Source organism: Anomaloglossus baeobatrachus, unplaced genomic scaffold (genome assembly GCF_048569485.1).
Source record: "Anomaloglossus baeobatrachus isolate aAnoBae1 unplaced genomic scaffold, aAnoBae1.hap1 Scaffold_2233, whole genome shotgun sequence".
Lineage (NCBI taxonomy): Eukaryota > Metazoa > Chordata > Amphibia > Anura > Aromobatidae > Anomaloglossus > Anomaloglossus baeobatrachus.
Window position 1 is genome coordinate 104706 of NW_027441995.1, and position 72089 is coordinate 176794.

At 47.0% G+C, this 72089-nt stretch overlaps 3 pseudogenes; 2 read left to right on the forward strand and 1 right to left on the reverse strand.

The window, feature by feature from the left end:
• The first annotated feature begins 6218 nt into the window (after positions 1 to 6218).
• On the forward strand, positions 6219 to 6424 carry LOC142261454 (U2 spliceosomal RNA; annotated as a pseudogene).
• Positions 6425 to 32750: 26326 nt separating this feature from the next.
• Positions 32751 to 32956, reverse strand: LOC142261455 (U2 spliceosomal RNA; annotated as a pseudogene).
• A 14355-nt stretch (positions 32957 to 47311) lies between these two features.
• On the forward strand, positions 47312 to 47518 carry LOC142261451 (U2 spliceosomal RNA; annotated as a pseudogene).
• Positions 47519 to 72089: the final 24571 nt, after the last annotated feature.

Genomic DNA, 72089 nt, shown 5'->3' on the forward strand with positions numbered 1-72089 from the left:
AGGAGGCAATAGAATTAGGAAGCTCAAAGAAAGGGAATCTTTCTGGATATATACTCTGGGCACATTGGAACCCAAAGGCTTAAACCATGAATATGAAGTACAGACTTGATTCATTGGGCCATGCATGGACATAATGGACATAATTCTAATAGGCAGGACAGGTAATAAGGAGCACAAGTTATATGCTAAAATGTGTTGTGTGACAAGACAGACACAGGAAAGGACATGATAACAGGTGTAGGGACCAACAAGGTGAGACAAGGGGTATCAGGATAGGGTCAAGTAGGTATGAATGTAGTAATGGGGCAGGCATAGAGAATTGTATGTGAATGTGAATTACAATAAATCACTAAGGAAAGGAATATGTGAGTGTGTGCCTAATGTAAACTAATATTGTACTGGCAAAATTATAGATGGAAAGGGAGAAGGGGAGGGGGGAGAGAGGAGGCTGTAATTGACTACAAGGGTATGAGTTATGAGTGATCATAGGGATAGTGTTACATAAGTGGAAATACCTATGGAGGACCGGATGTGTAAGCGCATACCTTATACAAACCTATAGAGTGCTGATGGGTGAGAGTGTGATGTTAGATATAAGACATCCTATAGTGAATAGTGAGCCGTAATCAAGTGCAACAGGGATATTTCACGTGACTATGGGAACCTGGAAGGTAAAGAAAGGGGAGAAAAAACTGTTAGACAAGGTAATCAGACATAATGTAACCAGTTGATCAGACATGATCACCTGGTTTGAGACCCCCTGCCTTACACTATATAGATATCATGTTCATTCCCCATCTATCTTGCTCAGGAGAGCATCTCCCTCCCCCGGCACCAAGAGCAGCTCATACTGAATTGTTACATTGACTAGTAACACTGCACACAGAAATGCACCTTAATATTCCACTGTTAACCCTTTCCTCCCAGCAGTAACACACAACTCCTCACCTTGATATCATGGTGATTTATGGTCAGAATGACTTCAATGCGATCAGTGATTTCTATTCTAGCTCTGCTCACATAGATTTTATATCCACACTCAACTATAGGCCGTTCTTCATATTTTGGGGGATTTTAGTCAGATATACTAGTTTGTGCCTGTATAGTATTGGTGTAGATGGGAGTGTAGGGCATGGGTTACATGGCACTGTGGTGGAATACTGATGGGAGGTATTGGTGCTGTGTTTGATGCTTCTACTGGGTATTTTCCTACAAATACTGGAACAGCTCACTGCTTAGAATGATCCTTCCCAGCTCTATAATATATTATATATACCCCACAATGCAGGCTCACACACACATTTGTCTCAAGTGTGTTGTAGGGACACAGATACAGTCTTGGTCATGTGACTAAAGGCTACTTTACACACTGCGATATCGGTCCCGATATCGCTAGTGTGGGTACCCGCCCCCATCTGTTGCGCGACACGGGCAAATCGCTGCCCATGCCGCACAACACCGACCAGACCCGTCACACATACTTACCTGCCCGGCGACGTCGCTGTGTCCGGCGAACCGCCTCCTTTCTAAGGGGGCGGTCCGTGCGGCGTCACAGCGACGTCACTGAGCGACCGCCCAATAGCAGCGGAGGGGCGGAGATGAGTGGCCGGAACATCCCGCCCACCTCCTTCCTTCCTCATAGCGGCTGGGAGGCAGGTAAGGAGAGGTTCCTCGTTTCTGCGGTGTCACACGGAGCGATGTGTGCTACCGCAGGAGCGACGAACTACATCGTTACTGCTGCAGTAACGATAATCGAGAATGGAGACCCATGTCACCGATGAGCGATTTTGCACGTTTTTGCAACGATGCAAAATCGCTCATCGGTATCACACGCAGCAACATCGCTAATGCGGCCGGATGTGCGTCACAAATTCCGTGACCCCAACGACTCCGCATTAGCGATGTCGCAGCGTGTAAAGCCCCCTTTAGTGGGAGTGGTGTACAGGGTCTTAGCAGTAAAGAGTATTCCATATTTCTGCCAGATACCCACAGAGATATTGAAATCTGAAAAAAGAGACTTCTGCTCATTGAAGGTAAGAACTGCTCACATAGCGTTCAACTCCACAGCAAACGAGTGCTCTAGCACTGGCATCTCAGCAGGGATATTCCCCTACTACACATGTGTGTCTAGGTCACTGTGACAGTTTACAGGACATAACTCAGGGCACCTAGACAGAAGGCAGAGGGACTACTTTCTATTTCTGGTGTAGAGCTTAGTACAATATATATATATTTATACTATTACATGGGACACATGTACCTTGTATTACCATTATTCGCTGTATATGAACCCCTTTTCTCCGGGCATTATTTGTCTATAGCATTTTTCACGAACCTGAGGCAACTGAGAACCCTTCAGTGAAGGAATTCCACTAACCCTCACAATACCTACCAGGGGCCTCCCTGCAGTAACTCAGGTAGTTGTACCCATTCTCTTTCCGCATTCTATGTGTTCTTCTTTCTTCCTTTTTTTCTTTTTTCTTCTTTTTATTTCTATCATGTAGTTCAGGGGTTTATAGATATATGTCCTGCATCTCATATTTCCTTTAGTGGTGCTTCTTACCCATTCTCATATCATTTACCCTAGTATTTCATGATCCTGAGGCGACTGAGAACCCTTTAATAAAGGAATCCTTTTTCACCTGAATTGTCAAGTGATACTTACCAGTGACTATCACGTAATGTTACAGGTAGTTCCATTTTCTTCCTCTTCTTTCTCTCCTTTCTTCTTTGTCACACGGTCCATTGTGTTATAGCCCAAGTGTCATGATAACACTTGTACCATCTTTTCATTTAGATTCCACCTACAATTATTTACCGATTCCAGTTCTGGAATAGGCTTTCATCATCTACTCACTAGAATTCTCAAGTTCATAAGGTACTGAGACATATACATGTTCACACCATTATAAAGAACAAAGTATAAACATTGAGGTTTTTCTCACACCCATGTTCCTGTGTTCTTTGATATGATATGTGTTCATTTCCTTCACTATATAGGATTGCAAGTTTTCCATTTGTACCTTAATGGCAATGACGCTATACAATTGAACACATATCATCCTGTTATCCATATAGGTGTGTATTTACCTGCTTGACTATTTTTGGTTGTTTGATCCAGAATGTTTCTCCAGATAGGTCATGTGGAAATTTTCTTTCCTCAGTACAAATGTTTTCACTATGGCTTTGGAAAATTTTTTTGTATGTGCATCATGGTCATTTGACCCATTGTACTCTCAAGTAGCAATATATTGTACTGTTATGTTGTACTATGTACTAATTACGTGTTTATATGGTTTTGTAACCCTTTATGATCTTAGATAACTTTATCCTTGATAAAGACCTAAAAACAAGCTCGAAACGTTGGATGAATTATCCTTTTGCACAAATAAAGAATTTTCAGCATTCTAAGAGTTCTTTTCTTACGTTATTGATCACTATAGTGTGCCAGAGCTATTTCTATTGAATTGACTCTTATTTTTTCTGAGCACCTGCTATATACACAGTGAGCCAGACATATTCAATTTTCATTCAGAAGGCAGAGGGAAGCCTTAGCAGCTGAGCCTATATCTTGGCTTGTGAGCATTAGAACAGGCCGGCGATTACAGGGTAACATGAAAAATGTCCAGCTTGCATTATGACTAGAACATGACAATATCCTTTTAAGTACTAACCTATGATGCGTTCCTAAGCAGTTGATGTTATATGTTCTACATTTCATTTTCTGCATACTTTACAAGTAGTAGAATTTGCTTTGATATAGGCAACTGGATTTTCACAATGAAAAGGCAAAGGATAACGCCCGAAAAAGACGCCATACATTATGTCAGTGCCATCACTGACAAACCTGGATTGACCATGAAATACATCAATCCCCTTAAAGGTGAGTTAAAACAAGTTTTAACTAAATTGCCTTAATATTGTCATGCATTAGAATGACTGTCTGAGGTAATGATAAATATTTTCTACAGGAAGAGGAGTGTTTGCTGAAACTGAAATCGAAAAAGGGAGTTTTGTTGCAGAATATCGAGGTGAGCTCACGTATGCACTTACGATGGTAGACAACTACTCGAGATTTATGGTTGTGGTACAAGTCAAAGATCTAATGGCCCATACTGCAGCGAAGGTCTTCCAAGCACACTTATGCAGACCTCATGGCTACTCAGAGAGAGTCCTCACAGATCAAGGCACTGCCTTTGAAGCGGAAATCTTCAAGGACTTCTGCAGCTTTTACCGATGCAGGAAGATGCGTACTACACCCTACCATGCTCAAACCAATGGTTATCAACCTGCTCAGGACTTTACCCCATATTCCAGATGTGGCCTTACAAGTGATTTATAGAGGGGTAACAATACGTTGGGATCATCGGATCTAATCTCCCTTTTTATACACCCTAAAATCTTGTTTGCGTTAGAATAAACAATAACATCATAAAGGTATAGCAGTACCGTTTCAAAGTTTCGGTGTCCCAAGCAGCATTCCATCAGCCTCTGGAAGGTTCCTGGCAAATTGCACAGCTCGAAGGGCATGCTTTTGAACTCGCAGAGACCCATCGGGGTGGCAAAGGCGGTCTTCTCCCGGTCTGCCTCAGCAACGGACACTTGCCAATAGTGACTAGTGAGATCAAGGGTAGAAAAATAATTTGCAGTTGTCAATGCAGCTAGCTATTCCTCAATACAGGGGAGTGGTGCTGTCCTTCTTCTTTAACAGGACCAACGGAGCTGCCCAGAGGCTACAACTGTCACGGATAACCCCAGCCTCCTTCATGTTGCTCAACATGTCCTTGGTACACTGGTAATGTGCAGGTAGATTTGGCTTATATCTCTCTTTGATGGGTGGGTGTGCACTTGTGGGGATGTAGTGTTTGACCCCTTTTATTTTTCAAAAGTCTAGCGGATGTTTGCTGAAGACTTGCTCGTATTCTTGCACTAGCCTGTAGACCCCCTTCTTGTGATGTGAAGGTGTGGAGTCAGTGTCTACGTGTAATTCCTTACACCACTCCTCTGGCTGACTTGGTGAGCTGTCACTGAATGGGTGGGCTGAAGCAATGGTGGATACTGCTGTTTGGATAGCATGTGTATCTACTGAGAACAGCTTATCAATGGTGGCAAATCGGAGCAGCTTAATCTTTTGCTCTCCGCAGTTCAACACTCTCATGGGCACTCTTCCCTTCCATATTAATGAATAAAACTATGATGTAAATAGCATATAGATACCCCATAAATGCAGATAAAAGTAGGTTATGGGAAAAGGGGGAAGAGAGAAACAGGAAAATAGTGGAATAAAGTATACCTTCCAGGTGGGAGAGGAAATGGCAGCACAGCCAGTGGAGGTGAAGCAAGGGGAGCCTGCAACTAAAGAGTTGAGAGCGTTATCACATGGTGACTGAGCCTGATTGTAATGGGAGCATAGAGGTGCCGATCCTGTCTTACCTGCGTTGGTGTAGAAGTGGGTGTCCTGTGGTGGAGTCAGCTATGTGCAGTGGTGGCCGTGGGTTCTTTTATGTGCGACCGTAGTAATAGCTGTGCCCACTTCCTGTATGGGAGTGGAATGCAGTGAGGCTAATGGAACGCACACCTGCGCATTTGTGTTTAACGTCGCGCATGTGCAGAACGGAGAAAAGGCTGCGCTCACTTCCTAATGAAAGGGAGTGAGACGCAGCTGGGAAGGGAAGGGAAAAGATTAGGGTTTGGGGATGATGAAAGGGCTTTCTACGGGCAAGGATGGCAAAGGGTGGCAGTGACGGAAAGTCAGGCAGATGGTCCTGTCCTGTCCTGTCCGTCCGTCTTTTTGTATCATGAATTGGAAAGACTGCAAGGGGGAGGGGAGGTGCTTGTGCCCAAAAGGAGGAGTTATTCAGATTCATTGCAGTGGGCGGCGGCTGCAAAAAGCACCATTCTCCTTGTTTTTGCTCTGCAAAACAGCCTTTTCAAGGGTTTGGCTTGGGTGACAAAATGTCTTCTGTAGGCGTGGGTTTGTCTCCCTCTCCCTAAGATGTGTCCGGTATAGGCCAGGGTGCCACTCAAGGCCGTAACCAATTCGGGTTATAGCTTCTCGGCCTTTTGGCTAAGATCAAGTGTAGTTTCGGAGGACGCTACCTTGGTCGGTACTGGAAGGTGCCTGGGATTGCACGTCTGCCGGCCTTGAGGGAGTGTGTGTGCCTTCTGGTGACACATAGCCCTCTTGTGCCTGGACGGTTCCCAGGCAACGGGAGGCGATCACCTTTGTTATTTTGAAGTCCTACTGATAAACAGAAAAAAAAAAAATTAAATCTGTTCTTATCAGTTTAATATCTGATACGTCCCCTCTCTAGGGACCATATATTAAATGGATTTTTAGAACAAGGAGATGGAAAAAATCTTGCTCTGTCCACTCCACGCATTGACCTGGTATTGCAGTACCTCCAGGACCGGTGCACCCCTTCTTAACCGAGTTTCCAAAAGCAGAACTCAATTCACCTGATTCAAATGAGCCCCATTAGTGAATTGAAAGAAAGCAAAAACTTTATATGCACCTCAATTTGGCCAATTCACTTTTCACACTTTCACCCTTTTTTTTTATCTTTCACACCTTTTACTTGCTTTATTGATGCAAAAGCTGTGCCAAATAGCAAACTCATCTCCACTCAACTTGACCAACTCTGCTATGTCCCGTGCAGTATCTTATTCTCAGTCTTATCTAGATCATTTGCAATTGAATAGAATAGATCCCTTTTGGACACATTGGATTCAGCTGCTGCAGTGACTGCAGGTGTTAGAAGATGCAGACTTGGCATCAGGTGCTGTCTATCAGATTCCACTCCAATTAAAGCTTCCATTGTTTTTCGGTGTTTTCTTTGAGCAATGATGATGTCTTTAGTGATCTGTTGGCTCCCTCTCCTGGAGGAAGAGTTTGCTTGCTCTTGGACTTTCAAAAAGAGAGGTCATGATAGACATTTAGCTTCTGAGCCCAATTGGGGACAGTCATGGGTGATGAATGTTTTGCAACCTGCTGCGAAGCCTGATACCGCAATATAAGGAACGTCAAATACTAAGAATGGGTGGCCTATGAAAGAATTAGTACTTTCATTAAGCATACTTAAACGGCTAATTGGGAATAGACAAACTGTAAAAAGCCCTCTGAGAAAGCCCCTCTCTATCCTTTGTCAGTAAGCTTTTCTGTAGTCTGCCTGTTGATGTATTTTCCGTTTGAACAGTGCACAACATGAAGTGACGGAACACTGGCTTGTCACAATGTCCCCCGCTGACATCACAATAGCGCTGCTGCCTAGAAAGCCAGCTGCGCAGCAGAAGTTGCTCTTTGGGTGGGATGGTGGGCTAATGTATCTATTCCTGCTTGGTGAGAGTTTGACATGATCTAGAGCAACGAGTTCCAGCGGCTAGCGGTTGATTATTGGCTGTAATGGGGCTTTCTGGCTGGTGCTAGCCTTTCTTCTTAGCACACAGGAACCACAATCCCTACACCATGCTTCGATGGATTCTCTCATCCCAGCCCAGTAAAACTACATATTTCACACAGTTATAGGCAGCCCATGGGCATTCACCTGGATTAAAACCCATAACAGCTCATAGACCAAACAATCAATCTACCACTGGACCAAAGACAGGAAGCTAAATCCACTGCCTGCGGTAACTAACTTAATCCTATAGGCTACTCACACAACAAACCCAAGAGAAAGGAAAAAAACATGGCTTCGATTATCCATCCAATGAAAACGCATAACCATTGTGAGCCATTGGACAATGCAATTGCACACATGGTGACATGGTGCACGGCCCAATGAATCAAGTCTGTACTTCATATTCACGGTTTAAGCCCTTGGGTTTTAATGTGTCCAGAGTACATATCCAGAAAGATTCCCTTTTTTTGTGCTAAGCACAAGTCAACAATACATTGTAAGCAGATTCTATTACCAGTCCCACACCATTTTGTGACGCATAATCACACAGTGGCCCAATTAAGATTCCAAGTCATCGAACATGTCCCAGCCATACGCAGAGGAGGCAATAGAATTAGGAAGCTCAAAGAAAGGGAATCTTTCTGGATATATACTCTGGGCACGTTGGAACCCAAGGGCTTAAACCATGAATATGAAGAACCGACTTGATTCATTGGGCCGTGCACATTTTTTCTAACGCCCGGTTCTTTTTCGTGTTCACACTATATATGGTTCCACTATGTATGGAGTTCCATTCTTCCTTGTTTTTTATTTGTCATGTTTGTCATGTCTAATCAACTGGTTACATTATGTCTGATTACCTTGTCTAACAGTTTTTTCTCCCCTTTCTTTACCTTCCATGTTCCCATAGTCACGTGAAATATCCCTGTTGCACTTGATTACGGCTCACTATTCACTATAGGATGTCTTATATCTAACATCACACTCTCACCCATCAGCACTCTATAGGTTTGTATAAGGTATGCGCTTACACATCCGGTCCTCCATAGGTATTTCCACTTATGTAACACTATCCCTATGATCACTCATAACTCATACCCTTGTAGTCAATTACAGCCTCCTCTCTCCCCCCCTCCCCTTCTCGCTTTCCATCTATAATTTTGCCATATATACTAGCAAACACTCAGTGTACCTAGTGGCATCCTATACGTGGCTATTGGACCTTGCTATAGTCCCACTAGTGCCAAGACATTTGCAGAGCGCATCTGCCTGAGTTGCACACTCCAACTAATTATAAGTAAGCCATTATACTAGCAAACACTCAGTGTACCTAGTGGCATCCTATACGTGGCTATTGGACCTTGCTATAGTCCCACTAGTGCCAAGACATTTGCAGAGCGCATCTGCCTGCGTTGCACACTCCAACTAATTATAAGTAAGCCATTATACTAGCAAACACTCAGTGTACCTAGTGGCATCCTATCTGTGGCTATTGGACTTTGCTATAGTCCCACTAGTGCCAAGACATTTGCAGAGCGCATCTGCCTGCGTTGCACACTCCAACTAATTATAAGTAAGCCATTATACTAGCAAACACTCAGTGTACCTAGTGGCATCCTATACGTGGCTATTGGACCTTGCTATAGTCCCACTAGTGCCAAGACATTTGCAGAGCGCATCTGCCTGCGTTGCACACTCCAACTAATTATAAGTAAGCCATTATACTAGCAAACACTCAGTGTACCTAGTGGCATCCTATACGTGGCTATTGGACCTTGCTATAGTCCCACTAGTGCCAAGACATTTGCAGAGCGCATCTGCCTGCGTTGCACACTCCAACTAATTATAAGTAAGCCATTATACTAGCAAACACTCAGTGTACCTAGTGGCATCCTATACGTGGCTATTGGACCTTGCTATAGTCCCACTAGTGCCAAGACATTTGCAGAGCGCATCTGCCTGCGTTGCACACTCCAACTAATTATAAGTAAGCCATTATACTAGCAAAAACTCAGTGTACCTAGTGGCATCCTATCTGTGGCTATTGGACTTTGCTATAGTCCCACTAGTGCAAAGACATTTGCAGAGCACGTCTGCCTGCATTGCACACTCCAACTTTTTTAAACTAAGCAATTTTACTAGCAAACACTCAGTGTACCTAGTGGCATCCTATACGTGGCTATTGGACTTTGCTATAGTCCCACTAGTGCCAAGACATTTGCAGAGCGCATCTGCCTGCGTTGCACACTCCAACTAATTTTAACTTAGCCATTATACTAGCAAACACTCAGTGTACCTAGTGGCATCCTATACGTGGCTATTGGACCTTGCTATAGTCCCACTAGTGCCAAGACATTTGCAGAGCGCATCTGCCTGCGTTGCACACTCCAACTAATTATAAGTAAGCCATTATACTAGCAAACACTCAGTGTACCTAGTGTCATCCTATACGTGGCTATTGGACTTTGCTATAGTCCCACTAGTGCCAAGACATTTGCAGAGCGCATCTGCCTGCGTTGCACACTCCAACTAATTATAAGTAAGCCATTATACTAGCAAACACTCAGTGTACCTAGTGGCATCCTATACGTGGCTATTGGACCTTGCTATAGTCCCACTAGTGCCAAGACATTTGCAGAGCGCATCTGCCTGCGTTGCACACTCCAACTAATTATAAGTAAGCCATTATACTAGCAAACACTCAGTGTACCTAGTGGCATCCTATCTGTGGCTATTGGACTTTGCTATAGTCCCACTAGTGCCAAGACATTTGCAGAGCGCATCTGCCTGCGTTGCACACTCCAACTAATTATAAGTAAGCCATTATACTAGCAAACACTCAGTGTACCTAGTGGCATCCTATACGTGGCTATTGGACTTTGCTATAGTCCCACTAGTGCCAAGACATTTGCAGAGCGCATCTGCCTGCGTTGCACACTCCAACTAATTATAAGTAAGCCATTATACTAGCAAACACTCAGTGTACCTAGTGGCATCCTATACGTGGCTATTGGACTTTGCTATAGTCCCACTAGTGCCAAGACATTTGCAGAGCGCATCTGCCTGCGTTGCACACTCCAACTAATTTTAACTTAGCCATTATACTAGCAAACACTCAGTGTACCTAGTGGCATCCTATACGTGGCTATTGGACTTTGCTATAGTCCCACTAGTGCCAAGACATTTGCAGAGCGCATCTGCCTGCGTTGCACACTCCAACTAATTATAAGTAAGCCATTATACTAGCAAACACTCAGTGTACCTAGTGGCATCCTATACGTGGCTATTGGACTTTGCTATAGTCCCACTAGTGCCAAGACATTTGCAGAGCGCATCTGCCTGCGTTGCACACTCCAACTAATTTTAACTTAGCCATTATACTAGCAAACACTCAGTGTACCTAGTGGCATCCTATACGTGGCTATTGGACTTTGCTATAGTCCCACTAGTGCCAAGACATTTGCAGAGCGCATCTGCCTGCGTTGCACACTCCAACTCATTATAACTAAGTTGCATTGTGAGGGATATTTATTCTTTATTATTCTGCTGTTAATAAAGCTAGACCACCACTGCAATCTTCACCACCTCTCAATTTTTACTACCACATTTTCAGTCCACAATCTTGTCGCAATCAACATGAGTGGCAAAATGACAGATGCTGGTGGAAAGGGGAAGAGGCGTGGTGGAAAAGGCAAAAAAGGTTTTGTCTGTGGGGAAAGTGGCAAAGCTCCATTATCATCTGCTGAAGATAGACCATCTACCAGCAAAAGTAAGATGTCTACTACTTACCGTGGACAATCCGATGTGCTCCCTTTTTTACGGACACGAACAACAGGAAGAAAGGTAGATGATGGGCAAAAAAGGAAAATGCTTGAATGGATCTCAAGTGGTCCAACAAGTGCCCTCTCAGCCACTTCAAGTACCGCATCCAAAAAACACCAGTCCTCTGAGTTGTCATCCCAATCACACTTGATTTCTCCCAGCTCTGAAGTCTCCATCAGCCCTGCACAGTATGGTGGAACTGAGATGGCTGAGTCTGCAGAGCTGTTCAGTCACACTATAGCCTGGGAATCAGAGGTCTGCTCCCAAGCTACAGTGAGTACAGAACAGGAAATGGTCTGCAGTGATGCCCAGAACCTTTGTGACTCTGATTCAGGCCGTGAGGACCAAGATTCTGAGCATAATGTTGACCCTTTGTCACAAACTGTAACACCTGTGGTTATAGACAATGAGGAACATACTGATGAAGATGAGACGCAGATACCCGATTGGGATGACAACTTAAATATTCGGTCAGGGCAAGAAGAGGCTCGGTCTGAGGGGGAGGGGAGTGCAAACACAACAATTGATGATGAAGTTCTAGATCCCACCTACTGTCAACCCCCAGTCAGGCACTCGAGGAGGTCAACAGAGGCGGTGGAGGAGGATGCAACCGACGACGAAGTTACCTTGCGCCTTCCTGGACAGAGTCGGAGCACTGGTAGCACGTCTACAACTGCATCCTCAGCCACCACTCTGCCTATGAGCATTATTCGGGGTGGATCAACAGGTCGCATGGCCTCTAAGCCTTGCCTAGCCTGGTCCTTTTTTGACATAGAAAAAGATCGCCCAAATCATGTGATATGTAAAATTTGTCATGATTCTCTTAGTAGAGGTCAAAACCTCAGCAGTTTGACAACTTCTTCCATGAATCGTCACATGAATAAATATCATAGGTCCCGGTGGGAAGCTCACTGTGCTGCAATGCTGCAAGAGCGAACCATCCACCGCCCGCCCCTTCCAGTGCATCCGCGCGCTCTTCATCTTCTAGGACTGTGGGGACAGCTGTCACACCTGTTTTTCCACGCCAAACTTCCACCACTGTAACCGCAACAGGCAGTTTGCTTGTAAGGTCGTCAGTTGGTTTGGAAGGGGAAACAAGTGAGTGTGTACAGCTCTCTCAGACATCGATAGCACCAACGTTGGATGAAGGCAACATCATGTCTCCGCCTGCACTTTCCTCACAAACCTGCATTTTTCCAGGGACACCCTACTCAACACCGTCTACACACAGCAGCCAGATCTCTGTCCCTCAGATGTGGTCAAATAAAAGGCCACTTCCTCCGACCCATGACAAAGCTAAGAGGTTGACTCTATCCCTCTGTAAGCTGTTGGCTACCGAAATGCTGCCTTTCCGCCTAGTGGACACACAGGATTTTAGAGACCTTATGTCTGTCGCTGTGCCCCAGTACCAGATGCCTAGTCGCCACTACTTCTCTAAGAAAGGTGTGCCCGTGCTACACCAGCATGTCGCACACAACATCACCGCTTCCTTGAGAAACTCTGTGTGTGAACGGGTGCATTTCACCACCGATACTTGGACCAGTAAGCATGGACAGGGACGTTACATGTCGCTGACTGGGCACTGGGTAACTATGGTGATAGATGGTGAAGGGTCTGCTGCACAAGTCTTGCCGTCCCCACGACTTGTGTGTCAATCCTCTGTCTGTCCAAGTTCCGCCACAGCTTCTGCATCCTCCACCTCATCTGGGTCCTCCACCTCCGCCCCAAGCCTGCCTGGTCAGGCCACCAGCGTTCTCACTGCGCAGAAGGAATCACGCACGCCTCATTACTATGCTGGCAGCAGAGCGCAACGGCATCAGGCGGTCTTTAGCTTGACATGTCTTGGGAATAAGAGTCACACAGCTGAGGAGTTGTGGTCAGCTCTGCGGTCCGAGTTTAATAAATGGTTGTCTCCACTCAACCTGCAGCCTGGTAAGGCCGTGTGCGACAATGCTGCAAACCTGGGTGCGGCACTTCGCCTGGGCATTGTGACACACGTACCTTGTATGGCTCACGTGTTGAACCTTGTCGTCCAGCAATTTTTAACACACTATCCCGGCCTAGATGGCCTTCTGAACAGGGCACGAAAACTGTCAGCTCACTTCCGCCGTTCAAGCGCCGCAGCAGAGCGACTTGCATCGCTCCAGAAGTCTTTCGGCCTGCCGGTTCATCGCCTGAAATGCGATGTGGCGACACGCTGGAATTCAACTCTCCACATGTTACAGCGACTGTGGCAGCACCGCAGAGCCCTGGTGCAATACGTCATGACGTATAGCCTGGGCCAACGAGATGCAGAGGTGGGGCAGATCACCCTGATGGAGTGGTCTCAGATCAAGGACCTATGCACCCTTCTGCACAGTTTCGACATGGCGACGAATATGTTTAGCTCTGACAATGCCATTATCAGCATGACGATTCCAGTCATTTACATGCTGGAGCACACGCTAAACACTATTCGGAGTCAGGGGGTGGGACAACATGAAGGGGAGGAACTACAGGAGGATTCATATGCGCAAGGGACAACAACATCACCAAGGTCCAGACGTTCATCATCACCAACGCAGCAGGCATGGGACCATGGGGAACAGGGATCGACAAGGGCGCATAGTAGCAGGCGAAATGTTGAGCAAGGTGCAGGAGAACATGAAGAAATGGAGGACGAACTGTCCATGGACATGGAAGACTCAGCGGATGAGGGAGACCTTGGTCAAATTTCAGTTGAAAGAGGTTGGGGGGAGATGTCAGAGGAAGAAAGAACGGGTAGCACCTCTATGCCACAAACACAGCGTGGACTTGGTCCGCATGGCTGCGCAAGACACATGAGTGCCTTTTTGTTGCACTACCTCCAACATGACAGTCGTATTGTCAAAATTAGAAGTGATGATGACTACTGGATTGCCACACTATTAGATCCCCGGTACAAGTCCAAATTTTGTGACATAATTCCAGCCATAGAAAGGGACGCACGTATGCAGGAGTATCAGCAGAAGCTGTTACTCGATCTTAGCTCGGCTTTTCCACCAAACAACCGTGCAGGTGCAGGGAGGGAATCTCCCAGTTGTAACTTGACAAACATGGGACGGTCTCGTCATCTTCAACAGTCTACCCGTACCAGTAGGACCGTATCTGGTGCCGGTAACAGCAATTTTATGGAATCTTTTCATAATTTTTTTAGACCCTCTTTTGCAAGGCCACCAGAGACAACAAGTCTGACACATACTCAACGGCTGGAGAGGATGATACAGGAGTATCTCCAAATGAACATCGATGCCATGACTGTGCAACTGGAGCCTTGCTCCTTTTGGGCTTCAAACCTAGAAAAATGGCCAGAGCTCTCCAGTTACGCCTTGGAGATTTTGTCATGTCCAGCTGCCAGCGTTGTCTCTGAACGTGTATTCAGTGCTGCTGCACTTTCCCCACAGACAAAACCTTTTTTGCCTTTTCCACCACGCCTCTTCCCCTTTCCACCAGCATCTGTCATTTTGCCACTCATGTTGATTGCGACAAGATTGTGGACTGAAAATGTGGTAGTAAAAATTGAGAGGTGGTGAAGATTGCAGTGGTGGTCTAGCTTTATTAACAGCAGAATAATAAAGAATAAATATCCCTGACAATGCAACTTAGTTATAATGAGTTGGAGTGTGCAACGCAGGCAGATGCGCTCTGCAAATGTCTTGGCACTAGTGGGACTATAGCAAAGTCCAATAGCCACGTATAGGATGCCACTAGGTACACTGAGTGTTTGCTAGTATAATGGCTAAGTTAAAATTAGTTGGAGTGTGCAACGCAGGCAGATGCGCTCTGCAAATGTCTTGGCACTAGTGGGACTATAGCAAAGTCCAATAGCCACGTATAGGATGCCACTAGGTACACTGAGTGTTTGCTAGTATAATGGCTTACTTATAATTAGTTGGAGTGTGCAACGCAGGCAGATGCGCTCTGCAAATGTCTTGGCACTAGTGGGACTATAGCAAAGTCCAATAGCCACGTATAGGATGCCACTAGGTACACTGAGTGTTTGCTAGTATAATGGCTTACTTATAATTAGTTGGAGTGTGCAACGCAGGCAGATGCGCTCTGCAAATGTCTTGGCACTAGTGGGACTATAGCAAAGTCCAATAGCCACAGATAGGATGCCACTAGGTACACTGAGTGTTTGCTAGTATAATGGTTTACTTATAATTAGTTGGAGTGTGCAACGCAGGCAGATGCGCTCTGCAAATGTCTTGGCACTAGTGGGACTATAGCAAGGTCCAATAGCCACGTATAGGATGCCACTAGGTACACTGAGTGTTTGCTAGTATAATGGCTTACTTATAATTAGTTGGAGTGTGCAACGCAGGCAGATGCGCTTTGCAAATGTCTTGGCACTAGTGGGACTATAGCAAAGTCCAATAGCCACGTATAGGATGCCACTAGGTACACTGAGTGTTTGCTAGTATAATGGCTTACTTATAATTAGTTGGAGTGTGCAACGCAGGCAGATGCGCTCTGCAAATGTCTTGGCACTAGTGGGACTATAGCAAGGTCCAATAGCCACGTATAGGATGCCACTAGGTACACTGAGTGTTTGCTAGTATAATGGCTTACTTATAATTAGTTGGAGTGTGCAACGCAGGCAGATGCGCTCTGCAAATGTCTTGGCACTAGTGGGACTATAGCAAGGTCCAATAGCCACGTATAGGATGCCACTAGGTACACTGAGTGTTTGCTAGTATAATGGCTTACTTATAATTAGTTGGAGTGTGCAACGCAGGCAGATGCGCTCTGCAAATGTCTTGGCACTAGTGGGACTATAGCAAGGTCCAATAGCCACGTATAGAATGCCACTAGGTACACTGAGTGTTTGCTAGTATAATGGCTTACTTATAATTAGTTGGAGTGTGCAACGCAGGCAGATGCGCTCTGCAAATGTCTTGGCACTAGTGGGACTATAGCAAGGTCCAATAGCCACGTATAGGATGCCACTAGGTACACTGAGTGTTTGCTAGTATAATGGCTTACTTATAATTAGTTGGAGTGTGCAACGCAGGCAGATGCGCTCTGCAAATGTCTTGGCACTAGTGGGACTATAGCAAGCTCCAATAGCCACGTATAGGATGCCACTAGGTACACTGAGTGTTTGCTAGTATAATGGCTTACTTATAATTAGTTGGAGTGTGCAACGCAGGCAGATGCGCTCTGCGCTCTGCAAATGTCTTGGCACTAGTGGGACTATAGCAAAGTCCAATAGCCACAGATAGGATGCCACTAGGTACACTGAGTGTTTGCTAGTATAATGGCTTACTTATAATTAGTTGTAGTGTGCAACGCAGGCAGATGCGCTCTGCAAATGTCTTGGCACTAGTGGGACTATAGCAAAGTCCAATAGCCACGTATAGGATGCCACTAGGTACACTGAGTGTTTGCTAGTATAATGGCTAAGTTAAAATTAGTTGGAGTGTGCAACGCAGGCAGATGCGCTCTGCAAATGTCTTGGCACTAGTGGGACTATAGCAAAGTCCAATAGCCACGTATAGGATGCCACTAGGTACACTGAGTGTTTGCTAGTAAAATTGCTTAGTTTAAAAAAGTTGGAGTGTGCAATGCAGGCAGACGTGCTCTGCAAATGTCTTTGCACTAGTGGGACTATAGCAAAGTCCAATAGCCACAGATAGGATGCCACTAGGTACACTGAGTGTTTGCTAGTATAATGGCTTAGTTATAATGAGTTGGAGTGTGCAGAGGACAGGAGGGTACAGTGGCAGGATTGTGGTGCTCTGGGTAGAGGAATGGAAGCCTGCCTTTCTATTCCCTCCTAATGGTGAAATGCAGGGAGGAAATCCCTGACCTTGGCTACACAGATGCTGTTGCTGTTTGCAGGACCTGTCACCTATGGCTCTCTGACCCTGCCGGTTTGAGCCCTTAAAAGGACTGCTATAAAGTGCTCTCCCTATGCTGTCTAACGCTGTGTATGCAGCGCATACAGCTGTATCGGCTATAGGACTCAGGAGGACGGAGCTGCGACAGTGATGTCTGACACCAAAGACGCAGAAGGCAGATAATGGCGTCCGTGAAGAAAATGTCCGGTTTTATAATGCAGGGACATGTGACATGCAGATCCTATCACACATGCCGTTGCTTCTCTGGCTCAAAGTCAACTTAGCTGTGTGTGTGTCTGTGATTGGCTGACATGCTGGCCCGCCCCACAAGACGCGCGCACTTAGGGAAGGAAGACAAGAAAAAAAAAAAAAAAATGGCGATCGCCATTATAGAAACAGCAGTGATCTGAAGGCGCTGTTCACGCACACTATACACTGAAATGTGATAATAGTTTGATTCACAGAGTGACTTACACTATTACAGCAGAAACCAAGCTATGATTTAGCTGTTTTTTGGCTGCTAGAACCGTTCTCGAACGTTTCTAGAACTATCGAGCTTTTGCAAAAAGCTCGAGTTCTAGTTCGATCTAGAACATGCCCCAAAATCACTCGAGCCTAGAACTGGAGAACCACGAACCACGAACCGCGCTCAACTCTATCCAGGAGCTTTGGTTCCCTGAGTTTCCAATAGCAAATGTCTAGAAAAAACTCTGTCCATTGGCACAACTCAGCAAGAAAACGAGAAGACCGAGAAGATATATTTCATTTATCTTAATGCCACCTTATTAACAGCACTAAACCCTTCTATTATGTCCCTTAGCCTTTTGAGCTTATCCTCTGGTAAGCGGAAGACCATGCCTCTGGTATCGATCTCAGTGCCTAAAAACTGTATTATAGTAGCCAATCAGAATACAAAAGGATGCATAGGAAGCGTGACTTTATTTCAATATTTTAAAACAATCCAATAAAATGAAGAAAAGTCACTCATACAAGATCCACAGAAGTTGTATAATACATACATAAATCAAAACACTATAAGGCCTGTTTCACACGTCAGTGATTCTGGTACGTTTGTGCTTTTTTTTAAACATAACAGAATCACTGAGATACGCAGATCCATTATAATGAATGGGTCTGCTCACACATCAGTGATTTTTCACTGCACGTGTCTCCGTGCGGCGTACCCGCGTGTCCGTGATTGCTGCACGGAGACATGTCCATTTTTTTCTGGCATCACTGATAGGATGTCCATAAGGTGGCAGCAGAGCATAACAGAAAAAGGTGCCTATTGTGCACTGAAAAGACCCAATGTGATGCACCAGACATATAGAGCCCTAATGGATTCACAAATATAAGATATATCATGAATGACTACTGCATAATGAACGCTAGCATGAAAAAAGAAAGGAATCCATAAAAATAAATAATAAATGGTGCACATATGTTAGAGCCCCACCGAAGGACAAAAAAAGTCTGATGGAAATAGAGAGCATATAGGAACAATAAGAATGTGCAACAGAGAGGAAGGTGAGAATGCAGGATCAATCACTGCCTGTCAGATATTAATAATCAGGGAAATAACTCTGGAGCAGACGCACAAATTAGGGTCTTACCTGGTAAGGTAACAAATAATTAATAGTAGTTGCACTCACCTATTAAGGTTGTGCCAGTCACAACCCCTAAATGCACGTTACAAATGGCGACAGCCGCAGCCCCTAGTAGAAGAGCAATAACGTATAGGAGGAAAATCGGGTGCGTGCCGCGCTGTCACCAAAGGAAACTGATGTTAATTATTTCATCTCTTTATTCTTTTTTCCGGTCAATGTGTTTCAGAGATCACTGTCTCCTTCATCAGGGCAAAAAAAGAACAGTATGCAATCAAAGGAGGAAGAACCTCTATATATACACATATGGAGCTACGTCAGAGGACTGACTGCTGTATTTCAAATACTGCCGGGATGGTCAACTGTTACAATACCGGCCATAAAAGTTCTCAAGTGATATATTGAGAAACATTTATAAAATCACTGGGGTATAGTGTTTCAAATTTCATCAGCTTTTTGAGACAAAAATCAGAAAAAGAAGAAGAAGAAGGACAAAATGAAAAAAAGAAAAAAAAGAAGAAAAAAAAACCAAAAAGGGAGCATTGAGCTCCAGACCCTGTATTGAGTCTTAGAAGTGTAGTGACAAGTGCATCTGTCCACAACCCTGTAAGGGTGAACGGGATGACGGACAAGAAAAATTATGTTCGTGGCAAAAAATGGTGGTGTTGCTATATAAAATTGCATTAAGAATAAAGAAAGGAAAAATTTCTTTATAAAAGTAGTGAAGAAAAAAGTGGAAAAAAGGGGAGTGTAAGCCATTTTACTAATAAATAGTGATGAGCGAGCATGCTTGTTACTACTCGGTACTCGCACGAGTATCACTGTACTCGGTCTACTCGACGGGGACCGAGTAATCTCGCGATACTCGTGCTGTACTCGTGGTCTTCATCCCTGCATGTTGGCGCTCTTTTGAGAGCCAGCCCTCATGCAGGGATTGGCTGGCAGACCACTGCAATGCCACAGCCCTGTTAGTTGTGGAATTGCAGTGATTGGCCGGCCTGCACAGCGTGACCGAGCCTTTATACCGGCGGGCGCGCTGTGCTCTGCTCACAGCTATCCAGACAGTCAGTGCAGGGAGAGGGTCGCTACTTCAGGGAAAGGTTTGCGGCCCTTTATAGCTATTTCCGTAGCAGGGCTGCAAACAGTGTGACCAAAAGTCCTTCTCAGGACTATTCTAGTTGTATACAGGCAGGCAGGGTATAGCCAGGTCGGAGTACAGTAGCAGAGTCCTTCTCAGGACTATTGTTGCTGTATACAGGCAGGGTATAGCCAGGTTGGAATACAGGCTAGTGACCAAAAGAGTCCTTGTCAGGACTATTGTAGCAGTATACAGGCAGGCAGGCAGGCAGGCAGGGTATATAGCCATTCCTAGTGGTGACCGTATACCAGCCTTCATCATATCTGGGGCTGGTGTACACAGTCTAAAACAGTCCTGATAGTGTCAGACTTCTCAGCAATTGTCGCTCCTAAAACCTGTTAGGTTCTTAGTGCGTCCGTGCTTGCATTTAAAAACCGCACGTGTGTGCCTGTCGGTGGCAGCGTACAGGTGCACTTGTGTGCGTTTTTACCAAACTATTATATAACGCACAAGTGTAGTGTATAATACACGTCAGTCAGCAGTGGCTGATAGTGTCAGAGTTCTCGTCATTAATTTTTGCTCCTAAAACCTGTGTTAGGTTCTTAGTGCGTCCGTGCTTGCATTTAAAAACCGCACGTGTGTGCCTGTCGGTGGCAGCGTACAGGTGCACTTGTGTGCGTTTTTACCAAACTATTATATAACGCACAAGTGTAGTGTATAATACACGTCAGTCAGCAGTGGCTGATAGTGTCAGAGTTCTCGTCATTAATTTTTGCTCCTAAAACCTGTTAGGTTCTTAGTGCGTCCGTGCTTGCATTTAAAAACCGCACGTGTGTGCCTGTCGGTGGCAGCGTACAGGTGCACTTGTGTGCGTTTTTACCAAACTATTATATAACGCACAAGTGTAGTGTATAATACACGTCAGTCAGCAGTGGCTGATAGTGTCAGAGTTCTCGTCATTAATTTTTGCTCCTAAAACCTGTTAGGTTCTTAGTGCGTCCGTGCTTGCATTTAAAAACCGCACGTGTGTGCCTGTCGGTGGCAGCGTACAGGTGCACTTGTGTGCGTTTTTACCAAACTATTATATAACGCACAAGTGTAGTGTATAATACACGTCAGTCAGCAGTGGCTGATAGTGTCAGAGTTCTCATCATTAATTTTTGCTCCTAAAACCTGTTAGGTTCTTAGTGCGTCCGTGCTTGCATTTAAAAACCGCACGTGTGTGCCTGTCGGTGGCAGCGTACAGGTGCACAATTTGCACAAACTTTGATATAACGCCCAAGTCTAGTGAATACACGTCAGCACAGCATTGCAAAATGCGCAAGGGCGTTGGCAAGGAACAAGGAAGTGGACGTGATGGTGGTGCAGGCAGAGGCCGAGGTCGTGGGCAAGCTCTAATTTTGCCACAACAAAGGGCCACATCTAGTCGCTCGCACGTCCTGTCCCAAATTCTTGGGGACCGCAGCAGTACACCGCTCTTGAACCAAGACCAGTGTCAACAGGTTGTTAGTTGGATAGCGGATAATGCTTCCAGTCAGATTGGCACCACCACAAACACTCTGTCTTCCACACGGTCAAGTGTCAGTAGCCGTGATACTGCACCGCACATTTCAGAACCTGATCCTCCTTCCTACCACAAGGCTGAGTACACGTCCTCGGACATTAATGATCCCACACTTGGACACTCGGAAGAGCTGTTCACGTTTCCATTCGCACATTCTGGCCTCTCGCCAGCTCATGTTGAAGTGGGTCATGAGGAGATCGTATGTACAGATGGCCAAATATTTGAGCAGCCACGTTCTCACGAAGTTGGCAACGTGTCTCAACAAGGGGTGGACGATGATGAGACACAATTGTCAGGAAGTCAGGAGGAGGAGCAGGGTGCGGAAGAGGAAGACGACGTGGTGGATGATCCAGTAACTGACCCAACCTGGCAGGAGGATATGCAGAGCGAGGACAGCAGTGCACAGGGGGAGGGAGGCGTAGCATCCCAACAGGCAGTAAGAAGCAGGGTGGTGGCTCCAGGCAGAAGTCAGGCAACCATTCCCCGGAACAACAACACGACACAAGGTGCCTGTACAAATGTTAGGTCTTCCCGAGTCTGGCAGTTTTTTAAGTTGGATCCAGATGATTCTAAAAAGGCCATTTGCAACACCTGCCGTGCCAGCATCAGCAGGGGTACCAAAACTAGCAGCCTGACCACCACCAGCATGATCAGGCACATGTCAGCCAAGCACCCGACTTTGTGGGAAGTACAACAGAGTCGAGGAGCAGTGCTTGCTAATGTCACTGCTACGTCTTCGCTGGTTGTGCATGCGAGCCAATCCCCTGTCCATGCTGCCTGCGAACAAGCCTCCTCCGGTCCTGCACCTGCAGTTGCCTACTCAGAAATAACACCATCATCAAGCACGTCCTTGTCCCAGCGCAGCGTTCAGTTATCCATTCAGCAAACCTTTGAACGCAGGCGCAAATACACTGCCAACACCCCACATGCCACAGTTCTAAATGCTAACATTTCGCGACTGCTTGCGCTGGAAATGTTGCCTTTTAGGCTGGTGGAGACAGAAGCATTCCGCGACCTGATGGCGGCAGCTGTCCCACGTTACTCGGTCCCCAGCCGCCACTATTTCTCCCGGTGTGCCGTCCCCGCGTTGCATAACCACGTGTCACAAAACATCACACGTGCCCTGAACAACGCTGTTTCACCCAAAGTCCACCTAACCACAGACACGTGGACAAGTGCTTGTGGGCAAGGCCGCTACATCTCGTTGACGGCACACTGGGTTAATATTGTGGAAGCTGGGACCCAGTCTGAGCGAGGGACGGAACACGTCCTTCCCACACCAAGGTTTGCAGGCCCTACCTCAGTCAGTGTTTCACCCACACTCTACAGCTCCGGAATGTCATGCTCTTCAGCCTCCTCCTCCTCCTGCGCATCCTCATCCACTGTACCCTCCACACCAGTCCCAAGCTGGAAGCACTGCAGCACTGCCTCGGCGAAGCGGCAACAGGCTGTGCTGAAGCTAATCTGCATAGGTGACAAACCCCACAATGCAGAAGAGCTGTGGACAGCTCTGAAACAGCAGGCAGATCACTGGCTCACACCTCTGAACCTAAAGCCAGGAAAGGTCGTGTGTGACAATGGCCGGAACCTGGTGGCGGCTTTGAGGCGAGGCCAGCTGACACATGTTCCATGCGTGGCCCATGTGCTCAACCTCGTGGTTCAGCGGTTTCTAAAGTCATACCCAGAGCTGTCTGATCTGCTGGTAAAAGTTCGCCGCCTGTCTGCACATTTTCGAAAGTCACCTACTGCTTCAGCCGGCCTTGCCGGCTTTCAGCGCAGTTTGCATCTTCCGGCTCACAGACTGGTGTGTGATGTCCCCACGCGTTGGAATTCAACTCTGCACATGTTGGTCAGGATATGTGAGCAGAAGAGGGCAGTTGTTGAGCACCTGCATCACCTAAGCCGTCGGGAAATGGGTCAAACTCCACACATAACACCTGAGGAGTGGAGATGGATGTCCGACCTATGTACCATCCTCCAAAACTTTGAGGACTCCACCAAGATGGTGAGTGGTGATGACGCCATTATTAGCGTCACCATACCGCTACTCTGCCTTCTAAAACGGTCTCTGCTCAAAACCAAACATGATGCATTGCAGGCGGAGCGCGATGAGTTGCAGCAAGAAACAGTAGTGGGTGTGGGTGATAACACACAGCCCAGCCTCGTCTCATCACAACGTGCAGTGGAGGACTATGACGAGGAGGAGGATGAAGACATGGAGCAAATCTCCGGCCAAATTGAGGATATGACATGCACACCAGTCATATCCTCGGTTCAGCGTGGCTGGCCAGAGGACAGGGTAGATGAGGAGGAGGAGGAGGAGGAGGAGGAGGACAGCATGTTCAGTCAACGTGTTGGTCAGGCTACTGAAGTCCTGGCTGTTAAGAGTCTGGCGCACATGGCTGACTTTATGGTAAGCTGCCTGTCTCGTGACCCTCGCGTTAAGAACATCTTGGCCGACAATCATTACTGGTTGGTAACACTGTTAGACCCACGCTACAAGGAGAACTTTATGTCTCTTATTCCCGAGGCGGAGAGGTCAACCAAAATGCAGCAGTTCCGGAAGGCCATAGTCACGGAAGTAGGCAAAGCATTCCCCTCACAAAACGCTAGCGGCATAGGTCAGGAATCAGTGGACAACCAAGGCGTACAGCCGAGAGAGGCACAAGTCCAATCCGCCAGAGGTAGGGGAACAGTCTTTAAGATGTGGGACAGTTTTCTCAGCCCCTCACGTACCACAGCCCCTGAGGTGCGGGGTAGTGCCACAAGAAATCCTAAGTTTGCCCAGATGCTCAAGGAGTACCTTGCAGATCGAACAACTGTACTCCGACATTCCTCTGTGCCTTACAATTATTGGGTATCCAAGGTGGACACGTGGCATGAATTGGCTCTCTACGCCTTGGAAGTCCTGGCCTGCCCTGCCGCTAGCGTTTTGTCAGAGCGTGTTTTTAGTGCCGCAGGTGGAATCATTACAGATAAACGCACCCGCCTGTCAACTGAAAATGCTGACAGGCTGACTCTGATCAAGATGAACAAGGGTTGGATTGGGCCAGACTTCACCACACCACCAGCAAATGAGAGCGGAATTTAAAGTTTGTAACGGGAATTTGCCATGTACCTCCAGTCACCCATGGGTACACACTTCTGGACTTTGGATAATCGCTGGACTGCTCCTCCTTCTCCTCATGCGCCACCATGATGACCGTTACAAGAGTTAGGCCTTTGTTTCAGGTATACCCCCAGTGGTAAATTTTTTCACCCATTCTTTGCAGAATGGACATTACAACAACAGGAGACCCGCTCCTTTGCAATGGGAACAATGTTTTGAGGCCCTCATGCACGTCTCTATGCAGGGACAACGTGGAGCCTCCCAATTTTTGGCTGCCCTGCCAAAGGGCTATACTATAATACACCCACTTCCTGACAATGGACACTTAATGTTTTGAGGCCCTCATGCACGTCTCTATCCAGGGACAACGTGGAGCCTCCCAATTTTTGGCTGCCCTGCCAAAGGGCTATACTACAAAAGACCCACTTCCTGACAATGGACACTTAATGTTTTGAGGCCCTCATGCACGTCTCTATCCAGGGACAACGTGGAGCCTCCCAATTTTTGGCTGCCCTGCCTAAGGGCTATACTATAATACACCCACTTCCTGACAATGGACACTTAATGTTTTGAGGCCCTCATGCACGTCTCTATCCAGGGACAACGTGGAGCCTCCCAATTTTTGGCTGCCCTGCCAAAGGGCTATACTACAAAAGACCCACTTCCTGACAATGGACACTTAATGTTTTGAGGCCCTCATGCACGTCTCTATCCAGGGACAACGTGGAGCCTCCCAATTTTTGGCTGCCCTGCCTAAGGGCTATACTATAATACACCCACTTCCTGACAATGGACACTTAATGTTTTGAGGCCCTCATGCACGTCTCTATCCAGGGACAACGTGGAGCCTCCCAATTTTTGGCTGCCCTGCCAAAGGGCTATACTATAATACACCCACTTCCTGACAATGGACACTTAATGTTTTGAGGCCCTCATGCACGTCTCTATCCAGGGACAACGTGGAGCCTCCCAATTTTTGGCTGCCCTGCCAAAGGGCTATACTACAAAAGACCCACTTCCTTCCAATGGGCACTTCAGGTTTACAGGCCCTCATGCACGTCTTTATCCAGGGACAACGTGGAGCCTCCCAATTTTTGGCTGCCCTGCCTAAGGGCTATACTATAATACACCCACTTCCTGACAATGGACACTTAATGTTTTGAGGCCCTCATGCATGTCTCTATCCAGGGACAACGTGGAGCCTCCCAATTTTTGGCTGCCCTGCCAAAGGGCTATACTACAAAAGACCCACTTCCTTCCAATGGGCACTTCAGGTTTACAGGCCCTCATGCACGTCTCTATCCAGGGACAACGTGGAGCCTCCCAATTTTTGGCTGCCCTGCCAAAGGGCTATACTACAAAAGACCCACTTCCTTCCAATGGGCACTTCAGGTTTACAGGCCCTCATGCACGTCTCTATCCAGGGACAACGTGGAGCCTCCCAATTTTTGGCTGCCCTGCCTAAGGGCTATACTATAATACACCCACTTCCTGACACTGGACACTTAATGTTTTGAGGCCCTCATGCACGTCTCTATCCAGGGACAACGTGGAGCCTCCCAATTTTTGGCTGCCCTGCCTAAGGGCTATACTACAATAGACCCACTTCCTTACAATGGGCACTTCAGGTTTACAGGCCATCATGCACGTCTGTATGCAGGGGCATTGGTGAACCTCACAATTTTGGACTGCCCTGGCAAAGGAAAATACTACAAAGACTCAGTTCCTCAAAATGGGCACATTAGACTCAGAGGCCTTTATGTACGTCTCTTCTCAGGGACATCGGAGTGCCACACAATGTTTTACGTAAAATCTTTCATGTATTGATCTCAAAAAGTAACATACATTAGCTCTATCTCACTATTGGGTATGTGCCCTTAACATTTCCGCTATGAAAAATCATTTTGGTGTCATTTTGGAAGGTTTTCTGGTGAGTCCGTAAAAATGGCGTAAAACGCGGACAAAATTATTCACAGCTGTGACTTTTGAGTGATAAATGCTTCAAGGGGTCTTCCCCATGCTGTTGCCATGTCATTTGAGCACTCTTCGGAGACTTTTGTGCCATTTTTAGGGTTTCTACATGCTGCCGGTGGTCATTTCACAAAAATACTCGGGTCTCCCATAGGATAACATTGGGCTCGGTGCTCGGGCCGAGTACACGAGTATCTTGGGAGGCTCGGCCCGAGCTTCGAGCACCCGAGCTTTTTAGTACTCGCTCATCACTACTAATAAACCTAAAAAATAAAAATAAATTGAATAAAAATCATGAATGTTGTGTTATAACAGGAAATTCGGTGTAAGAATGAATATCCGGGATGAGAGTTCAGCGAATGAGTTATAGAAATTGTTACAAAAAGGAGTGTGTACGGTTTATGCGTAAATTTTCAGAATGCGTACATGAAAATTATATGTATGTGAGAATGTCCCCCATGCTTTGTAAAAAGTTATTTATGAAAATGTAAATAAAATATATAAAAATGCCTAATTATTTATAATTTATGAGAAAGATATATATGTATGGAAGAATGTTATAAGGTGTCCAAGAACCATAAAGAAAAAGGGTGCATATATAATGTTAGAGGTCTAGAGTTCCACCAGGCTATATCACCCCTAAAGAAATAGAAAGAAGACCTTACTACCTGTGTACCCCAAAAAAAGCTATATTTCTTAGCCAGGATTATGGTGGAGATATGCACAAGTGAAATAAGAATATAAAGTAATACAATAAGATTATAAAACCAATATGTGTGCATTCATGCACCACCCGGTACGCTACCCTTGCCAAATTGCTCACTCTAGATCCCCACACGATCCATGAAGCCGTTCCCCCGGTCACACCGCCTGCTGCCGGTTCCCACTCATCCCTGGGGGAGTTAGGCGAGTGGTATCGAGAGCTACATGTCGGCACTGATGATACCCCCATACACCACAAGGAAGGGGTATACCGGGTGGTACAGGAGTATGAGCGGGTTTTTAGCAAGCACCCTCTAGATTTTGGGCAGATTAAAGGGGTTCAACACCACATCCCTACCGGTACACACTCCCCTATTAAAGAGAGATACAGGCCTATTCCCCCTGCGCACTACCAATGCGCCAAAGACATGTTGAGGAACATGAAGGAGGCAGGGGTTATTAGGGACAGCTGTAGTCCCTGGGCCGCTCCGTTGGTGCTGGTTAAGAAGAAGGATGGCACCATGCGGATGTGTGTGGATTACCGGAAGATTAACCAGATAACGCATAAGGATGCTTACCCTCTGCCCCGCATCAAAGAGTCCCTGGCCTCGCTGAGAACCGCTAACTACTTCTCCACCCTTGACCTCACCAGCGGGTACTGGCAGGTGGCCGTGGCACCGGAAGACCGAGAGAAGACTGCCTATGGGACCGTTTTGCTGTACTTGGATGATGTGATTGTGTACTCACAGACGTATGAAGCCCACCTGGAGCACCTAGCCGAGGTGTTCGCGTCCCTTGCCAAGTATGGGATGAAGTTGAAGCCCTCAAAGTGTCATCTGCTGAAACCCAGAGTGCAGTACCTAGGACATGTGGTTGGTGCGGAAGGTGTCGCCCCCAACCCCGAGAAGATCACCGCCATCCAAGACTGGCCGAGACCGACCACAGTGAGGGAAGTGAGGCAGTTTCTGGGCCTGGTGGGATATTACCGTCGCTTCATTAAGGGGTACACAAAGATGGCTGCCCCCATGCAAGACCTCCTCGTAGGACAGACCAAGGGTGGTAGATCCCTAGTAGCCCCATTGGTGTGGGAAGAAAAGCATGAGGAATCCTTCCGCCAGCTGAGAACAGCCCTGACCGGAGAGGAAATCCTAGCGTACCCTGACTACAGCCGCCCATTCATCCTCTACACCGACGCCAGCAATGTGGGCTTGGGGGCTGTTCTATCCCAGGTCCAAGACAGAAGGGAAAAGGTAATAGCTTATGCTAGCCGAAAACTCCGACCGACTGAGAGGAACCCTGAGAACTACATCTCCTTCACGCTTGAGCTCTTGGCACTGGTGTGGGCTATCACCGAGCGGTTCCGCCATTACCTGGCAGCAGCCAAGTTCACCGCGTACACAGACAATAACCTGCTGACCCATCTAGATACGGCCAAGCTGGGCGCATTGGAGCAGCGATGGGTGACCAGGTTAGCCAACTACGATTTCACCATCAAGTACCGGGCCGGCCGTACCAACGTCAATGCCAATGCACTCTCCCGGATGCCCCACCTGTCGGAAGAGGGGCCAGAGGATGATGACCTCGAAGAGATCGAGTTGCCTGCATTTCACTGGCCATTCACTGAGAAGGTGCACGTCTACCAACAACGGGTGAACCTGGATCCGCTGCCCCGACAGGACTGGCAGGAAGCTCAGGACCAGGCACCTGCTGTCCGCCTGGTCAAGACTCTAGTGGAACAGGGTTCTGCTGGGATAGACCCTGCTGCCCCTGCCGAAGCCCAACGTCTGTGGCAAGAACGGACCCGGCTATACCTACACCAGGGGAAGTTGTATCGCGAGCTGATTAATCCAAAGACTCACGAGAAGATCCGCCAGCTGGTGATTCCCCAGGCTAACGTGCCCACCGTCCTGCAAGCATACCATGATGGTGCAGTGCACTTCGGGTGGAAGAAGCTAGAGATGTTGTTAAGAGAGCGGTTCTATTGGAGTGGAATGCGGGAATCTGTGGAGGCCTGGTGCCGAGAATGTGGCCCTTGCGCATTGAGAAGGAAGGACGAGGCCAGCCAGAAGGCACCCCTACACCCGATCATTACACACCAACCGCTGGAGCTGGTTGCCCTTGACCATGTAAAGCTCACCCCCAGCCGAAGTGGGTACACCTACGCTCTGACCATCGTAGACCACTACTCGAGGTTCCTGGTGGTTGTCCCAGTTAAGGACTTAACCGGCCGCACCGCTGCTAAGGCTTTCCAGGCTTATTTCTGTTGACCGCATTGGTACCCGGAGAGGGTGCTTACCGACCAGGGTCCGGCCTTTGAAGCAGAGGTATTCCAGGAATTCTGCCAGTTGTACGGCTGCAAGAAAATCCGGACCACGCCTTACCACGCCCAAACCAATGGCATTTGTGAAAAGATGAACCACTTGGTCCTGGGCCTCCTCAAGACGTTACCACTGGAAGAGCGGAACCTGTGGCTGGAGAAGCTACCTGACCTGGTCGATATGTACAACAACATCCCTTCCAGCTCTACGAAATGCACTCCAGCATACCTGATGAGAGCTCGTCCCGGCCGGCTACCAGTGGATCTGGAAATGGGCTTGGAAGCTTCAGAAGCACTCCTGTCGACAGCTGAATGGGACACTCGGCGGAGGACACAGTACCGACAGGTCCAGGAGTATGTTGAAAAGAACTTGTGCCAGAGTCGGGGACAACAGGAGCAGTGCTTCAACAAGAAGGCGCCTGCCGGTTCCTTCCAACCTGGGGATGTAGTGCTGAAGCGGAAAAGAAGGGCCCACAAGCTGGATGATCAATGGGAAAAAACCCCGTATGTAGTCCAGCCCACAGGATGGGAGAATGGGAAGGCCTACCAGATCAGCCGTGACCAGGGGGGGACTTTGGCCACGGTTTCCCGAGACCACCTGAAGAAGTGCCCACCAGCATTGAGAGTAACGGATGAGGCTCCAGTTCCCAGTCCAGTGGAGAAGGAAAAAGAGGTAATCCACACCATGATGGGTGATTTTCCAGCAGACTGGCCTACACAGAACGGTGCGGTGATCCTTCCAGTGATACTGTTCCCACAACCCGTGGATGAAGAAATGATGGAAACGGTTAACCGCGAGCCAGTGCCCAGGGATGTACCTGTACCCAGCTCCCCTACGCCTCCGCCTGCCCCACATGATAGCAGGGAGGAGGAACTGACTGTTCCCTCTGCCCCACTGCCTGTCACCACTGACACCGGACCCCGAAGGTCCACTCGCCCCAACCTAGGTAGACCCCCACTTAGGTACAGGGAAACTACTCTTTAAAAGGGGGGGCTTTATGTGTTGAGTGTACCAGTTTGAAAGTTTTAAATGATAAGTAAAGATGATCAACCAAAGAAGTTTACCTGATTGAACCGTGATTAAACCGGCCGTTGCCGGCAACTGTTGTCCCCGTAGGGACTGTGCAACCATTGCGTAAGGAACTGCTTACGGACAAGCCCGAGAACTTGCAGGGCAACCACAAACTTAGTGCAATGTAAATAAAAATGTTTGTTGGCTTGACACCGTTACCCGCCTCCGGAGAGGCTGATTTGGGAGGATGGGCCTGGAGGAAAGGGATAGCCTAGGCCCGCCACTACCGTAACCGGTGGCGATCCTCCGGGGGTTCAGGGGTCCCCTTGGACGTGGGCCCCCTGAAAGAGACAGAACCCGCTCGGGCAACTTGGTGCTGGACTGGGGTCAAGGGGTGCTGCCCGCTTCTTAGGGGCAGCATCAGGGCCAGGTTGTTTGGGTGGGAGAAGAGCGGAAGCTGTACCGTTGTAAAATGTTTATGATGCTTTTACATGTTTTACCGTTTTATTCTTTTTCAGTTGTGAAAATAAAACCGCTGATGGACGGGCAGCCCGCGGACGGTCTGCATTTTACTATAGGGGAATGTGGCGCCCTGGACAAGCCAGGTCGTCACAGGTACTACACCAACACACTCTACACTCCGGCTAGGCACACCGAAGCTAAACACAAATCCTAGTTGCCTTCCTCCAGGGGCTGATGTCCACACCAGGGGGTGGGCCAGGCGGTTGATCCCACCCACCGAGGAGTTCACAGTCCTGGAGGCGGGAAAAGGAGTCAGATTAGAGATCAGTTTTGGAGTTAGAGAAGTGAAGAGGAAAGGAGACTGACCGTGTCCGGGTGTGTGGCCCGGGCACTCAGCAAGGTTGGCAGATGGTGGTGACCTTCTGCAGGAGAGGCTGATTGGAGTGAACCGTACGGACCGGGGATGGGCGGTGGCCCGCCGGTACCAGATCGGGGAGTGAAGAGAAGCCAGCACCATCCGGCAGGGCCTACGGACCCCGACCAGGCTAGGAGTCGCCGTAAAACCGGTCAAATCCGTTAGCGACAGGAACCTCCAGGGTTTCCCAGCAGTCAAGACCCGATTGAAGGCAACAGCTCACACCGTAGAGGGAAGCACAGTCACCGCCAAGGCTACAGTTCCCAGGGCCAGAGCCTGCGGGCAAAAGGGGCTCCCTCAGCATCCATCCAAGCTGGGGAGCGGGTTACCGGTGGGAAGGCCGCTAGATTTTGGGGGAATAAAAGGGGTCCAACACCACATCCCCACAGGTGCACACCCACCCATCAAAGAGAGCTATAAGCCAATACCACCTTCACATTGCCAGTGTACCAAGGACATGTTGAGCAACATGAAGGCGGCTGGGGTTATCCGTGACAGTTGTAGCCTTTGGGCAGCTCTGTTGATCCTGTTAAAAAAGAAGGATGGCACCACTCCCCGTATAGAGGAATCGCTAGCTGCATTGAGAACTGCAAATTATTTTTCTACCCTTGATCTCACTAGTCACTATTGGCAAGTGTCCGTTGCTGAGGCAGACCGGGAGAAGACCGCCTTCGCCACCCCTATGGGTCTCTGCGAGTTCAAAAGCATGCCCTTCGAGCTGTGCAATGCGCCAGGAACCTTCCAGAGGCTGATGGAATGCTGCTTGGGACAAGATTTTAGGGTGTATAAAAAGGGAGATTAGATCCCGTGATCCCAACGTATTGTTACACCTCTATAAATCACTTGTAAGGCTACATCTGGAATATGGGAACCAGTTTTGGGCTCCACATTTTAATAAGGACATTCAGAAGTTAGAGTCAGTTAAAAGGTGGGCAACTAGACTACTACAAGGAATGGAAGGCCTCCCATATGATGACAAGTTGAAAAAGTTATTAAGTGATTATTGGCTGCAATGGGGCTTTCTGGCTGGTGCCAGCCTCTCTTCTTAGCACACAGGAACCACAATCCCTACAGCATGCTTCAATGGATTCTCTCATCCCAGCCCAGTAAAACTACATATTTTACACAGTCATAAGCAGTTAAAAGGGATCTATTCTATTCAATTGCAAATGATCTAGATAAGACTGAGAATAAGATACTGCACGGGACATAGCAGAGTTGGTCAAGTTGAGTGGAGATGAGTTTGCTATTTAGCACAGCTTTTTGCATCAATAAAGCAAGTAAAAGGTGTGAAAGATAAAAAAAAGGGTGAAAGTGTGAAAAGTGAATTGGCCAAATTGAGGTGCATATAAAGTTTTTGCTTTCTTTCAATTCACTAATGGAGCTCATTTGAATCAGGTGAATTGAGTTCTGCTTTTGGAAACTGGGTTAAGAAGGGGTGCACCGGTCCTGGAGGTACTGCAATACCAGGTCAATGCGTGCAGTGGACAGAGCAAGATTTTTTCCATCTCCTTGTTCTAAAAATCCATTTAATATATGGTCCCCAGAGAGGGGACGTATCAGATATTAAACTGATAAGAACAGATTTAATTTTTTTTTTTTCTGTTTATCAGTAGGACTTCAAAATAACAAAGGTGATCGCCTCCCGTTGCCTGGGAACCGTCCAGGCACAAGAGGGCTATGTGTCACCAGAAGGCGCACACACTTCCTCAAGGCCGGCAGACGTGCAATCCCAGGCACCTTCCAGTACCGACCAAGGTAGCGTCCTCCGAAACTACACTTGATCTTAGCCAAAAGGCCGAGAAGCTATAACCCGAATTGGTTACGGCCTTGAGTGGCACCCTGGCCTATACCGGACACATCTTAGGGAGAGGGAGACAAACCCACGCCTACAGAAGACATTTTGTCACCCAAGCCAACCCTTGAAAAGGCTGTTTTGCAGAGCAAAAACAAGAAGAATGGTGCTTTTTGCAGCCGCCGCCCACTGCAATGAATCTGAATAACTCCTCCTTTTGGACACAAGCACCTCCCCTCCCCCTTGCAGTCTTTCCAATTCATGATACAAAAAGACGGACGGACAGGACAGGACAGGACAGGCTGCCTGACTTTCCGTCACTGCCACCCTTTGCCATCCTTGCCCGTAGAAAGCCCTTTCATCATCCCCAAACCCTAATCTTTTCCCTTCCCTTCCCAGATGCGTCTCACTCCCTTTCATTAGGAAGTGAGCGCAGCCTTTTCTCCGTTCTGCACATGCGCGACGTTAAACACAAATGCGCAGGCGTGCGTTCCATTACCCTCACTGCATTCCACTCCCATACAGGAAGTGGGCGCAGCTATTACTACGGTCGCACATAAAAGAACCCACGGCCACCACTGCACATAGCTGACTCCACCACAGGACACCCACTTCTACACCAACGCAGGTAAGACAGGATCGGCACCTCTATGCTGGCGTTACAATCAGGCTCAGTCACCATGTGATAACGCTCTCAACTCTTTAGTTGCAGGCTCCCCTTGCTTCACCTCCACTGGCTGTGCTGCCATTTCCTCTCCCACCTGGAAGGTATACTTTATTCCACTATTTTCCTGTTTCTCTCTTCCCCCTTTTCCCATAACCTACTTTTATCTGCATTTGTGGGGTATCTATATGCTATTTACATCATAGTTTTATTCATTAATAAGGAAGGGAAGAGTGCCCATGAGAGTGTTGAACTGCGGAGAGCAAGAGATTAAGCTGCTCCGATTTGCCACCATTGATAAGCTGTTCTCAGTAGATACACATGCTATCCAAACAGCAGCATCCACCATTGCTTCAGCCCACCCATTCAGTGACAGCTCACCAAGTCAGCCAGAGGAGTGGTGTAAGGAATTACACGTAGGCACTGACTCCACACCTTCACATCACAAGAAGGGGGTCTACAGGCTAGTGCAAGAATACGAGCAAGTCTTCAGCAAACATCCGCTAGACTTTTGAAGAATAAAAGGGGTCAAACACTACATCCCCACAAGTGCACACCCACCCATCAAAGAGAGATATAAGCCAAAACTACCTGCACATTACCAATGTACCAAGGACATGTTGAGCAACATGAAGGAGGCTGGGGTTATCCGTGACAGTTGTAGCCTCTGGGCAGCTCCGTTGGTCCTGTTAAAGAAGAAGGACAGCACCACTCCCCTGTATTGAGGAATAGCTAGCTGCATTGAGAACTGCAAATTATTTTTCTACCCTTGATCTCACTAGTCGCTATTGGCAAGTGTCCGTTGCTGAGGCAGACCGGGAGAAGACCGCCTTTGCCACCCCGATGGGTCTCTGCGAGTTCAAAAGCATGCCCTTCGAGCTGTGCAATTTGCCAGGAACCTTCCAGAGGCTGATGGAATGCTGCTTGGGACACCGAAACTTTGAAACGGTACTGCTATACCTTTATGATGTTATTGTTTATTCTAAAGCAAACAAGATTTTAGGGTGTATAAAAAGGGAGATTAGATCCGGTGATCCCAACGTATTGTTACCCCTCTATAAATCACTTGTAAGGCCACATCTGGAATATGGGGTAAAGTCCTGAGCAGGTTGATAACCATTGGTTTGAGCATGGTAGGGTGTAGTGCGCATCTTCCTGCATCGGTAAAAGCTGCAGAAGTCCTTGAAGATTTCCGCTTCAAAGGCTGTGCCTTGATCTGTGAGGACTCTCTCTGAGTAGCCATGAGGTCTGCATAAGTGTGCTTGGAAGACCTTCGCTGCAGTATGGGCCATTAGATCTTTGACTTGTACCACAACCATAAATCTCGAGTAGTTGTCTACCATCGTAAGTGCATACGTGAGCTCGCCTCGATATTCTGCAACAAAACTCCCTTTTTCGATTTCAGTTTCAGCAAACACTCCTCTTCCTGTAGAAAATATTTATCATTACCTAAGACAGTCATTCTAATGCATGACAATATTAAGGCAATTTAGTTAAAACTTGTTTTAACTCACCTTTAAGGGGATTGATGTATTTCATGGTCAATCCAGGTTTGTCAGTGATGGCACTGACATAATGTATGGCGTCTTTTTCGGGCGTTATCCTTTGCCTTTTCATTGTGAAAATCCAGTTGCCTATATCAAAGCAAATTCTACTACTTGTAAAGTATGCAGAAAATGAAATGTAGAACATATAACATCAACTGCTTAGGAACGCATCATAGGTTAGTACTTAAAAGGATATTGTCATGTTCTAGTCATAATGCAAGCTGGACATTTTTCATGTTACCCTGTAATCGCCGGCCTGTTCTAATGCTCACAAGCCAAGATATAGGCTCAGCTGCTAAGGCTTCCCTCTGCCTTCTGAATGAAACTTGAATATGTCTGGGTCACTGTGTATATAGCAGGTGCTCAGAAAAAATAAGAGTCAATTCAATAGAAATAGCTCTGGCACACTATAGTGATCAATAACGTAAGAAAAGAACTCTTGGAATGCTGAAAATTCTTTATTTGTGCAAAAGGATAATTCATCCAACGTTTCGACCTTGTTTTTAGGTCTTTATCAAGGATAAAGTTATCTAAGATCATAAAGGGTTACAAAACCATATAAACACGTAATTAGTACATAGTACAACATAACAGTACAATATATTGCTACTTGAGAGTACAATGGGTCAAATGACCATGATGCACATACAAAAAATTTTTCCAAAGCCATAGTGAAAACATTTGTACTGAGGAAAGAAAATTTCCACATGACCTATCTGGAGAAACATTCTGGATCAAACAACCAAAAATAGTCAAGCAGGTAAATACACACCTATATGGATAACAGGATGATATGTGTTCAATTGTATAGCGTCATTGCCATTAAGGTACAAATGGAAAACTTGCAATCCTATATAGTGAAGGAAATGAACACATATCATATCAAAGAACACAGGAACATGGGTGTGAGAAAAACCTCAATGTTTATACTTTGTTCTTTATAATGGTGTGAACATGTATATGTCTCAGTACCTTATGCACTTGAGAATTCTAGTGAGTAGATCATGAAAGCCTATTTCAGAACTGGAATCGGTAAATAATTGTAGGTGGAATCTAAATGAAAAGATGGTACAAGTGTTATCATGACACGTGGGCTATAACACAATGGACCGTGTGACAAAGAAGAAAGGAGAGAAAGAAGAGGAAGAAAATGCAACTACATGTAACATTACGTGATAGTCACTGGTAAGTATCACTTGACAATTCAAGTGAAAAAGGATTCCTTTATTAAAGGGTTCTCAGTCGCCTCAGGATCATGAAATACTAGGGTAAATGATATGAGAATGGGTAAGAAGCACCACTAAAGGAAATATGAGATGCAGGACATATATCTATAAACCCCTGAACTACATGATAGAAATAAAAAGAAGAAAAAAGAAAAAAAAGAAGAAAGAAGAACACATAGAATGCGGAAAGAGAATGGGTACAACTACCTGAGTTACTGCAGGGAGGCCCCTGGTTGGTATTGTGAGGGTTAGTGGAATTCCTTCACTGAAGGGTTCTCAGTTGCCTCAGGTTCGTGAAAAATGCTATAGACAAATAATGCCCGGAGAAAAGGGGTTCATATACAGCGAATAATGGTAATACAAGGTACATGTGTCACATGTAATAGTATATATATATATATATTGTACTAAGCTCTACACCAGAAATAGAAAGTAGTCCCTCTGCCTTCTGTCTAGGTGCCCTGAGTTATGTCCTGTAAACTGTCACAGGGACCCAGACACACATGTGTAGTAGGGGAATATCCCTGCTGAGATGCCAGTGCTAGAGCACTCGTTTGCTGTGGAGTTGAACGCTATGTGAGCAGTTCTTACCTTCAATGAGCAGAAGTCTCTTTTTTCAGATTTCAATATCTCTGTGGGTATCTGGCAGAAATATGGAATACTCTTTACTGCTAAGACCCTGTACACCACTCCCACTAAAGGGGGCTTTACACGCTGCGACATCGCTAATGCGGAGTCGTTGGGGTCACGGAATTTGTGACGCACATCCGGCCGCATTAGCGATGTTGCTGCGTGTGACACCGATGAGCGATTTTGCATCGCTGCAAAAACGTGCAAAATCGCTCATCGGTGACATGGGTCTCCATTCTCGATTATCGTTACTGCAGCAGTAATGATGTAGTTCGTCGCTCCTGCGGCAGCACACATCGCTCCGTGTGACACCGCAGAAACGAGGAACCTCTCCTTACCTGCCTCCCAGCCGCTATGAGGAAGGAAGGAGGTGGGCGGGATGTTCCGGCCACTCATCTCCGCCCCTCCGCTGCTATTGGGCGGTCGCTCAGTGACGTCGCTGTGACGCCGCACGGACCGCCCCCTTAGAAAGGAGGCGGTTCGCCGGTCACAGCGACGTCGCCGGGCAGGTAAGTATGTGTGACGGGTCTGGTCGGTGTTGTGCAGCATGGGCAGCGATTTGCCCGTGTCGCGCAACAGATGGGGGCGGGTATCCACACTAGCGATATCGGGACCGATATCGCAGTGTGTAAAGTAGCCTTTAATAAACTGTGTAAAGGATTTTAAGTAAAAATCCACAATAAACCAGCGCTAGATGGGTTTTTATAATTTTATTAATAGACCACAAATAAAAAATTTTTTGCTATCCTTGTTTCAAGACAGAGTATTTGATAATATACAATACACTGATTATTACTAAAACCAAGGACCACATAAAACAAGGACCACATAAAATAAAAAATGAAAGTAATGAGAATAAAATTCTTTTGTATAACCAATTAACTTCGAGGTGATACAATATTCACATTGATTTAGTTTTACCAGTCTAATGTAATGCCCCGGCCGGTGGCATATATTTTGTTTGGTTAATAATTTAGACTTATACAATGAAAGATGTACTATACCACCCCTGGCTAACTTACAAGTTTTAAGTTGTACAATATAAGTTTGCGACGTTATATTCGCCCCCAGGGCCTGGGGGAATAAACCTCACAACAACTTGACCGCAATAAACACCCCGGATTTCTCCGTTGATTAGGCTGGAACCGCTATGTACAGGATTGACCTGTTAGACTTCCAGAGCGGACGTTTTGAGGCCAGTGGCCGCGACTAGTGCTGGCTCTGGGGGAGATGTATGGTTACCGACATCCCTCTTTACAGAGCCTTTATAACACTTCACAAGGCCACAAACCAGCCGGTCCCGTATTCTCCCAAATGTACTTTCGAAATCAAGCAGTACGAAGCCACTGAAAGCACCAAGATGTTGGCTGCGGACAACAATAAGATCAGCGGTAACTACTCAGCCTCTCCAGCGGGCAGTCCAGACCGTATCCAGTGTCAGCTGACTGATTCCACACAGGAGGAAGTTGCTTGGCAGGTTAGCACCACACAAGGCTCCGATCTGCTTCCAAACGAGCAATGCAGAACCGCTGGAGGTACCAATGTATCCTGGTTGCAGACAAAGGAAATGTCAGCGGTAACCTCTCAACCTCTCCAGCAGGCAATCCGTACCGTGTCCAGTGGAAGCCGGTTGATTCCACACGAGGGAGAGATTACTTGGCAGGTTATCACCGCACAGGTGAGGTAGGCAAAAACAGAGTCCTGATCCGACACGCGTTTCGGGGGCGTGTAACGGCCCCCTTCCTCAAGGATAACTCAGCTGTTGCCTAGAGCACTATTTATGCATATATTTAATTGGTTATAATTTGCATAAAATTAAACAATGTTTAAATTCAACCAACATTCAATGACCACTACATATATCAATTTGTGAAAGACCGTTCATAATAGCCATATAATATAATTATGTGCAAAGGTTTTTCTAAAGGTTTTTCTAAAAAGACCTATATATAGCCTTGCTTGTATCATCATATACTGGGAAGACAATGTGTATATATGCATATGCTTTTTTTCAACAATAAATTTAACAAAAGGACATCATAAAGGTGTAATATAAATTTGCTATAATATGAAAAGCCCCTTATATCTACATCAACCTTGGGCAAGTGAAGCACCAGTATTGGGCCCGCTTCTTTTCAACATATTTATAAATGACCTTGTTGGGGGCATGCGGAGTAGAATTTCAATATTTGCAGATGATACTAAACTCTGCAGGGTAATCAATACAGAGGAGGATAATTTTATATTACAGGGAGATTTATGTAAATTGGAGGATTGGGCTGAGAAGTGGCAATTGAAGTTTAATGTAGATAAATGTAAGGTCATGCACTTGGGTAGAGGAAATAAAATTTATAATTATGTACTTAATTGTAGAGCACTGGGTAAAACAGACACAGAAAAAGACTTGGGTGTATGGGTGGATGGTAAACTTCACTTTAGTGGACAGTGTCAGGCAGCTGCTGCCAGGGCTAATAAAATAATGGGATGTATTAAAAGAGGTATAAGTGTTCATGAAAAAAATATAGTTCTACCTCTGTACAAGTCACTAGTGCGACCGCACTTAGAATACTGTGTACAATTCTGGTCACCGATATATAAGAAGGATATAGCTGAACTGGAGAGGGTGCAGAGAAGAGCGACCAAGATTATTAGAGGAATGGGTGGGCTGCAATACCAAGACAGGTTATTAAACTTGGGGTTATTTAGTTTGGAAAAACGAAGGCTTAGGGGGGATCTAATCACAATGTATAAATATATGAGGGGACAATACAGAGACCTTTCCAAAGATCTTTTTACACCTAGGCCTGCGACTGGAACACGGGGGCATCCGCTACGTCTTGAGGAAAGAAGGTTTAATCATAATCACAGACGAGGATTCTTTACTGTACGAGCAGTGAGACTATGGAACTCTCTGCCGCATGATGTTGTAATGAGTGATTCACTACTAACATTTAAGCAGAGCCTGGACGCCTTTCTTGAAAAATTTAATATTACCAGTTATGTATATTAGATTTTATGACAGGGTATTGATCCAGGGAACTAGTCTGATTGCCGGATGTGGAGTCAGGAAGGAAATTTTTCCCCATTGGAACTTGTTTGCCACATTGGGTTTTTTTTGCCTTCCTCTGGATCAACATGTTAGGCTACGGGTTGAACTAGATGGACTTAGAGTCTCCCTTCAACCTTAAAAACTATGATACTATGATACTATGATATGATACCAATTTTAATATATATTATGCATATATACACATATATCTCCATGACAATCGCTTTTTTTTTTTTTTTTCCTTCTCTCCGTATTATTATCAGTACCTATTACTCCTCTACCTATAAAAATATAAATTAATTAAAAGCAAACAGTTCTATATCATTATTGAGTCCATATGGTTTCAAGGTGTTCAATTCAAAAATCCATTGGCTTTCTGCTCGTGACATTTTTTTAATGAAATCGCCACCTCTCCAATCCTTAGTTATTTTTTGTACGCCCCATACTTGGGATCCTTTAAAGGACCCTCCATGTTTTAACACATAATGTCTGGATAGGGGGTGCTTAGTACATTTATTTTTAACACTTCTAATGTGCTCACCCACCCTTTTCCGTAGGGGTCTAATAGTTCTCCCAATGTATTTTTTCTGACAGGGACATTGAATGCAATATACTACTCCCTTTGATTGACATGTAATAAATTCTCCAATCATGACTTCTGACTGCCCCTGTAAGAAGGATTTCCGTGAAATATTTTTTGTATTCTTACATACTATACAGCTTTTGCATGGAAAAAAACCTTTCAGGCCAAATAATCCTCCCTTATTAGGTGCTGTAAGATTACGTATGGTGGGTGCCACTAAATTGCCAATATTGTTTGCCTTCCTATATATGAATATAACGTCGCAAACTTATATTGTACAACTTAAAACTTGTAAGTTAGCCAGGGGTGGTATAGTACATCTTTCATTGTATAAGTCTAAATTATTAACCAAACAAAATATATGCCACCGGCCGGGGCATTACATTAGACTGGTAAAACTAAATCAATGTGAATATTGTATCACCTCGAAGTTAATTGGTTATACAAAAGAATTTTATTCTCATTACTTTCATTTTTTATTTTATGTGGTCCTTGTTTTATGTGGTCCTTGGTTTTAGTAATAATCAGTGTATTGTATATTATCAAATACTCTGTCTTGAAACAAGGATAGCAAAAAATTTTTTATTTGTGGTCTATTAATAAAATTATAAAAACCCATCTAGCGCTGGTTTATTGTGGATTTTTACTTAAAATCCTTTACACAGTTTATTAAAGGCTACTTTACACACTGCGATATCGGTCCCGATATCGCTAGTGTGGATACCCGCCCCCATCTGTTGCGCGACACGGGCAAATCGCTGCCCATGCTGCACAACACCGACCAGACCCGTCACACATACTTACCTGCCCGGCGACGTCGCTGTGACCGGCGAACCGCCTCCTTTCTAAGGGGGCGGTCCGTGCGGCGTCACAGCGACGTCACTGAGCGACCGCCCAATAGCAGCGGAGGGGCGGAGATGAGTGGCCGGAACATCCCGCCCACCTCCTTCCTTCCTCATAGCGGCTGGGAGGCAGGTAAGGAGAGGTTCCTCGTTTCTGCGGTGTCACACGGAGCGATGTGTGCTGCCGCAGGAGCGACGAACTACATCGTTACTGCTGCAGTAACGATAATCGAGAATGGAGACCCATGTCACCGATGAGCGATTTTGCACGTTTTTGCAGCGATGCAAAATCGCTCATCGGTGTCACACGCAGCAACATCGCTAATGCGGCCGGATGTGCGTCACAAATTCCGTGACCCCAACGACTCCGCATTAGCGATGTTGCAGCGTGTAAAGCCCCCTTTAGTGGGAGTGGTGTACAGCGTCTTAGCAGTAAAGAGTATTCCATATTTCTGCCAGATACCCACAGAGATATTGAAATCTGAAAAAAGAGACTTCTGCTCATTGAAGGTAAGAACTGCTCACATAGCGTTCAACTCCACAGCAAACGAGTGCTCTAGCACTGGCATCTCAGCAGGGATATTCCCCTACTACACATGTGTGTCTGGGTCCCTGTGACAGTTTACAGGACATAACTCAGGGCACCTAGACAGAAGCCAGAGGGACTACTTTCTATTTCTGGTGTAGAGCTTAGTACAATATATATATATATACTATTACATGTGACACATGTACCTTGTATTACCATTATTCGCTGTATATGAACCCCTTTTCTCCGGGCATTATTTGTCTATAGCATTTTTCACGAACCTGAGGCAACTGAGAACCCTTCAGTGAAGGAATTCCACTAACCCTCACAATACCAACCAGGGGCCTCCCTGCAGTAACTCAGGTAGTTGTACCCATTCTCTTTCCGCATTCTATGTGTTCTTCTTCTTTCTTCTTTTTTTTCTTTTTTCTTCTTTTTATTTCTATCATGTAGTTCAGGGGTTTATAGATATATGTCCTGCATCTCATATTTCCTTTAGTGGTGCTTCTTACCCATTCTCATATCATTTACCCTAGTATTTCATGATCCTGAGGCGACTGAGAACCCTTTAATAAAGGAATCCTTTTTCACTTGAATTGTCAAGTGATACTTACCAGTGACTATCACGTAATGTTACAGGTAGTTGCATTTTCTTCCTCTTCTTTCTCTCCTTTCTTCTTTGTCACACGGTCCATTGTGTTATAGCCCACGTGTCATGATAACACTTGTACCATCTTTTCATTTAGATTCCACCTACAATTATTTACCGATTCCAGTTCTGAAATAGGATTTCATGATCTACTCACTAGAATTCTCAAGTGCATAAGGTACTGAGACATATACATGTTCACACCATTATAAAGAACAAAGTATAAACATTGAGGTTTTTCTCACACCCATGTTCCTGTGTTCTTTGATATGATATGTGTTCATTTCCTTCACTATATAGGATTGAAATTGTCTCTCCAGTAAAGGAGACAAACTCTAGCACAGCGCCACCTATTGGAAGTAGCGATCCTAAAAGTCACAAGTGGATTTTCAACAATCCTTTGAAATATGACTCAGGATATATAAGCCAGATCAGAATCCCAATTTGCAGACACGGTGTTTCGGGGTGCTTGCCCCTCGTCAGTGCAAAGTATGGGGGTGTCTGATCTGGCTCATGAGAAAGCTATGTGGGGACCACGGGGGAACACTATTCTCCTTAAGGAGACTTTGCAAGCCAGTCTGGCTGCCAGGTAAGGGGACTTATAGCTGCAATGCCCCTCTGGGAAATATTCAAATTGTCTCTCCAGTAAAGGAGACAAACTCTAGCACAGCGCCACCTATTGGAAGTAGCGATCCTAAAAGTCACAAGTGGATTTTCAACAATCCTTTGAAATATGACTCAGGATATATAAGCCAGATCAGAATCCCAATTTGCAGACACGGTGTTTCGGGGTGCTTGCCCCTCGTCAGTGCAAAGTATGGGGGTGTCTGATCTGGCTCATGAGAAAGCTATGTGGGGACCACGGGGGAACACTATTCTCCTTAAGGAGACTTTGCAAGCCAGTCTGGCTGCCAGGTAAGGGGACTTATAGCTGCAATGCCCCTCTGGGAAATATTCAAATTGTCTCTCCAGTAAAGGAGACAAACTCTAGCACAGCGCCACCTATTGGAAGTAGCGATCCTAAAAGTCACAAGTGGATTTTCAACAATCCTTTGAAATATGACTCAGGATATATAAGCCAGATCAGAATCCCAATTTGCAGACACGGTGTTTCGGGGTGCTTGCCCCTCGTCAGTGCAAAGTATGGGGGTGTCTGATCTGGCTCATGAGAAAGCTATGTGGGGACCACGGGGGAACACTATTCTCCTTAAGGAGACTTTGCAAGCCAGTCTGGCTGCCAGGTAAGGGGACTTATAGCTGCAATGCCCCTCTGGGAAATATTCAAATTGTCTCTCCAGTAAAGGAGACAAACTCTAGCACAGCGCCACCTATATAGGATTGCAAGTTTTCCATTTGTACCTTAATGGCAATGACGCTATACAATTGAACACATATCATCCTGTTATCCATATAGGTGTGTATTTACCTGCTTGACTATTTTTGGTTGTTTGATCCAGAATGTTTCTCCAGATAGGTCATGTGGAAATTTTCTTTCCTCAGTACAAATGTTTTCACTATGGCTTTGGAAAAATTTTTTGTATGTGCATCATGGTCATTTGACCCATTGTACTCTCAAGTAGCAATATATTGTACTGTTATGTTGTACTATGTACTAATTACGTGTTTATATGGTTTTGTAACCCTTTATGATCTTAGATAACTTTATCCTTGATAAAGACCTAAAAACAAGGTCGAAACGTTGGATGAATTATCCTTTTGCACAAATAAAGAATTTTCAGCATTCCAAGAGTTCTTTTCTTACGTTATTGATCACTATAGTGTGCCAGAGCTATTTCTATTGAATTGACTCTTATTTTTTCTGAGCACCTGCTATATACACAGTGACCCAGACATATTCAAGTTTCATTCAGAAGGCAGAGGGAAGCCTTAGCAGCTGAGCCTATATCTTGGCTTGTGAGCATTAGAACAGGCCGGCGATTACAGGGTAACATGAAAAATGTCCAGCTTGCATTATGACTAGAACATGACAATATCCTTTTAAGTACTAACCTATGATGCGTTCCTAAGCAGTTGATGTTATATGTTCTACATTTCATTTTCTGCATACTTTACAAGTAGTAGAATTTGCTTTGATATAGGCAACTGGATTTTCACAATGAAAAGGCAAAGGATAACGCCCGAAAAAGACGCCATACATTATGTCAGTGCCATCACTGACAAACCTGGATTGACCATGAAATACATCAATCCCCTTAAAGGTGAGTTAAAACAAGTTTTAACTAAATTGCCTTAATATTGTCATGCATTAGAATGACTGTCTTAGGTAATGATAAATATTTTCTACAGGAAGAGGAGTGTTTGCTGAAACTGAAATCGAAAAAGGGAGTTTTGTTGCAGAATATCGAGGCGAGCTCACGTATGCACTTACGATGGTAGACAACTACTCGAGATTTATGGTTGTGGTACAAGTCAAAGATCTAATGGCCCATACTGCAGCGAAGGTCTTCCAAGCACACTTATGCAGACCTCATGGCTACTCAGAGAGAGTCCTCACAGATCAAGGCACAGCCTTTGAAGCGGAAATCTTCAAGGACTTCTGCAGCTTTTACCGATGCAGGAAGATGCGCACTACACCCTACCATGCTCAAACCAATGGTTATCAACCTGCTCAGGACTTTACCCCATATTCCAGATGTGGCCTTACAAGTCATTTATAGAGGGGTAACAATACGTTGGGATCACCGGATCTAATCTCCCTTTTTATACACCCTAAAATCTTGTTTGCTTTAGAATAAACAATAACATCATAAAGGTATAGCAGTACCGTTTCAAAGTTTCGGTGTCCCAAGCAGCATTCCATCAGCCTCTGGAAGGTTCCTGGCAAATTGCACAGCTCGAAGGGCATGCTTTTGAACTCGCAGAGACCCATCGGGGTGGCAAAGGCGGTCTTCTCCCGGTCTGCCTCAGCAACGGACACTTGCCAATAGCGACTAGTGAGATCAAGGGTAGAAAAATAATTTGCAGTTCTCAATGCAGCTAGCTATTCCTCAATACAGGGGAGTGGTGCTGTCCTTCTTCTTTAACAGGACCAACGGAGCTGCCCAGAGGCTACAACTGTCACGGATAACCCCAGCCTCCTTCATGTTGCTCAACATGTCCTTGGTACACTGGTAATGTGCAGGTAGTTTTGGCTTATATCTCTCTTTGATGGGTGGGTGTGCACTTGTGGGGATGTAGTGTTTGACCCCTTTTATTCTTCAAAAGTCTAGCGGATGTTTGCTGAAGACTTGCTCGTATTCTTGCACTAGCCTGTAGACCCCCTTCTTGTGATGTGAAGGTGTGGAGTCAGTGCCTACGTGTAATTCCTTACACCACTCCTCTGGCTGACTTGGTGAGCTGTCACTGAATGGGTGGGCTGAAGCAATGGTGGATGCTGCTGTTTGGATAGCATGTGTATCTACTGAGAACAGCTTATCAATGGTGGCAAATCGGAGCAGCTTAATCTCTTGCTCTCCGCAGTTCAACACTCTCATGGGCACTCTTCCCTTCCATATTAATGAATAAAACTATGATGTAAATAGCATATAGATACCCCACAAATGCAGATAAAAGTAGGTTATGGGAAAAGGGGGAAGAGAGAAACAGGAAAATAGTGGAATAAAGTATACCTTCCAGGTGGGAGAGGAAATGGCAGCACAGCCAGTGGAGGTGAAGCAAGGGGAGCCTGCAACTAAAGAGTTGAGAGCGTTATCACATGGTGACTGAGCCTGATTGTAACGGGAGCATAGAGGTGCCGATCCTGTCTTACCTGCGTTGGTGTAGAAGTGGGTGTCCTGTGGTGGAGTCAGCTATGTGCAGTGGTGGCCGTGGGTTCTTTTATGTGCGACCGTAGTAATAGCTGCGCCCACTTCCTGTATGGGAGTGGAATGCAGTGAGGGTAATGGAACGCACGCCTGCGCATTTGTGTTTAACGTCGCGCATGTGCAGAACGGAGAAAAGGCTGCGCTCACTTCCTAATGAAAGGGAGTGAGACGCATCTGGGAAGGGAAGGGAAAAGATTAGGGTTTGGGGATGATGAAAGGGCTTTCTACGGGCAAGGATGGCAAAGGGTGGCAGTGACGGAAAGTCAGGCAGCCTGTCCTGTCCTGTCCTGTCCGTCCGTCTTTTTGTATCATGAATTGGAAAGACTGCAAGGGGGAGGGGAGGTGCTTGTGTCCAAAAGGAGGAGTTATTCAGATTCATTGCAGTGGGCGGCGGCTGCAAAAAGCACCATTCTTCTTGTTTTTGCTCTGCAAAACAGCCTTTTCAAGGGTTGGCTTGGGTGACAAAATGTCTTCTGTAGGCGTGGGTTTGTCTCCCTCTCCCTAAGATGTGTCCGGTATAGGCCAGGGTGCCACTCAAGGCCGTAACCAATTCGGGTTATAGCTTCTCGGCCTTTTGGCTAAGATCAAGTGTAGTTTCGCCTTCTGGTGACACATAGCCCTCTTGTGCCTGGACGGTTCCCAGGCAACGGGAGGCGATCACCTTTGTTATTTTGAAGTCCTACTGATAAACAGAAAAAAAAAAAAATTAAATCTGTTCTTATCAGTTTAATATCTGATACGTCCCCTCTCTGGGGACCATATATTAAATGGATTTTTAGAACAAGGAGATGGAAAAAATCTTGCTCTGTCCACTCCACGCATTGACCTGGTATTGCAGTACCTCCAGGACCGGTGCACCCCTTCTTAACCCAGTTTCCAAAAGCAGAACTCAATTCACCTGATTCAAATGAGCCCCATTAGTGAATTGAAAGAAAGCAAAAACTTTATATGCACCTCAATTTGGCCAATTCACTTTTCACACTTTCACCCTTTTTTTTATCTTTCACACCTTTTACTTGCTTTATAGATGCAAAAAGCTGTGCCAAATAGCAAACTCATCTCCACTCAACTTGACCAACTCTGCTATGTCCCGTGCAGTATCTTATTCTCAGTCTTATCTAGATCATTTGCAATTGAATAGAATAGATCCCTTTTGGCTGCTTATGACTGTAAAATATGTAGTTTTACTGGGCTGGGATGAGAGAATCCATTGAAGCATGGTGTAGGGATTGTGGTTCCTGTGTGCTAAGAAGAGAGGCTGGCACCAGCCAGAAAGCCCCATTGCAGCCAATAATCACTTAATAACTTTTTCAACTTGTCATCATATGGGAGGCCTTCCATTCCTTGTAGTAGTCTAGTTGCCCACCTTTGAACTGACTCTAACTTCTGAATGTCCTTTTTAAAATGTGGAGCCCAAAACTGGTTCCCATATTCCAGATGTAGCCTTACAAGTGATTTATAGAGGTGTAACAATACGTTGGGATCACGGGATCTAATCTCCCTTTTTATACACCCTAAAATCTTGTCCCAAGCAGCATTCCATCAGCCTCTGGAAGGTTCCTGGCGCATTGCACAGCTCGAAGGGCATGCTTTTGAACTCGCAGAGACCCATAGGGGTGGCGAAGGCGGTCTTCTCCCGGTCTGCCTCAGCAACGGACACTTGCCAATAGTGACTAGTGAGATCAAGGGTAGAAAAATAATTTGCAGTTCTCAATGCAGCTAGCGATTCCTCAATACGGGGAGTGGTGCCGTCCTTCTTTTTTAACAGGATCAACAGAGCTGCCCAAAGGCTACAACTGTCACGGATAACCCCAGCCGCCTTCATGTTGCTCAACATGTCCTTGGTACACTGGCAATGTGAAGGTGGTATTGGCTTATAGCTCTCTTTGATGGGTGGGTGTGCACCTGTGGGGATGTGGTGTTGGACCCCTTTTATTCCCCCAAAATCTAGCGGGCTTCCCACCGGTAACCCGCTCCCCAGCTTGGATGGATGCTGAGGGAGCCCCTTTTGCCCGCAGGCTCTGGCCCTGGGAACTGTAGCCTTGGCGGTGACTGTGCTTCCCTCTACGGTGTGAGCTGTTGCCTTCAATCGGGTCTTGACTGCTGGGAAACCCTGGAGGTTCCTGTCGCTAACGGATTTGACCGGTTTTACGGCGACTCCTAGCCTGGTCGGGGTCCGTAGGCCCTGCCGGATGGTGCTGGCTTCTCTTCACTCCCCGATCTGGTACCGGCGGGCCACCGCCCATCCCCGGTCCGTACGGTTCACTCCAATCAGCCTCTCCTGCAGAAGGTCACCACCGTCTGCCAACCTTGCTGAGTGCCCGGGCCACACACCCGGACACGGTCAGTCTCCTCTCCTCTTCACTTCTCTAACTCCAAAACTGATCTCTAATCTGACTCCTTTTCCCGCCTCCAGGACTGTGAACTCCTCGGTGGGTGGGATCAACCGCCTGGCCCACCCCCTGGTGTGGACATCAGCCCCTGGAGGAAGGCAACTAGGATTTGTGTTTAGCTTCGGTGTGCCTAGCCGGAGTGTAGAGTGTGTTGGTGTAGTACCTGTGACGACCTGGCTTGTCCAGGGCGCCACATTCCCCTATAGTAAAATGCAGACCGTCCGCGGGCTGCCCGTCCATCACCGGTTTTATTTTCACAACTGAAAAAGAATAAAACGGTAAAACATGTAAAAGCATCATAAACATTTTACAACGGTACAGCTTCCGCTCTTCTCCCACCCAAACAACCTGGCCCTGATGCTGCCCCTAAGAAGCGGGCAGCACCCCTTGACCCCAGTCCAGCACCAAGTTGCCCGAGCGGGTTCTGTCTCTTTCAGGGGGCCCACGTCCAAGGGGACCCCTGAACCCCCGGAGGATCGCCACCGGTTACGGTAGTGGCGGGCCTAGGCCATCCCTTTCCTCCAGGCCCATCCTCCCAAATCAGCCTCTCCGGAGGCGGTAACGGTGTCAAGCCAACAAACATTTTTATTTACATTGCACTAAGTTTGTGGTTGCCCTGCAAGTTCTCGGGCTTGTCCGTAAGCAGTTCCTTACGCAATGGTTGCACAGTCCCTACGGGGACAACAGTTGCCGGCAACGGCCGGTTTAATCACGGTTCAATCAGGTAAACTTCTTTGGTTGATCATCTTTACTTATCATTTAAAACTTTCAAACTGGTACACTCAACACATAAAGCCCCCCCCCTTTTAAAGAGTAGTTTCCCTGTACCTAAGTGGGGGTCTACCTAGGTTGGGGCGAGTGGACCTTCGGGGTCCGGTGTCAGTGGTGACAGGCAGTGGGGCAGAGGGAACAGTCAGTTCCTCCTCCCTGCTATCATGTGGGGCAGGCGGAGGCGTAGGGGAGCTGGGTACAGGTACATCCTTGGGCACTGGCTCGCGGTTAACCGTTTCCATCATTTCTTCATCCACGGGTTGTGGGAACAGTATCACTGGAAGGATCACCGCACCGTTCTGTGTAGGCCAGTCTGCTGGAAAATCACCCATCATGGTGTGGATTACCTCTTTTTCCTTCTCCACTGGACTGGGAACTGGAGCCTCATCCGCTACTCTCAATGCTGGTGGGCACTTCTTCAGGTGGTCTCGGGAAACCGTGGCCAAAGTCCCCCCCTGGTCACGGCTGATCTGGTAGGCCTTCTCATTCTCCCATCCTGTGGGCTGGACTACATACGGGGTTTTTTCCCATTGATCATCCAGCTTGTGGGCCCTTCTTTTCCGCTTCAGCACTACATCCCCAGGTTGGAAGGAACCGGCAGGCGCCTTCTTGTTGAAGCACTGCTCCTGTTGTCCCCGACTCCGGCACAAGTTCTTTTCAACATACTCCTGGACCTGTCGGTACTGTGTCCTCCGCCGAGTGTCCCATTCAGCTGTCGACAGGAGTGCTTCTGAAGCTTCCAAGCCCATTTCCAGATCCACTGGTAGCCGGCCGGGACGAGCTCTCATCAGGTATGCTGGAGTGCATTTCGTAGAGCTGGAAGGGATGTTGTTGTACATATCGACCAGGTCAGGTAGCTTCTCCAGCCACAGGTTCCGCTCTTCCAGTGGTAACGTCTTGAGGAGGCCCAGGACCAAGTGGTTCATCTTTTCACAAATGCCATTGGTTTGGGCGTGGTAAGGCGTGGTCCGGATTTTCTTGCAGCCGTACAACTGGCAGAATTCCTGGAATACCTCTGCTTCAAAGGCCGGACCCTGGTCGGTAAGCACCCTCTCCGGGTACCAATGCGGTCAACAGAAATAAGCCTGGAAAGCCTTAGCAGCGGTGCGGCCGGTTAAGTCCTTAACTGGGACAACCACCAGGAACCTCGAGTAGTGGTCTACGATGGTCAGAGCGTAGGTGTACCCACTTCGGCTGGGGGTGAGCTTTACATGGTCAAGGGCAACCAGCTCCAGCGGTTGGTGTGTAATGATCGGGTGTAGGGGTGCCTTCTGGCTGGCCTCGTCCTTCCTTCTCAATGCGCAAGGGCCACATTCTCGGCACCAGGCCTCCACAGATTCCCGCATTCCACTCCAATAGAACCGCTCTCTTAACAACATCTCTAGCTTCTTCCACCCGAAGTGCACTGCACCATCATGGTATGCTTGCAGGACGGTGGGCACGTTAGCCTGGGGAATCACCAGCTGGCGGATCTTCTCGTGAGTCTTTGGATTAATCAGCTCGCGATACAACTTCCCCTGGTGTAGGTATAGCCGGGTCCGTTCTTGCCACAGACGTTGGGCTTCGGCAGGGGCAGCAGGGTCTATCCCAGCAGAACCCTGTTCCACTAGAGTCTTGACCAGGCGGACAGCAGGTGCCTGGTCCTGAGCTTCCTGCCAGTCCTGTCGGGGCAGCGGATCCAGGTTCACCCGTTGTTGGTAGACGTGCACCTTCTCAGTGAATGGCCGGTGAAATGCAGGCAACTCGATCTCTTCGAGGTCATCATCCTCTGGCCCCTCTTCCGACAGGTGGGGCATCCGGGAGAGTGCATTGGCATTGACGTTGGTACGGCCGGCCCGGTACTTGATGGTGAAATCGTAGTTGGCTAACCTGGTCACCCACCGCTGCTCCAACGCGCCCAGCTTGGCCGTATCTAGATGGGTCAGCAGGTTATTGTCTGTGTACGCGGTGAACTTGGCTGCTGCCAGGTAATGGCGGAACCGCTCGGTGATAGCCCACACCAGTGCCAAGAGCTCAAGCTTGAAGGAGATGTAGTTCTCAGGGTTCCTCTCAGTCGGTCGGAGTTTTCGGCTAGCATAAGCTATTACCTTTTCCCTTCTGTCTTGGACCTGGGATAGAACAGCCCCCAAGCCCACATTGCTTGCGTCGGTGTAGAGGATGAATGGGCGGCTGTAGTCAGGGTACGCTAGGATTTCCTCTCCGGTCAGGGCTGTTCTCAGCTGGCGGAAGGATTCCTCATGCTTTTCTTCCCACACCAATGGGGCTACTAGGGATCTACCACCCTTGGTCTGTCCTACGAGGAGGTCTTGCATGGGGGCAGCCATCTTTGTGTACCCCTTAATGAAGCGACGGTAATATCCCACCAGGCCCAGAAACTGCCTCACTTCCCTCACTGTGGTCGGTCTCGGCCAGTCTTGGATGGCGGTGATCTTCTCGGGGTTGGGGGCGACACCTTCCGCACCAACCACATGTCCTAGGTACTGCACTCTGGGTTTCAGCAGATGACACTTTGAGGGCTTCAGCTTCATCCCATACTTGGCAATGGACGCGAACACCTCGGCTAGGTGCTCCAGGTGGGCTTCATACGTCTGTGAGTACACAATCACATCATCCAAGTACAGCAAAACGGTCCCATAGGCAGTCTTCTCTCGGTCTTCCGGTGCCACGGCCACCTGCCAGTACCCGCTGGTGAGGTCAAGGGTGGAGAAGTAGTTAGCGGTTCTCAGCGAGGCCAGGGACTCTTTGATGCGGGGCAGAGGGTAAGCATCCTTATGCGTTATCTGGTTAATCTTCCGGTAATCCACACACATCCGCATGGTGCCATCCTTCTTCTTAAGCAGCACCAACGGAGCGGCCCAGGGACTACAGCTGTCCCTAATAACCCCTGCCTCCTTCATGTTCCTCAACATGTCTTTGGCGCATTGGTAGTGCGCAGGGGGAATAGGCCTGTATCTCTCTTTAATAGGGGAGTGTGTACCGGTAGGGATGTGGTGTTGAACCCCTTTAATCTGCCCAAAATCTAGAGGGTGCTTGCTAAAAACCCGCTCATACTCCTGTACCACCTGGTATACCCCTTCCTTGTGGTGTATGGGGGTATCATCAGTGCCGACATGTAGCTCTCGATACCACTCGCCTAACTCCCCCAGGGATGAGTGGGAACCGGCAGCAGGCGGTGTGACCGGGGGAACGGCTTCATGGATCGTGTGGGGATCTAGAGTGAGCAATTTGGCAAGGGTAGCGTACCGGGTGGTGCATGAATGCACACATATTGGTTTTATAATCTTATTGTATTACTTTATATTCTTATTTCATTTGTGCATATCTCCACCATAATCCTGGCTACGAAATATAGCTTTTTTTGGGGTACACAGGTAGTAAGGTCTTCTTTCTATTTCTTTAGGGGTGATATAGCCTGGTGGAACTCTAGACCTCTAACATTATATATGCACCCTTTTTCTTTATGGTTCTTGGACACCTTATAACATTCTTCCATACATATATATCTTTCTCATAAATTATAAATAATTAGGCATTTTTATATATTTTATTTACATTTTCATAAATAACTTTTTACAAAGCATGGGGGACATTCTCACATACATATAATTTTCATGTACGCATTCTGAAAATTTACGCATAAACCGTACACACTCCTTTTTGTAACAATTTCTATAACTCATTCGCTGAACTCTCATCCCGGATATTCATTCTTACACCGAATTTCCTGTTATAACACAACATTCATGATTTTTATTCAATTTATTTTTATTTTTTAGGTTTATTAGTAGTGATGAGCGAGTACTAAAAAGCTCGGGTGCTCGAAGCTCGGGCCGAGCCTCCCAAGATACTCGTGTACTCGGCCCGAGCACCGAGCCCAATGTTATCCTATGGGAGACCCGAGTATTTTTGTGAAATGACCACCGGCAGCATGTAGAAACCCTAAAAATGGCACAAAAGTCTCCGAAGAGTGCTCAAATGACATGGCAACAGCATGGGGAAGACCCCTTGAAGCATTTATCACTCAAAAGTCACAGCTGTGAATAATTTTGTCCGCGTTTTACGCCATTTTTACGGACTCACCAGAAAACCTTCCAAAATGACACCAAAATGATTTTTCATAGCGGAAATGTTAAGGGCACATACCCAATAGTGAGATAGAGCTAATGTATGTTACTTTTTGAGATCAATACATGAAAGATTTTACGTAAAACATTGTGTGGCACTCCGATGTCCCTGAGAAGAGACGTACATAAAGGCCTCTGAGTCTAATGTGCCCATTTTGAGGAACTGAGTCTTTGTAGTATTTTCCTTTGCCAGGGCAGTCCAAAATTGTGAGGTTCACCAATGCCCCTGCATACAGACGTGCATGATGGCCTGTAAACCTGAAGTGCCCATTGTAAGGAAGTGGGTCTATTGTAGTATAGCCCTTAGGCAGGGCAGCCAAAAATTGGGAGGCTCCACGTTGTCCCTGGATAGAGACGTGCATGAGGGCCTCAAAACATTAAGTGTCCAGTGTCAGGAAGTGGGTGTATTATAGTATAGCCCTTAGGCAGGGCAGCCAAAAATTGGGAGGCTCCACGTTGTCCCTGGATAGAGACGTGCATGAGGGCCTGTAAACCTGAAGTGCCCATTGGAAGGAAGTGGGTCTTTTGTAGTATAGCCCTTTGGCAGGGCAGCCAAAAATTGGGAGGCTCCACGTTGTCCCTGGATAGAGACGTGCATGAGGGCCTGTAAACCTGAAGTGCCCATTGGAAGGAAGTGGGTCTTTTGTAGTATAGCCCTTTGGCAGGGCAGCCAAAAATTGGGAGGCTCCACGTTGTCCCTGGATAGAGACATGCATGAGGGCCTCAAAACATTAAGTGTCCATTGTCAGGAAGTGGGTGTATTATAGTATAGCCCTTAGGCAGGGCAGCCAAAAATTGGGAGGCTCCACGTTGTCCCTGGATAAAGACGTGCATGAGGGCCTGTAAACCTGAAGTGCCCATTGGAAGGAAGTGGGTCTTTTGTAGTATAGCCCTTTGGCAGGGCAGCCAAAAATTGGGAGGCTCCACGTTGTCCCTGGATAGAGACGTGCATGAGGGCCTCAAAACATTAAGTGTCCATTGTCAGGAAGTGGGTGTATTATAGTATAGCCCTTTGGCAGGGCAGCCAAAAATTGGGAGGCTCCACGTTGTCCCTGGATAGAGACGTGCATGAGGGCCTCAAAACATTAAGTGTCCATTGTCAGGAAGTGGGTGTATTATAGTATAGCCCTTAGGCAGGGCAGCCAAAAATTGGGAGGCTCCACGTTGTCCCTGGATAGAGACGTGCATGAGGGCCTCAAAACATTAAGTGTCCATTGTCAGGAAGTGGGTCTTTTGTAGTATAGCCCTTTGGCAGGGCAGCCAAAAATTGGGAGGCTCCACGTTGTCCCTGGATAGAGACGTGCATGAGGGCCTCAAAACATTAAGTGTCCATTGTCAGGAAGTGGGTGTATTATAGTATAGCCCTTTGGCAGGGCAGCCAAAAATTGGGAGGCTCCACGTTGTCCCTGGATAGAGACGTGCATGAGGGCCTCAAAACATTAAGTGTCCATTGTCAGGAAGTGGGTGTATTATAGTATAGCCCTTTGGCAGGGCAGCCAAAAATTGGGAGGCTCCACGTTGTCCCTGCATAGAGACGTGCATGAGGGCCTCAAAACATTGTTCCCATTGCAAAGGAGCGGGTCTCCTGTCGTTGTAATGTCCATTCTGCAAAGAATGGGCGAAAAAATTTACCACTGGGGGTATACCTGAAACAAAGGCCTAACTCTTGTAACGGTCATCATGGTGGCGCATGAGGAGAAGGAGGAGCAGTCCAGCGATTATCCAAAGTCCAGAAGTGTGTACCCATGGGTGACTGGAGGTACATGGCAAATTCCCGTTACAAACTTTAAATTCCGCTCTCATTTGCTGGTGGTGTGGTGAAGTCTGGCCCAATCCAACCCTTGTTCATCTTGATCAGAGTCAGCCTGTCAGCATTTTCAGTTGACAGGCGGGTGCGTTTATCTGTAATGATTCCACCTGCGGCACTAAAAACACGCTCTGACAAAACGCTAGCGGCAGGGCAGGCCAGGACTTCCAAGGCGTAGAGAGCCAATTCATGCCACGTGTCCACCTTGGATACCCAATAATTGTAAGGCACAGAGGAATGTCGGAGTACAGTTGTTCGATCTGCAAGGTACTCCTTGAGCATCTGGGCAAACTTAGGATTTCTTGTGGCACTACCCCGCACCTCAGGGGCTGTGGTACGTGAGGGGCTGAGAAAACTGTCCCACATCTTAAAGACTGTTCCCCTACCTCTGGCGGATTGGACTTGTGCCTCTCTCGGCTGTACGCCTTGGTTGTCCACTGATTCCTGACCTATGCCGCTAGCGTTTTGTGAGGGGAATGCTTTGCCTACTTCCGTGACTATGGCCTTCCGGAACTGCTGCATTTTGGTTGACCTCTCCGCCTCGGGAATAAGAGACATAAAGTTCTCCTTGTAGCGTGGGTCTAACAGTGTTACCAACCAGTAATGATTGTCGGCCAAGATGTTCTTAACGCGAGGGTCACGAGACAGGCAGCTTACCATAAAGTCAGCCATGTGCGCCAGACTCTTAACAGCCAGGACTTCAGTAGCCTGACCAACACGTTGACTGAACATGCTGTCCTCCTCCTCCTCCTCCTCCTCCTCATCTACCCTGTCCTCTGGCCAGCCACGCTGAACCGAGGATATGACTGGTGTGCATGTCATATCCTCAATTTGGCCGGAGATTTGCTCCATGTCTTCATCCTCCTCCTCGTCATAGTCCTCCACTGCACGTTGTGATGAGACGAGGCTGGGCTGTGTGTTATCACCCACACCAACTACTGTTTCTTGCTGCAACTCATCGCGCTCCGCCTGCAATGCATCATGTTTGGTTTTGAGCAGAGACCGTTTTAGAAGGCAGAGTAGCGGTATGGTGACACTAATAATGGCGTCATCACCACTCACCATCTTGGTGGAGTCCTCAAAGTTTTGGAGGATGGTACATAGGTCGGACATCCATCTCCACTCCTCAGGTGTTATGTGTGGAGTTTGACCCATTTCCCGACGGCTTAGGTGATGCTGGTACTCAACAACTGCCCTCTTCTGCTCACATATCCTGACCAACATGTGCAGAGTTGAATTCCAACGCGTGGGGACATCACACACCAGTCTGTGAGCCGGAAGATGCAAACTGCGCTGAAAGCCGGCAAGGCCGGCTGAAGCAGTAGGTGACTTTCGAAAATGTGCAGACAGGCGGCGAACTTTTACCAGCAGATCAGACAGCTCTGGGTATGACTTTAGAAACCGCTGAACCACGAGGTTGAGCACATGGGCCACGCATGGAACATGTGTCAGCTGGCCTCGCCTCAAAGCCGCCACCAGGTTCCGGCCATTGTCACACACGACCTTTCCTGGCTTTAGGTTCAGAGGTGTGAGCCAGTGATCTGCCTGCTGTTTCAGAGCTGTCCACAGCTCTTCTGCATTGTGGGGTTTGTCACCTATGCAGATTAGCTTCAGCACAGCCTGTTGCCGCTTCGCCGAGGCAGTGCTGCAGTGCTTCCAGCTTGGGACTGGTGTGGAGGGTACAGTGGATGAGGATGCGCAGGAGGAGGAGGAGGCTGAAGAGCATGACATTCCGGAGCTGTAGAGTGTGGGTGAAACACTGACTGAGGTAGGGCCTGCAAACCTTGGTGTGGGAAGGACGTGTTCCGTCCCTCGCTCAGACTGGGTCCCAGCTTCCACAATATTAACCCAGTGTGCCGTCAACGAGATGTAGCGGCCTTGCCCACAAGCACTTGTCCACGTGTCTGTGGTTAGGTGGACTTTGGGTGAAACAGCGTTGTTCAGGGCACGTGTGATGTTTTGTGACACGTGGTTATGCAACGCGGGGACGGCACACCGGGAGAAATAGTGGCGGCTGGGGACCGAGTAACGTGGGACAGCTGCCGCCATCAGGTCGCGGAATGCTTCTGTCTCCACCAGCCTAAAAGGCAACATTTCCAGCGCAAGCAGTCGCGAAATGTTAGCATTTAGAACTGTGGCACGTGGGGTGTTGGCAGTGTATTTGCGCCTGCGTTCAAAGGTTTGCTGAATGGATAACTGAACGCTGCGCTGGGACAAGGACGTGCTTGATGATGGTGTTATTTCTGAGTAGGCAACTGCAGGTGCAGGACCGGAGGAGGCTTGTTCGCAGGCAGCATGGACAGGGGATTGGCTCGCATGCACAACCAGCGAAGACGTAGCAGTGACATTAGCAAGCACTGCTCCTCGACTCTGTTGTACTTCCCACAAAGTCGGGTGCTTGGCTGACATGTGCCTGATCATGCTGGTGGTGGTCAGGCTGCTAGTTTTGGTACCCCTGCTGATGCTGGCACGGCAGGTGTTGCAAATGGCCTTTTTAGAATCATCTGGATCCAACTTAAAAAACTGCCAGACTCGGGAAGACCTAACATTTGTACAGGCACCTTGTGTCGTGTTGTTGTTCCGGGGAACGGTTGCCTGACTTCTGCCTGGAGCCACCACCCTGCTTCTTACTGCCTGTTGGGATGCTACGCCTCCCTCCCCCTGTGCACTGCTGTCCTCGCTCTGCATATCCTCCTGCCAGGTTGGGTCAGTTACTGGATCATCCACCACGTCGTCTTCCTCTTCCGCACCCTGCTCCTCCTCCTGACTTCCTGACAATTGTGTCTCATCATCGTCCACCCCTTGTTGAGACACGTTGCCAACTTCGTGAGAACGTGGCTGCTCAAATATTTGGCCATCTGTACATACGATCTCCTCATGACCCACTTCAACATGAGCTGGCGAGAGGCCAGAATGTGCGAATGGAAACGTGAACAGCTCTTCCGAGTGTCCAAGTGTGGGATCATTAATGTCCGAGGACGTGTACTCAGCCTTGTGGTAGGAAGGAGGATCAGGTTCTGAAATGTGCGGTGCAGTATCACGGCTACTGACACTTGACCGTGTGGAAGACAGAGTGTTTGTGGTGGTGCCAATCTGACTGGAAGCATTATCCGCTATCCAACTAACAACCTGTTGACACTGGTCTTGGTTCAAGAGCGGTGTACTGCTGCGGTCCCCAAGAATTTGGGACAGGACGTGCGAGCGACTAGATGTGGCCCTTTGTTGTGGCAAAATTAGAGCTTGCCCACGACCTCGGCCTCTGCCTGCACCACCATCACGTCCACTTCCTTGTTCCTTGCCAACGCCCTTGCGCATTTTGCAATGCTGTGCTGACGTGTATTCACTAGACTTGGGCGTTATATCAAAGTTTGTGCAAATTGTGCACCTGTACGCTGCCACTGACAGGCACACACGTGCGGTTTTTAAATGCAAGCACGGACGCACTAAGAACCTAACAGGTTTTAGGAGCAAAAATTAATGACGAGGACTCTGACACTATCAGCCACTGCTGACTGACGTGTATTATACACTACACTTGTGCGTTATATAATAGTTTGGTAAAAACGCACACAAGTGCACCTGTACGCTGCCACCGACAGGCACACACGTGCGGTTTTTAAATGCAAGCACGGACGCACTAAGAACCTAACACAGGTTTTAGGAGCAAAAATTAATGACGAGAACTCTGACACTATCAGCCACTGCTGACTGACGTGTATTATACACTACACTTGTGCGTTATATAATAGTTTGGTAAAAACGCACACAAGTGCACCTGTACGCTGCCACCGACAGGCACACACGTGCGGTTTTTAAATGCAAGCACGGACGCACTAAGAACCTAACAGGTTTTAGGAGCGACAATTGCTGAGAAGTCTGACACTATCAGGACTGTTTTAGACTGTGTACACCAGCCCCAGATATGATGAAGGCTGGTATACGGTCACCACTAGGAATGGCTATATACCCTGCCTGCCTGCCTGCCTGCCTGTATACTGCTACAATAGTCCTGACAAGGACTCTTTTGGTCACTAGCCTGTATTCCAACCTGGCTATACCCTGCCTGTATACAGCAACAATAGTCCTGAGAAGGACTCTGCTACTGTACTCCGACCTGGCTATACCCTGCCTGCCTGTATACAACTAGAATAGTCCTGAGAAGGACTTTTGGTCACACTGTTTGCAGCCCTGCTACGGAAATAGCTATAAAGGGCCGCAAACCTTTCCCTGAAGCAGCGACCCTCTCCCTGCACTGACTGTCTGGATAGCTGTGAGCAGAGCACAGCGCGCCCGCCGGTATAAAGGCTCGGTCACGCTGTGCAGGCCGGCCAATCACTGCAATTCCACAACTAACAGGGCTGTGGCATTGCAGTGGTCTGCCAGCCAATCCCTGCATGAGGGCTGGCTCTCAAAAGAGCGCCAACATGCAGGGATGAAGACCACGAGTACAGCACGAGTATCGCGAGATTACTCGGTCCCCGTCGAGTAGACCGAGTACAGTGATACTCGTGCGAGTACCGAGTAGTAACAAGCATGCTCGCTCATCACTATTTATTAGTAAAATGGCTTACACTCCCCTTTTTTCCACTTTTTTCTTCACTACTTTTATAAAGAAATTTTTCCTTTCTTTATTCTTAATGCAATTTTATATAGCAACACCACCATTTTTTGCCACGAACATAATTTTTCTTGTCCGTCATCCCGTTCACCCTTACAGGGTTGTGGACAGATGCACTTGTCACTACACTTCTAAGACTCAATACAGGGTCTGGAGCTCAATGCTCCCTTTTTGTTTTTTTTTTCTTCTTTTTTTTCTTTTTTTCATTTTGTCCTTCTTCTTCTTCTTTTTCTGATTTTTGTCTCAAAAAGCTGATGAAATTTGAAACACTATACCCCAGTGATTTTATAAATGTTTCTCAATATATCACTTGAGAACTTTTATGGCCGGTATTGTAACAGTTGACCATCCCGGCAGTATTTGAAATACAGCAGTCAGTCCTCTGACGTAGCTCCATATGTGTATATATAGAGGTTCTTCCTCCTTTGATTGCATACTGTTCTTTTTTTGCCCTGATGAAGGAGACAGTGATCTCTGAAACACATTGACCGGAAAAAAGAATAAAGAGATGAAATAATTAACATCAGTTTCCTTTGGTGACAGCGCGGCACGCACCCGATTTTCCTCCTATACGTTATTGCTCTTCTACTAGGGGCTGCGGCTGTCGCCATTTGTAACGTGCATTTAGGGGTTGTGACTGGCACAACCTTAATAGGTGAGTGCAACTACTATTAATTATTTGTTACCTTACCAGGTAAGACCCTAATTTGTGCGTCTGCTCCAGAGTTATTTCCCTGATTATTAATATCTGACAGGCAGTGATTGATCCTGCATTCTCACCTTCCTCTCTGTTGCACATTCTTATTGTTCCTATATGCTCTCTATTTCCATCAGACTTTTTTTGTCCTTCGGTGGGGCTCTAACATATGTGCACCATTTATTATTTATTTTTATGGATTCCTTTCTTTTTTCATGCTAGCGTTCATTATGCAGTAGTCATTCATGATATATCTTATATTTGTGAATCCATTAGGGCTCTATATGTCTGGTGCATCACATTGGGTCTTTTCAGTGCACAATAGGCACCTTTTTCTGTTATGCTCTGCTGCCACCTTATGGACATCCTATCAGTGATGCCAGAAAAAAATGGACATGTCTCCGTGCAGCAATCACGGACACGCGGGTACGCCGCACGGAGACACGTGCAGTGAAAAATCACTGATGTGTGAGCAGACCCATTCATTATAATGGATCTGCGTATCTCAGTGATTCTGTTATGTTTAAAAAAAAGCACAAACGTACCAGAATCACTGACGTGTGAAACAGGCCTTATAGTGTTTTGATTTATGTATGTATTATACAACTTCTGTGGATCTTGTATGAGTGACTTTTCTTCATTTTATTGGATTGTTTTAAAATATTGAAATAAAGTCACGCTTCCTATGCATCCTTTTGTATTCTGATTGGCTACTATAATACAGTTTTTAGGCACTGAGATCGATACCAGAGGCATGGTCTTCCGCTTACCAGAGGATAAGCTCAAAAGGCTAAGGGACATAATAGAAGGGTTTAGTGCTGTTAATAAGGTGGCATTAAGATAAATGAAATATATCTTCTCGGTCTTCTCGTTTTCTTGCTGAGTTGTGCCAATGGACAGAGTTTTTTCTAGACATTTGCTATTGGAAACTCAGGGAACCAAAGCTCCTGGATAGAGTTGAGTGCGGTTCGTGGTTCGTGGTTCTCCAGTTCTAGGCTCGAGTGATTTTGGGGCATGTTCTAGATCGAACTAGAACTCGAGCTTTTTGCAATAGCTCGATAGTTCTAGAAACGTTCGAGAACGGTTCTAGCAGCCAAAAAACAGCTAAATCATAGCTTGGTTTCTGCTGTAATAGTGTAAGTCACTCTGTGAATCAAACTATTATCACATTTCAGTGTATAGTGTGCGTGAACAGCGCCTTCAGATCACTGCTGTTTCTATAATGGCGATCGCCATTTTTTTTTTTTTTTTCTTGTCTTCCTTCCCTAAGTGCGCGCGTCTTGTGGGGCGGGCCAGCATGTCAGCCAATCACAGACACACACACAGCTAAGTTGACTTTGAGCCAGAGAAGCAACGGCATGTGTGATAGGATCTGCATGTCACATGTCCCTGCATTATAAAACCGGACATTTTCTTCACGGACGCCATTATCTGCCTTCTGCGTCTTTGGTGTCAGACATCACTGTCGCAGCTCCGTCCTCCTGAGTCCTATAGCCGATACAGCTGTATGCGCTGCATACACAGCGTTAGACAGCATAGGGAGAGCACTTTATAGCAGTCCTTTTAAGGGCTCAAACCGGCAGGGTCAGAGAGCCATAGGTGACAGGTCCTGCAAACAGCAACAGCATCTGTGTAGCCAAGGTCAGGGATTTCCTCCCTGCATTTCACCATTAGGAGGGAATAGAAAGGCAGGCTTCCATTCCTCTACCCAGAGCACCACAATCCTGCCACTGTACCCTCCTGTCCTCTGCACACTCCAACTCATTATAACTAAGCCATTATACTAGCAAACACTCAGTGTACCTAGTGGCATCCTATCTGTGGCTATTGGACTTTGCTATAGTCCCACTAGTGCAAAGACATTTGCAGAGCACGTCTGCCTGCATTGCACACTCCAACTTTTTTAAACTAAGCAATTTTACTAGCAAACACTCAGTGTACCTAGTGGCATCCTATACGTGGCTATTGGACTTTGCTATAGTCCCACTAGTGCCAAGACATTTGCAGAGCGCATCTGCCTGCGTTGCACACTCCAACTAATTATAAGTAAGCCATTATACTAGCAAACACTCAGTGTACCTAGTGGCATCCTATCTGTGGCTATTGGACTTTGCTATAGTCCCACTAGTGCAAAGACATTTGCAGAGCACGTCTGCCTGCATTGCACACTCCAACTTTTTTAAACTAAGCAATTTTACTAGCAAACACTCAGTGTACCTAGTGGCATCCTATACGTGGCTATTGGACTTTGCTATAGTCCCACTAGTGCCAAGACATTTGCAGAGCGCATCTGCCTGCGTTGCACACTCCAACTAATTATAAGTAAGCCATTATACTAGCAAACACTCAGTGTACCTAGTGGCATCCTATCTGTGGCTATTGGACTTTGCTATAGTCCCACTAGTGCCAAGAGATTTGCAGAGCGCATCTGCCTGCGTTGCACACTCCAACTAATTATAAGTAAGCCATTATACTAGCAAACACTCAGTGTACCTAGTGGCATCCTATACGTGGCTATTGGACCTTGCTATAGTCCCACTAGTGCCAAGACATTTGCAGAGCGCATCTGCCTGCGTTGCACACTCCAACTAATTATAAGTAAGCCATTATACTAGCAAACACTCAGTGTACCTAGTGGCATCCTATACGTGGCTATTGGACCTTGCTATAGTCCCACTAGTGCCAAGACATTTGCAGAGCGCATCTGCCTGCGTTGCACACTCCAACTAATTATAAGTAAGCCATTATACTAGCAAACACTCAGTGTACCTAGTGGCATCCTATCTGTGGCTATTGGACTTTGCTATAGTCCCACTAGTGCCAAGACATTTGCAGAGCGCATCTGCCTGCGTTGCACACTCCAACTAATTATAAGTAAGCCATTATACTAGCAAACACTCAGTGTACCTAGTGGCATCCTATACGTGGCTATTGGACCTTGCTATAGTCCCACTAGTGCCAAGACATTTGCAGAGCGCATCTGCCTGCGTTGCACACTCCAACTAATTATAAGTAAGCCATTATACTAGCAAACACTCAGTGTACCTAGTGGCATCCTATACGTGGCTATTGGACCTTGCTATAGTCCCACTAGTGCCAAGACATTTGCAGAGCGCATCTGCCTGCGTTGCACACTCCAACTAATTATAAGTAAGCCATTATACTAGCAAAAACTCAGTGTACCTAGTGGCATCCTATCTGTGGCTATTGGACTTTGCTATAGTCCCACTAGTGCAAAGACATTTGCAGAGCACGTCTGCCTGCATTGCACACTCCAACTTTTTTAAACTAAGCAATTTTACTAGCAAACACTCAGTGTACCTAGTGGCATCCTATACGTGGCTATTGGACTTTGCTATAGTCCCACTAGTGCCAAGACATTTGCAGAGCGCATCTGCCTGCGTTGCACACTCCAACTAATTTTAACTTAGCCATTATACTAGCAAACACTCAGTGTACCTAGTGGCATCCTATACGTTTCTATTGGACTTTGCTATAGTCCCACTAGTGCCAAGACATTTGCAGAGCGCATCTGCCTGCGTTGCACACTCCAACTAATTATAAGTAAGCCATTATACTAGCAAACACTCAGTGTACCTAGTGGCATCCTATACGTGGCTATTGGACCTTGCTATAGTCCCACTAGTGCCAAGACATTTGCAGAGCGCATCTGCCTGCGTTGCACACTCCAACTAATTATAAGTAAGCCATTATACTAGCAAACACTCAGTGTACCTAGTGGCATCCTATACGTGGCTATTGGACTTTGCTATAGTCCCACTAGTGCCAAGACATTTGCAGAGCGCATCTGCCTGCGTTGCACACTCCAACTAATTATAAGTAAGCCATTATACTAGCAAACACTCAGTGTACCTAGTGGCATCCTATACGTGGCTATTGGACCTTGCTATAGTCCCACTAGTGCCAAGACATTTGCAGAGCGCATCTGCCTGCGTTGCACACTCCAACTAATTATAAGTAAGCCATTATACTAGCAAACACTCAGTGTACCTAGTGGCATCCTATCTGTGGCTATTGGACTTTGCTATAGTCCCACTAGTGCCAAGACATTTGCAGAGCGCATCTGCCTGCGTTGCACACTCCAACTAATTATAAGTAAGCCATTATACTAGCAAACACTCAGTGTACCTAGTGGCATCCTATACGTGGCTATTGGACTTTGCTATAGTCCCACTAGTGCCAAGACATTTGCAGAGCGCATCTGCCTGCGTTGCACACTCCAACTAATTATAAGTAAGCCATTATACTAGCAAACACTCAGTGTACCTAGTGGCATCCTATACGTGGCTATTGGACTTTGCTATAGTCCCACTAGTGCCAAGACATTTGCAGAGCGCATCTGCCTGCGTTGCACACTCCAACTAATTTTAACTTAGCCATTATACTAGCAAACACTCAGTGTACCTAGTGGCATCCTATACGTGGCTATTGGACTTTGCTATAGTCCCACTAGTGCCAAGACATTTTCAGAGCGCATCTGCCTGCGTTGCACACTCCAACTAATTATAAGTAAGCCATTATACTAGCAAACACTCAGTGTACCTAGTGGCATCCTATACGTGGCTATTGGACTTTGCTATAGTCCCACTAGTGCCAAGACATTTGCAGAGCGCATCTGCCTGCGTTGCACACTCCAACTAATTTTAACTTAGCCATTATACTAGCAAACACTCAGTGTACCTAGTGGCATCCTATACGTGGCTATTGGACTTTGCTATAGTCCCACTAGTGCCAAGACATTTGCAGAGCGCATCTGCCTGCGTTGCACACTCCAACTCATTATAACTAAGTTGCATTGTCAGGGATATTTATTCTTTATTATTCTGCTGTTAATAAAGCTAGACCACCACTGCAATCTTCACCACCTCTCAATTTTTACTACCACATTTTCAGTCCACAATCTTGTCGCAATCAACATGAGTGGCAAAATGACAGATGCTGGTGGAAAGGGGAAGAGGCGTGGTGGAAAAGGCAAAAAAGGTTTTGTCTGTGGGGAAAGTGGCAAAGCTCCATTATCATCTGCTGAAGATAGACCATCTACCAGAAAAAGTAAGATGTCTACTACTTACCGTGGACAATCCGATGTGCTCCCTTTTTTACGGACACGAACAACAGGAAGAAAGGTAGATGATGGGCAAAAAAGGAAAATGCTTGAATGGATCTCAAGTGGTCCAACAAGTGCCCTCTCAGCCACTTCAAGTACCGCATCCAAAAAACACCAGTCCTCTGAGTTGTCATCCCAATCACACTTGATTTCTCCCAGCTCTGAAGTCTCCATCAGCCCTGCACAGTATGGTGGAACTGAGATGGCTGAGTCTGCAGAGCTGTTCAGTCACACTATAGCCTGGGAATCAGAGGTCTGCTCCCAAGCTACAGTGAGTACAGAACAGGAAATGGTCTGCAGTGATGCCCAGAACCTTTGTGACTCTGATTCAGGCCGTGAGGACCAAGTTTCTGAGCATAATGTTGACCCTTTGTCACAAACTGTAACACCTGTGGTTATAGACAATGAGGAACATACTGATGAAGATGAGACGCAGATACCCGATTGGGATGACAACTTAAATATTCGGTCAGGGCAAGAAGAGGCTCGGTCTGAGGGGGAGGGGAGTGCAAACACAACAATTGATGATGAAGTTCTAGATTCCACCTACTGTCAACCCCCAGTCAGGCACTCGAGGAGGTCAACAGAGGCGGTGGAGGAGGATGCAACCGACGACGAAGTTACCTTGCGCCTTCCTGGACAGAGTCGGAGCACTGGTAGCACGTCTACAACTGCATCCTCAGCCACCACTCTGCCTATGAGCATTATTCGGGGTGGATCAACAGGTCGCATGGCCTCTAAGCCTTGCCTAGCCTGGTCCTTTTTTGACATAGAAAAAGATCGCCCAAATCATGTGATATGTAAAATTTGTCATGATTCTCTTAGTAGAGGTCAAAACCTCAGCAGTTTGACAACTTCTTCCATGAATCGTCACATGAATAAATATCATAGGTCCCGATGGGAAGCTCACTGTGCTGCAATGCTGCAAGAGCGAACCATCCACCGCCCGCCCCTTCCAGTGCATCCGCGCGCTCTTCATCTTCTAGGACTGTGGGGACAGCTGTCACACCTGTTTTTCCACGCCAAACTTCCACCACTGTAACCGCAACAGGCAGTTTGCTTGTAAGGTCGTCAGTTGGTTTGGAAGGGGAAACAAGTGAGTGTGTACAGCTCTCTCAGACATCGATAGCACCAACGTTGGATGAAGGCAACATCATGTCTCCGCCTGCACTTTCCTCACAAACCTGCATTTTTCCAGGGACACCCTACTCAACACCGTCTACACACAGCAGCCAGATCTCTGTCCATCAGATGTGGTCAAATAAAAGGCCACTTCCTCCGACCCATGACAAAGCTAAGAGGTTGACTCTATCCCTCTGTAAGCTGTTGGCTACCGAAATGCTGCCTTTCCGCCTAGTGGACACACAGGATTTTAGAGACCTTATGTCTGTCGCTGTGCCCCAGTACCAGATGCCTAGTCGCCACTACTTCTCTAAGAAAGGTGTGCCCGCGCTACACCAGCATGTCGCACACAACATCACCGCTTCCTTGAGAAACTCTGTGTGTGAACGGGTGCATTTCACCACCGATACTTGGACCAGTAAGCATGGACAGGGACGTTACATGTCGCTAACTGGGCACTGGGTAACTATGGTGATAGATGGTGAAGGGTCTGCTGCACAAGTCTTGCCGTCCCCACGACTTGTGTGTCAATCCTCTGTCTGTCCAAGTTCCGCCACAGCTTCTGCATCCTCCACCTCATCTGGGTCCTCCACCTCCGCCCCAAGCCTGCCTGGTCAGGCCACCAGCGTTCTCACTGCGCAGAAGGAATCACGCACGCCTCATTACTATGCTGGCAGCAGAGCGTAACGGCATCAGGCGGTCTTTAGCTTGACATGTCTTGGGAATAAGAGTCACACAGCTGAGGAGTTGTGGTCAGCTCTGCGGTCCGAGTTTAATAAATGGTTGTCTCCACTCAACCTGCAGCCTGGTAAGGCCGTGTGCGACAATGCTGCAAACCTGGGTGCGGCACTTCGCCTGGGCATTGTGACACACGTACCTTGTATGGCTCACGTGTTGAACCTTGTCGTCCAGCAATTTTTAACACACTATCCCGGCCTAGATGGCCTTCTGAACAGGGCACGAAAACTGTCAGCTCACTTCCGCCGTTCAAGCGCCGCAGCAGAGCGACTTGCATCGCTCCAGAAGTCTTTCGGCCTGCCGGTTCATCGCCTGAAATGCGATGTGGCGACACGCTGGAATTCAACTCTCCACATGTTACAGCGACTGTGGCAGCACCGCAGAGCCCTGGTGCAATACGTCATGACGTATAGCCTGGGCCAACGAGATGCAGAGGTGGGGCAGATCACCCTGATGGAGTGGTCTCAGATCAAGGACCTATGCACCCTTCTGCACAGTTTCGACATGGCGACGAATATGTTTAGCTCTGACAATGCCATTATCAGCATGACGATTCCAGTCATTTACATGCTGGAGCACACGCTAAACACTATTCGGAGTCAGGGGGTGGGACAACATGAAGGGGAGGAACTACAGGAGGATTCATATGCGCAAGGGACAACAACATCACCAAGGTCCAGACGTTCATCATCACCAACGCAGCAGGCATGGGACCATGGGGAACAGGGATCGACAAGGGCGCATAGTAGCAGGCGAAATGTTGAGCAAGGTGCAGGAGAACATGAAGAAATGGAGGACGAACTGTCCATGGACATGGAAGACTCAGCGGATGAGGGAGACCTTGGTCAAATTTCAGTTGAAAGAGGTTGGGGGGAGATGTCAGAGGAAGAAAGAACGGGTAGCACCTCTATGCCACAAACACAGCGTGGACTTGGTCCGCATGGCTGCGCAAGACACATGAGTGCCTTTTTGTTGCACTACCTCCAACATGACAGTCGTATTGTCAAAATTAGAAGTGATGATGACTACTGGATTGCCACACTATTAGATCCCCGGTACAAGTCCAAATTTTGTGACATAATTCCAGCCATAGAAAGGGACGCACGTATGCAGGAGTATCAGCAGAAGCTGTTACTCGATCTTAGCTCGGCTTTTCCACCAAACAACCGTGCAGGTGCAGGGAGGGAATCTCCCAGTTGTAACTTGACAAACATGGGACGGTCTCGTCATCTTCAACAGTCTACCCGTACCAGTAGGACCGTATCTGGTGCCGGTAACAGCAATTTTATGGAATCTTTTCATAATTTTTTTAGACCCTCTTTTGCAAGGCCACCAGAGACAACAAGTCTGACACATACTCAACGGCTGGAGAGGATGATACAGGAGTATCTCCAAATGAACATCGATGCCATGACTGTGCAACTGGAGCCTTGCTCCTTTTGGGCTTCAAACCTAGAAAAATGGCCAGAGCTCTCCAGTTACGCCTTGGAGATTTTGTCGTGTCCAGCTGCCAGCGTTGTCTCTGAACATGTATTCAGTGCTGCTGGGTGTGTGCTGACAGATAAGCGCACGCGTCTGTCCAGTGACAATGTGGACAGACTGACGTTCATCAAAATGAACAAGTCATGGATCCAGAAGGAATTTACTACCCCTGTGTCATCCTGGGGAGAGTAAATGCTTGTTGATTTGGAATGTGCTTGATGCAAATCAAAACATCCTGTTTGCAACTAGGGCCCAAGTGCTGCCACTGATGGGGTGGGTGTATGTGTGGCCCAATTTTTGGAAAAAAGGGAGACTCCGCTTGGAGTAACCCTTGCTCGCTGTGTTTTTAAAAGAAGCCAAGATGAACAGAGCTGGGATCAGGAAAGACTTTGCTACCTACCCCGGTGTCATCCTGGGGACGGTTAATTATGGCGTATTTTTGAATGTGCTTGATGCAAATCAAAACATCCTGTTTGCAACTAGGGCCCAAGTGCTGCCACTGATGGGGTGGGTGTCTGTGTGGCCCAATTTTTGGAAAAAAGGGAGACTCCGCTTGGAGTAACCCTTGCTTGCTGTGTTTTTAAAAGAAGCCAAGATGAACAGAGCTGGGATCAGGAAAGACTTTGCTACCTACCCCGGTGTCATCCTGGGGACGGTTAAGAATAGCGTATTTTTGAATGTGCTTGATGCAAATGTAGCTGTGAAGTGTACAACTGGGGCACAACTGCTGCCACTGAAGGGGTGGGTGTGTGTGGGGCCCAATTTTTGGAAAAAAGGGAGACTCCGCTTGGAGTAACCCTTGCTTGCTGTGTTTTTAAAAGAAGCCAAGATGAACAGAGCTGGGATCAGGAAAGACTTTGCTACCTACCCCGGTGTCATCCTGGGGACGGTTAATTATGGCGTATTTTTGAATGTGCTTGATGCAAATCAAAACATCCTGTTTGCAACTAGGGCCCAAGTGCTGCCACTGATGGGGTGGGTGTCTGTGTGGCCCAATTTTTGGAAAAAAGGGAGACTCCGCTTGGAGTAACCCTTGCTTGCTGTGTTTTTAAAAGAAGCCAAGATGAACAGAGCTGGGATCAGGAAAGACTTTGCTACCTACCCCGGTGTCATCCTGGGGACGGTTAAGAATAGCGTATTTTTGAATGTGCTTGATGCAAATGTAGCTGTGAAGTGTACAACTGGGGCACAACTGCTGCCACTGAAGGGGTGGGTGTGTGTGGGGCCCAATTTTTGGAAAAAAGGGAGACTCCGCTTGGAGTAACCCTTGCTTGCTGTGTTTTTAAAAGAAGCCAAGATGAACAGAGCTGGGATCAGGAAAGACTTTGCTACCTACCCCGGTGTCATCCTGGGGACGGTTAATTATGGCGTATTTTTGAATGTGCTTGATGCAAATCAAAACATCCTGTTTGCAACTAGGGCCCAAGTGCTGCCACTGATGGGGTGGGTGTCTGTGTGGCCCAATTTTTGGAAAAAAGGGAGACTCCGCTTGGAGTAACCCTTGCTTGCTGTGTTTTTAAAAGAAGCCAAGATGAACAGAGCTGGGATCAGGAAAGACTTTGCTACCTACCCCGGTGTCATCCTGGGGACGGTTAAGAATAGCGTATTTTTGAATGTGCTTGATGCAAATGTAGCTGTGAAGTGTACAACTGGGGCACAACTGCTGCCACTGAAGGGGTGGGTGTGTGTGGGGCCCAATTTTTGGAAAAAAGGGAGACTCCGCTTGGAGTAACCCTTGCTTGCTGTGTTTTTAAAAGAAGCCAAGATGAACAGAGCTGGGATCAGGAAAGACTTTGCTACCTACCCCGGTGTCATCCTGGGGACGGTTAATTATGGCGTATTTTTGAATGTGCTTGATGCAAATCAAAACATCCTGTTTGCAACTAGGGCCCAAGTGCTGCCACTGATGGGGTGGGTGTCTGTGTGGCCCAATTTTTGGAAAAAAGGGAGACTCCGCTTGGAGTAACCCTTGCTTGCTGTGTTTTTAAAAGAAGCCAAGATGAACAGAGCTGGGATCAGGAAAGACTTTGCTACCTACCCCGGTGTCATCCTGGGGACGGTTAATTATGGCGTATTTTTGAATGTGCTTGATGCAAATCAAAACATCCTGTTTGCAACTAGGGCCCAAGTGCTGCCACTGATGGGGTGGGTGTCTGTGTGGCCCAATTTTTGGAAAAAAGGGAGACTCCGCTTGGAGTAACCCTTGCTTGCTGTGTTTTTAAAAGAAGCCAAGATGAACAGAGCTGGGATCAGGAAAGACTTTGCTACCTACCCCGGTGTCATCCTGGGGACGGTTAATTATGGCGAATTTTGGAATGTGCTTGATGCAAATCAAAACATCCTGTTTGCAACTAGGGCCCAAGTGCTGCCACTGATGGGGTGGGTGTCTGTGTGGCCCAATTTTTGGAAAAAAGGGAGACTCCGCTTGGAGTAACCCTTGCTTGCTGTGTTTTTAAAAGAAGCCAAGATGAACAAGTCATGGGTCAGCAAAGACTTTATCTACCTACCCCGGTGTCATCCTGGGGACGGATAAGAATGGCGTATTTTTGAATGTGCT